This window comes from Gossypium arboreum, chromosome 6, assembly GCF_025698485.1.
Source record: "Gossypium arboreum isolate Shixiya-1 chromosome 6, ASM2569848v2, whole genome shotgun sequence".
Lineage (NCBI taxonomy): Eukaryota > Viridiplantae > Streptophyta > Magnoliopsida > Malvales > Malvaceae > Gossypium > Gossypium arboreum.
Genome location: NC_069075.1, coordinates 42,306,327 through 42,378,415, shown reverse-complemented (window position 1 = coordinate 42,378,415; position 72,089 = coordinate 42,306,327). Strand labels below are relative to the sequence as shown.

The following is a 72,089-nucleotide window of genomic DNA, read 5'->3' as shown; positions in this document are numbered from 1 at the left end:
AAAAACCCTAACCCTAACAAAAACCCTAAACCTAACAAAATTAAAAAAACCCTATGTAATAGTCTATTTTTAGTGGTTTCGTGACCACAAATTCAACGAGTAAGTTTGTATAAAGTCAATAGTAATTTATAATGAATTTTGATTTGAGGAGTTTTAACCAATTGAATTTAAAGAAAGGAAATGCTATTTACTTTTAATTTCTTTAAGGGTTAATTTAATAAATAGTTAAAAAAGTAAGTTAAATTAAAGAAATTAAAAGATAAAATTAGTATTTCCTTTCTATTAAAAGATAAATTTAACATTTCATTTCTTCTTCATGGGGAGAGAACTGAAACACCATAGCTAGGGCATGAAAGCTTTAGCCAAGCTTGAGTTCTTCAATTGAGTGAGTAAACCTCGTATTTTTTAATAATTTTTATATTTTTGAGCTCGTATTAGCTCAATTTAGCTAATTTGGTGACTAATTTGTAAAACTGTTAAACGTTGTGGATTATGCCATTGATGAGTTTTGTATATTCTTGGAATTTTATGATGGATTATTAAGTTTGGTTGTTAAATAAGATAATTTTGTAAAGTAGTTTTTGATGATTTTAATGTTTAAGGACTAAAATGTTAAAATGACAAAGTTACTTGTACTTGATGTGAAATAATTGCAAAATTGGGCTGTAGAAAGGCGCTTGAATATTCGGATAAGCTGAAATTTGAATAAAAATGGTTAAATTGCATGTTTTGAGTTAAGGACTAAATTGCAAAAAACTAAAATATTAGGGGAATTTTGTAAAAGTTTCAAAAAGGACTTAATTACATAAAATGAGTTAATTTTACCGTTAGAATTAGTTGATTGAATGAAATTTTTATTCTAGATCAAGTATGGGTTGAAAATCGAGGCATAAAGAAGTTACAAAATAGTCCTTGTACCTTATCGTGTTGTAGTTTCGTCAGGTAAGTTCGTAATATTTCTTTTATGTTGCAATGATTCTATATATATTACATGTTTATTATAATTAGATCCAATGTTAAACTTAACTATTGAATGATTTGAGAGTAAATAATAAATGAATAAGTGAAAACATGATGTTTCTGAATGGCAAACCTCGAGTCGATGTTATCTATCAGGTTTTGTGCCAATGTTATCTAACAGGCCTTGAGCTGGTGTTGTCTATCAGGCCTTGATTTGGTGATTATTTAGTAGGTACTATATACTGGTGGTACAGACCGTAGCGATAGCTTGAGATCTTGCATGTGTTGCGGATTATCTACAGATTGTGTGAGCAGCATCGTGAGTCTATCAAAATTTTAAAGTTAACTCGAATGAGTGATACCCTGAAATTACCTGAAATGAGATCTTACTAAATGATTACTGTAAAATATGATTTGAATTAATATACTAAACAATACTCACCTGCTGTGAGCTATGATTGACAGGAACTTTGTTATTTAATTTTATAATTTGATTTGTTATGTCAAATTTGGTAATATTTATCATTTGATTTAATGAACTTACTAAGGTTCAAGTAAGTTTACTCGTGCTTTGTCCTTGTTTTGTAGATTACATTTTGTGGTCGAGAGATCGGATCAACTCGTAGAATCTCACTATCTCGAAGACTCTTTTGGTAGATTTTGTAAACATTTGGCTTATATGGCATGTAGTAGGGAAAATGGTTATTATGCTATAATTTATGGCTATGTGTGATGTTTTGTACTTGATTAATGAATGGTAGACTTTGTCATATGATTATTAACCTTAAGTAAACTTAAGTAGGAGGTCAAGATGGTAAGTGTTATATTAAGTTGGAATGATGTGTTTGGAATGTGTTAGTTGGTGTATATTATGGTTTATAGATAGTTGTTTGATAATGAGTAGCATGAGCATTATAATGTGTTTGGTACATGATACTTTGGTTGGTTTTAAATGAATAGAAATGACATGTTTTGGTTGATTTAAAGTGTGTTTATAGACTTGTGAATATGTGAAATGAGTTGGTATAAATACCTATATAAGTGCATGAAGAATAGGCTTTGGTTTGGTCATTTTTATACATACACAGCTTGGGACATGGACTGTCACACGGCCGTGTCTCGCACACGGGTAGCCCACACGGGTATGTGCCTTGAGCGTGTTAGATGCATGGTTCACATGAGCTGGCACACGAGCTAAGACACGAGCATGTCGCCCAAGTTAGTGAGTTACATGGGTTAGCACACTGTTGAGCACATGAGCGTGTAGGTTAGACACACGGCCGTGTGAGCCTTATAATGAAAATTTTCAATTTTTCCCTGAATGTTCTGATTTGGTCCTTGAATGTTCCTAACCTATTTTTAGGGCTTCGAAGGCTCGATTTAAAGTCGTAAATGTATGTTCTATTTCATTATGAATCATATATGTATTTATGAAATTTATTTTATAATTAGATGACAATTGATATGAAAAGTTCTGATATGTATAGTAATACTCCGTAACCCTATTCTGGCAATGGAAATGGGTTGTGGGTGTTACACTTTAACCCTGGGACAGAGGAGGAAAGCGCGCTCAGCTAGACGTGACTTCCCTTTCTATCTCTAAAATTGACCTATTTCCCTAAATTTTTTTTAAAAAAAAGCCTAAAAGGCCAAATAAAAAAAATGACATATATTGTTAATTTAGTCAAATAATCTACAACATGTCTCATTTCCATAATTAAATTTTTTGTATTATTCATGTAAAAAAAACCCGAAAATTGATTGTTTATGTTTTTTGAGATTATTTTGATAGTCAAATTTTTTGAATTGTATTACATTACTAAACAATGAGCATTTTGTAATTTTATAATTAAATTGACGGCTTAGATAAAATTACAAATTATACTAAATTTATATTTACTTATTAAAAAAAACTAAAAATGAGGTAGGTGTTTCATGCTTTTTAATTAAAAATATAAATACATTAATTTAAAGAAAATTAATATATGAATATGAGTTTTATTTTCATATTTAAATCTTATTTAATTTTATTCTAAATATTAGTGCAAATAATAAATAATTTTGAATTCATACATAATTTTTTATTGAAATATTTTATGGGTGGTTGTTAGAGATGAAAGTGACTTTGGATGGGGTTGGCAGATTTTTGCCAAATCCACTCCTTCAAATGTTTCTAACAAATACCTATTTTACAAGAGCCTTTTCGATTAAGAATCAAATTTAATATTAGTGTGGACTCAATATTTTATATTAAACTAAAATTTCAAATTATTTTAAAATTTATTTGAATAAATTTATATTTTAATATTATTTAATGTATATTTAAGCTTTGAATTTATAATTCTTTTATTTAAAAACTATATAAATGTGTGAAAAAATGTTATCATAATAATATTAATTATAATCTAAAAACATGAGTATTTTTATAATTTTATAATTGAGTTGATGACTCAATCAAGTGTAACACTAACTTAATAAAATATTGGTTCTGATTATATATGCTTTTTTTTAATATAATTTTTGAAACTACCCGTAACCCCTTCCCAGCCTATAAATAGGAGAATAATTTACTTCAGCGCACTTAAATCCACGTACTCCTGTATTACGACAATACACATGTCAATCGATTTGAGACTCAACGACAACTTAATAAAATACTTAAATAATAGTAAATATTGATTTTATCATTTTATGGTTGAAGCCTTATTTTGAAATATATCCTTGAAACTTAAATTCATTTTAAGAAATTTGTTAGCTAAACTAAATTCATTTAATAGAGTTTAATAAATTTTTTAAAAATACACTAAAATATATTAGAATTTTAAAAATTATTCTAATAACTAATAATTTCATTTTGTCAAAACCAAAATATTTCCATATGCTCTCAAACCTGATTTAATTGTCTATTAGATGAGAAGAATGAAAGGAAAAAAAAAAAATAGTGCGTTCGATTAAGAAGAAAAGTGAAAAGAAAACAAATAAAAGTGATATCGTGTTTTATACTAATATATAAAAATAATGAAATAAAAAATAAATGTATTTTTCACTTATGTCAAAAAGGAGAAAAATTAAAAGTAATTTTCTTTCAAATTTTCCATCTCTCCCATCATGCACGCATATGAAAAAGAAAAATTATGTTATCTACACTTCTAATTTTCTGTATTTACACACTTGAAAATTAATTTAATAAAATATACTTAACCAAAAAAAAAAAAAAAGGACAAAAGGGAGAATAGAGAATAATGTTTTTTCCCGCTGTTTCGTCACAATATATTTATTATATTCAACAAAACTGACTGTTAACCGAAAAGTCCAACTTCTCATTCCCCCTCTCTATCTCTACCTCTTCTTCCCAAGGGAAACCACGTTTTCTCTCTCTAGAACTTCATTCATGACCCCAAATTTCCTTTGACCTTTCAGTTTTTCCATTCTCTTCTCCTCCAAGCTTCTTCTTCTTTTTCTCCTCTCTAGTTTTCATCTTCCTTGTATTATTCTCCCATTTTCAGTTTTAATTTATTGTTATAAGGTTTATATAGATCAAAAAAGAAAAAAAAAAAACTTAAAAAGGTGATGGCTGGTCGTTTCGATGAAAACCCGTTCGCTGAAGAAGGAGAAGAAGAAGTTAATCCTTTCTCGGTCAGTTTCTCTTTTCTCTCTCTTTCTTTGTTTCTGTTATTTGATGATGTTTTGGGTTGGGTTCATGCAGTTCAGTTTATGGTAGCCATAGCCAGCTCTTTAGCAGATTATAGGTTGACTTGTTTTTAACTCCCTGATTGCTTTGTTGGGTTTCAGTTTGATCTGAAATTCTTGGTTGAAATCGGTTATGGGAAGTATTTTACTTGGTTGTTGTGTGCTCCTTTCATTGACTTCATGTTTTCTTGTCACCGAACATGCATTTAACGAAGTAGCAAACTTATATAATCCTAGAGATGAAGACTATGATGCCTTGCTGGGTGTATTATCTGTCAATTCTAAGTTAGTTTACGGATGCTAGCAGACATCAGTTTTATTATGATTTTTTCCTTTTGAATAATTTCTACCAGGATCCAGCTGTGAGAGGGAAGGCATCTGGCCAGTCTAAATTTGGTGGAGGTCTATTTTCAAAGGTAACTAAATCCCTGTTTATAAAGTTTCAAGGGAATATTTAATTCAGAACTTAGTGTTCGATGTTAAAATGGCTACTGTCTTAGGACATATTTCCGACTAGAATGGATGTGAGATGTGAAATTTAGCTGTGGCTTTGCTTGTTTACGTACATGGATCCTAGGTAACTTATGCTATGTAAAACCATAACTTGAGGTGATGATGTTGTGCTAAACTACCACTATTTAATCTCTTGATCACACTGAAATTCCATATCTTTTGCTAATTTGCTAGGAATTCTATAGTAAAATCTTAGTGATTAACCTAGAAACTTACTTCTTTTTCTGATGCTGATAGTTTGAGCTAGCTTGCATATATCAAAGTTCTGAAAAAATAGGTTGCTTGTGGCTATATTGTCATGATTCCGTCATGTCTAATTTGACCTTTTAGTATTGCTTCTAAACATCAGTAAACTGGACCTTTTGCCTTGTAATAATACTTGCTTTTTGAACGCCTATTATCAATAAATTTTCAGAATGTTCCAAGTGCTCCACCTGCATCAAACTCAAGACTTTCACCACTACCTCCTGAACCTGCTGGTTTCAATTATGGTCATGAGGCAACAATTGACATCCCTCTTGATACAGCTTCAGGAGGATCAAGTTATCAGGTTAGTGAAGAGTGAAGACCAGTCTCTAAATGCCTTTTCCAATAGTGTTTTAAGCATTTGATCTCCCTGTTCTGGTTTTTCTGTTTAAATCTAGGATTTGAAGAAGAAGGAGAAGGAACTTCAGGCTAAGGAGGCTGAACTGAGAAGGCGGGAGCAGGTATATTGTGGAAGAAATTTTATAACTTAAGAGTTCATTCTTAATCTACAGAATCATAGATTTATTTTTGTTTCCCGCCGACACATTATAAATGATTTTATCCCACAATATTTACTGATAAGCTTATTCGATGCAGGAAGTGAGACGGAAAGAAGAGGCAGCAGCAAGAGGTACCTTTCATTACTTTTTTATAATTTGACTATTCACATAGAAAACATTGAGTTTGTTCATAGTTTCAAAATCTGTTCTAGACTACATTTCTTTTGCAAAAATATTTTGACCTGATTCTATTTCCTTTTATGGTCAGTTACTATTACATTTCTTCCATGAGCTAGAGTTTGACTTCCCTGTTTTGCAGCTGGAATTACTTTGGAAGAGAAAAATTGGCCCCCATTTTTTCCAATCATTCATCATGATATTGCAAATGACATACCAGTTCATCTACAAAGATTGCAGTATGTTGCATTTTCAACATTTTTAGGTAAGGGTTTCTTAGGCTTTTTCACCTTATGTTCTTATGCTTGGTGCACCTATGCATATGTCATCGTTTTTGTCCATAAAGAAAATTTGTGCGGTACTCAATGAGTTTTTCCATTGGGTGATTATTTGTACCATTTTTTTTTCTTTTTAAAAACTCTTTAGCTGGAAAGGGATTTTGTGTAAGCCATGGGTTACAGATAGTTGGTAATGTATTTTGATTCTATGCAGGGTTGTTTCTGTGCCTGCTGTGGAACATTGTAGCTGTTACTACCGCATGGATCAAAGGAGAAGGTTAGTTTAGAAATGCATTTCCATATTTCATGTTTTCCTTTGAATATATAACGTTAGATTGTGTTGTGTTTGACTGTATTTGTTTTTGTTTAGCTGTGAGGATCTGGTTCTTGGCTATCATCTACTTCATAGCAGGGGTTCCAGGAGCCTATATTTTGTGGTATCGGCCGCTGTATCGTGCTTTTAGGTACTTAACATACTCCACTCTTTTCCTGAATATTGCAATTCAGTTTTTGGGTTGCCTCTACTGCAAACTTTCGTTGTCATTTCCTTAAATTTGGCTGTTCACATTCCCTGCACTTGCTAATCTCTAATCATCACTTATTTTAATTGAAATATTTTCTCACCTTCCGACCATAATGCAGGAAAGAAACTGCTTTATCATTTGGACGGTTCTTCCTATTTGATTTGGTACTAACTCATGTTTCTCTGGTAGATACGTTTCTTTGTTGCCATGGAGTCCGTAATACTGATTCTTTTGATCCATGTTGTTTTCCCTGTTTATAGCTTCACATCGGATTTTGCATCTTTGCTGCTGTGGCTCCTCCTATAGTTTTTAGAGGGAAATCACTAACGTATGTTCCTAAACTATTTTTTATCTTTCACATTCTCAATTTTATCTTGGACTGATAAACAACATCAATGCATTTGGGTTTGACATGGTGCACTTGTCTCCCAAAAAGTACATTTGCAAATTTACTGCAAGTATTTGGGATGTGAAATTGGTATTCTAGTTTAACTTTATCTTACCAGTGTTGTTTTGTCTCGTACAGTGGAATCCTACCTGCAGTAGATCTTATCAGTGACAATGCGTTGGTTGGGGTAAGTATATCCTTAAACCTGTCAAAAGTTTAATACCCACAATCAGGTTTCATTATTTCACCACTAAAACAGTGGAGCATCTACTGCTTAAGGCTTGAACATTGCTGTTGATGCTAACTGAAATAGTTGACAAAAGTTTTGTTCTTGGCTTCTCTTGACCATTTTGATGAAAGTTTACTTTGCTTGTGTAGATCTTCTACTTCATTGGTTTTGGATTATTTTGTGTTGAATCAATAGTAAGCATTTGGGTTATCCAGGTTCGTTCAGTTTCCAACCTAATTTATATCAATGATCGCATAAGCATGCCCCGCCTGTCGCATTTCTAACATGGTTGGCTATTGGCTTTTGCAGCAAGTATACATGTATTTCCGCGGCAGTGGTAAAGCTGCTGAGATGAAGCGCGAGGCTGCCAGAGGAGCTATGAGGGCTGCCATCTAATGGCACAGACACTAGCTGCAACCAGAAATAGGGTAACCTCATGTGTTGATTCTCCTTATATGCACATTACCCAGGAAGGAACAAACAGAGCTTGTTATTTCTCGTTCCTGGCGCATTTGTTTTATGGATCTCTGTGATTTCCTGTGAATGTTTTCCTTTATATGTATATTTTTGGGTGTGGAGTTTGATTAGCAAACACCTTATACAAAGACATTGAATGATTTTCATGTATAGAATGTCTCACTTTGCGATTGGTTCATTGTGTAATGTCTGGTTAAGAACATCTCAGTTTCAAGATTAGAGACATTTCCTTTTCAATACGCGTTTGGTGCTTTATATTATAATTCCAATGAGATGTGATTCCTTCCTTAGAATGTGATGGCGGGAAATGCGATTGTCGAAAACCTTATTTTACAAAGTTTGGTATACATACAAAGGTATTGATTAAAATTATAAGAAAGTTATATTATCACGTTTAATTCATTAATTATTTTGGATTAAATATTTAATAATAAAGTTTAATTAATAGTTTTAAATTATTTTTAAATTATAATTATAATTGAATAAAATTGTTTCAAACTTTATGAAATTTGTTTTGGAACAAATTAGAAAAACTACTTGAAATCACATTTTATTTAGCTAAAGGCTAAACAATAGAAATATATATAAAATAAAAAAATTGATTTCAAGTATTAATCTTAGCAAAACTACAAATAATTAAATCCCAGGAATACAAAACTATAGACAGTGTAACCCACAATTCTTATGCAGCTCATATTCTATGAAAAATATTAAGTATTTCATAAAAATACAAATGCTAAATCAAATTTATAGTTAATTACCCTCTTTTGATTCTTTATTCTTCTTTCTTCCAATATTGAGGATGGTTAAATTTCAAAAGAATGAAAATATTCCAAAAACTCTCAATTTTGTAATGAATTAACCTAACCTATTATCTAATTCTCATAAAAGAATTGTTTTTGGTTCACGATATCTTAAGAAAAATAAAAATCAAGAGGATACAATAAAATAAATCATGTTAGAGCTAAACTTAAATCTTATTTTTTTCTACTGCTCCTAAATTTTCATAAATACTATAAGAAAATTGAATTTTCAATTATACACCAAAAGGAAATGAGAGGAAAAAAATAGTATATTAGATAGATGATTAAATATGTTTATAAAAATAAAAATGCGAAAGATTCGTTGAAGTAATAAAGAAAATCAAATAGGAAAAAGAAACAATATTTTTTTTTACTATTTAACCCTAAATTAATATAAAAATTAATTTTATCTTAAAATTTAACAAACAAAACATCAGAATAACTTTCTAACTAATTAAATTTCTAAAAAATAATTACTTTTTCATCATATCAAAAGTTATTTAAATAGATTGGACATTTGGGTCTCTAATTACTATGTAATTTTTTACATAAAATAAAAATTAAAAAATTAGAATAGAGCGTAATTTTAGGAATATAATAAAAGGAAGTAAGATTGGTGTTGTGGGCTATCTAATCAAGGGACCATAAATTGAGTCAGATTTTAGTACATCAATTTGTCGTATTGGCATTAAAATTCATTTAAATAATACAACATTAAAATTAACGTAGAGATATGTGTTTGATTTTAAATATAATAGTGAGGATGTAATGAAAATGAAATTGACTTTTAAAAATATTAAGGATATTATTTTTTTGAGAACATAAAATATTTTATTTTTAAAGTTTATTTAAATATCTCAATTAATCAATTAATTATATTATTTTAAATAAATTAACAACATAAAAAGCTGAACACATGGATTAAAATGATTGAAATATAAAAAGTAAAACAAATAAAAGAAAAAGTTAAAATCACATGTGTTGCAAAAAAATTCTACTATCATGTGTTGTTCCTTCCCAACCAGGAAATGCAAAAATAAAGCACATGTTGAAGTCACAAATTGCCATAATATTTTGAGTTGGTTCACCTTTCCGTCCGATATAAAGTATTTGACAAGAAGGTGAAATGCATGCTTTTATGTGTATTATATCTATAGCCCCAATACAATCCTTTAAAATAAATACAAGTAATGAGATAAAATTTAGAAATAATTTATATTTTAAAAATATAAAGATTGTGTAAATTTTACTTTAAAGTGAGGCCAATATCTTGTATCATGTTGAATATGGTTCGGTACTTCCTCGAATTGACCTTCAGTGGGTTTAATCGTGTCTATTCCCATTCGAGCAAAAATATGTAACATATCAGTAAAAATTCGACTAACAGTTTCCCCAGATCGTTGAAATCGCTCTGTTGCATTTGAATTTGATTCTCTATTTCCAAGAATGTACAATGACAATGCTAATTTCTCCATCGTCGATACTTTCCCATGCTTTAAGCCATAATTTGTTTGCAAATCATGCAACAAGCTGTGAAATATATTTTTTGGCATCCTAAAACTATTCATGCAACGATCATCATGCCCATTTAATACTTCGTCCACCCATATTTGACCTGTATAATTTGAACCCATACATGATTGCATAATGAAATAAGTTTCATGGTGTACCAATACACTGCTTAACACATATTCTTCCTCTTCATGATAATTGTTGTGCTCAACTTGGGTAACAAATGTGGCTATTCTTCGTTGAGCTTCTTCACTTAATTCAAGGGTATCATAATTCATATAAAAACTATTATACATATTGTTAAATTCATCCATAACCTAAAAAAATAATCAAATAAAAATAAATTAATATTTTGTGACATTCTATACAACACAGAAACTTGAATAAAAGCATAGCATAAAAATACCAAACATAAAAAATATCATACATTAGTTTTAGATATAAAAAAGTAGTATAGTTATATTACAATAATAATTCTAAGGAGCTTAAGGTGGAGGTGGTTGATGGTATGGTTGGAAGGGAAATAAGGATGTTGCTACCAAGGACGAAAATGATGCAATTAGATTTTGTTCAGCATACTCACGTCGAAGCCACCAAACCCTAACATCTGGATCTAAGTTCAAAAACACTTCTTGTTTCACCGATATTTGGAGCATTTTGATGGAAAATAGTATAGTTCATCTTTTTTTGGAATTTCATCTCCCAAAGCACGCAAAGCATCCATTGTATTTGAAATAGTATATTGAGAGTGAGGGAAAATAATTTCATTCACTGACTTCCTTGGACTAGCCATACTTTCACACAATTTCTCAATCTGAGTAGTTAATGTGTTTCTTAATGATTTTCTACTTAAACTTAATTTTTTTCCTTTACCGTGTACAACCCCAAGTGTTTGCTTTCTTTGATTAGAAGTTTCTTAAGAAGGGTTTTATAACATCTCAAAATAAGGCCTAGTAGGAATAGTGGTTTTGGGACCACAAATCCGATATAAAATATTTATTTTATGATTATTATGAGGTTTCAAGTATGAGAATATGTATGTGTTAAAATTTCATGAAGAAATTCTTTGAGTAAGGTGTCCAATTGGAAATTAGGGACTAAATTGAATAAATTGCAAAACTTGGATTCTAGAAGAAATTTGTATGAAATTGATTTAGATTATAAATTAGAAAGTCTTGGAGAGCGATTTTCCTAATTTCTAAGTTTTTGGAAAAAATGGGCTTGTATGGATGAAATTTTGAAAAAAGGGCTTAAGGGCATTTTGGTCATTTGGCATTTTAATGAAATAAAATGGGAAAAATGAACAAAAAATCAGCCATTTTCTCCCTTGTACAAGTCGAAACTTTCAAGCTCTCCATAACTAGGGTTTCCAAGCTTTTCAAGCTCAAAAGTAGTGCTTCCAAGCCCCTTTTTAATGTTCTTTGTATTTTTGAAATCCTAGTAGCTTACTCTCTCCATTTCTACCCATATTTCATGCTAGGGTTTATGTTTAAAAATTTACCCATGCATGAGTTACTTGTATTTTGATGGTTTACGGAAGAATATGAAAGTCGGATGTGTGTGAAACATCTTTTCCTAGGTGATTTTCATGAAAAACCCTTAAAGGGACCTTTTTGCAAAAGTTGTAAAATGTGTGGTTGAAATGAGAAAATAATGGAAAATGTGGGCTACCATAAGAGGGAAAAGTGTTTAGCTAGGCTTGGGTAAGGTAGAAATTGCAAGTGTTTCATTATACGAGCCTAGGGACTAAATCGTAAAAATGTGAAAGGTTAAGGGCAAAACGGTCATTTGGACCGGGGGTGGAATTTAGACTTGAAAAGCATAATGTAGAGTGTTAATGATTTAATTTTGTTGTTATAGACGTCGAGGAACAAATTCCGGAGGTCGATCGAGGAAAACGAAAGATTTTGGAATAATCGAAGCACAATACCGAAACGAATACCAGGTAAGTTTGGATAACTTAAAGTAAACTACTAACTTGCCTAATTATATGATTTGTGAATGAATGATGATTTCATTTATTAATGGCATAAAATCTTATGAAATGCATTCTTGATATTGATATGTTGAAAAATTGTCTCGGTTGAGGTTAAAAAGGGAATTCGATGGATAAACCATGAATGACATGTGAATTGAGATCCTACATGTGTTGCAGAAAGTATTTAGCCCGGACGGGTAATCCGTTGATCTCAATTATGAAAAGGATCTAGCCCGGACGGGTGTTCCTTTGGATGATCGAGCCTCCCAAAGAATATATGTGCATTATGGATTTAGCCCGGATGGATAATCCGATTAGAGTCTAAATTTAGCCTGAACTGGTAAATCAAATTTGAGCTTAATAGAGGTGTTTGTCACTATAAGAGATTTAGCCTGGACTGGTAATCCCGACATCACCTCATGAGTTCATAAAATAGGGGATTTAGCCTGGACTGGTAATCCCATCATAAGATGTGAGGTTCGCGGGAGTGCATACCTGAAGTGATCATCCTTACGAATTGACGGTTAATGGATATTTCATCAAGATTTCCTACAAACTCAACGGGATTAACATGGGATATATGTACAAAATAAGATGTTGAATGATGAGCTCATCTAAAATAAATTACATGGTGCCTTGTTATATGACTAACTCTTTGGATGAGTGTATGTGATAGGGAAGCCATTTCATGCTTATTGATTTTATTACCCAATTTGGTTGTATGCTAATTACTTAGTAAGTTTACTTTACGATTATTCGAGCATACTAAGCATGTAAATGCTTACCCCTCTCTTTTCCCTACTTTTTAGAGTTCAAGGACACGTAAGGATTGGAAGACGGTGGGGAGAGCCAGCACACTATCAAATAGACCAACTTGGTATAAAGACATTTCTAATTTGTTCAATGGCATGTATAGGACTTTTGAGTATTTTGTTATATGTGTCATTTGATTTGCCAAATGAAGGCATGTAAAGATGTACCTATCTTTTTGTATATGGCCATAGGAATTCGCTTATTTTGAAATAGGCTATGAACTATAAATCTATGCAGGTTTATACTTCATACGATGGTTTGTTTCCAATTGGCAACGAGTCTCAAGAACAAGCCAATCTTGAATGTGTTAAAGAGACATGAAATTCCCTTAAATACAAGATGGGGAATAACCTAGCATATGTGAAACCAATGATATGAGGTTTCCATGCAATAAGTTTTGCCAAGAACATTTATAAGAGTATAATCATGTTTTACTTTAAATTTGACAATCATTAAGTATAAGTGATAAAAAGGGTGACCAAAAGCTTGGAAAATAGCCTATTAGGGTCCACACGGTTAGACACATGGGCCACTTCCATGGGTGTGTGGTATGGCCGTGCGACCCCTGCACCTAAATTTTTAAGTCAGTGTTGTACATGGGCAGGCCAGACGGGCGTATGATCTGGCCGTATGCCCCTAATTGTATGATAAGGGTAAAGTCAGTGTTACACACGGGCTGAGTGTATGGGCGTGTCCCAAGCCACACGAGCGTGTGTGACCACACAGTCCCACCCACACGGGCGTGTGACCTTTCAAAACAAGAGAAATTTTCTAACGTGCCCAAAGTTTATCGAACGTTCCCAGTTTTGTCCTGAACTGCCCCTAAGTATGTTTTAGGCCTCGAAGGCCTGTGTAAGGGATGAGATGTACATGTTTTGGGCAAAATTCAATGACCCGATTCAGTATGTTTTGTAAGTGTGAAACCCCGGTAACGCCTCGAACCCTATCTCGGTATCGGATATGGGCCAGAGGTGTTACAGGTTTGATGGTACCTCATTAGGAGGAATATCTTCATTCTCATTACTATGTTCACCAAATCCCTCATTAGGTGTATCATCTTCCATAGAAACCCCACTTGGAAGAACATCAAACGAATGTGCCCATGCATTCTCTCCTGTGGCTACAATGTTACCAAACATTTGCCACATTAACTTATCTAATCGTGTTTCAATTCATTTCTTCTTAAATCCTTTAAAATCAGGATTTTCCTATATAACATGTTAAATGTTAAATGTTATACTAAGATTTTTATAATTTTAAATTATTAATTTCAATAAACTTTATGCATTAAAATAATGATAAATTTAACACTAACATGTATTTTTTCAGCTCACCATTCTTTGGTAGCATCGACTTTCTTTTTAGATGGACACCATCCAATACCTGTAGATTCCTTAAGCAACTCCCTCCATAACCTCCATTCCTTTTTTAATGTATCCCACTTATTTTTCAATTGAGGTTTTCCATAATTTTTTTGTGTTTTTGCTTGAAAAAGAGCAATAACATTTTCCCATCCTTTTGATTTTAGATGAGTTGTCGGTCTATTACCAGCATTGACTTCATTCACATAAAGTTCACAAAATATCAACTTCAATTCATCATCCCAAACAATTTTTGTTGCTAAGGTACTCTCCCTTCACAAAATTTTGTGTCTTTACCATCTATTATTATTTTGATTTTAAATGTCAATCGACATAAAACTATAAGTATATAATTAGATATAATAATATAGTTTTATAAAAAATAAGAATAATACATCACGAATGGATGAAAGCCATAAGATGAACACTAATGAAAAAATTCTCAAAGATCCATAGTTAACAATAACGAGGATATAAAAATGATAGTTAATCAATTAAGAGAATATATACCAAAATTCTCAAGTACCTTAGCAACAAACAGTTTTTGTTGCTAAGGTACTCTCCCTCCACAAAATTTCGTGTCTTTACCATCTATTATCATTTTGATTTTAAATGTCAATCGACATAAAACTATAAGTATATAATTAGATATAATAATATAGTTTCATAAAAATAAGAATAATACATCACGAATGGATGAAAGCCATAAGATGAACACTAATGAAAAAATTCTCAAAGATCCATAGTAAACAATAATGAGGATATAAAAATGATAGTTAATCAATTAAGAGAATATATACCAAAATTTTCAGATTATTTGGTACCTTTATATGCTAAGGTAAGAAAAGATCAAGAATTTACTTGGGAAAAGATGATATAGAAAATATTAAATTAGTCAAGGAACAAATAAATAAATATGAGAGAATAAAATTAAGATTCCCTAATAATGATAAAGAATATTTATGGATTTTAGAATTAGATTCCTCAGATTTAGGATATGGCTCTATACTGAAGTTTAAATATTTAAATTTGCTGAATACATATCTTCTTGACATTCTTTATTGACTATAAATTCATATTCATTTATAATTTGACGTTTATGACTTTCATCTACCATATTTCAGTCTTTTAGTTTTCAAAGTGTTTAACTTTTAAGATATTATACCCTTTTTTCTTTCATTTTCTTCCTTTATGAATCTACTATTTTTAATGCTTAGATCGTTCTTGAAACCTTATTACCATTTTTATCCTCAACCTGGTAACCTATCTTCCAAACCTAGACTCTTTTGCTCATACCTACAGGATTATCATCGTCGACACATTAATCCTTAAAATGCTCTCCATGGCAAATGGGAAACTGGTCAGTTGGATTACCCTACGATTCTTTTTTGGTCTTTCTGGGTCAACAGTTATTTTTCCAAGGTTCTGAGGAATGATAATCATGGTTTTAAAGCATCAAGTATTATCTAATACATTAGTTCATAGTCTACTCATATCAGAAAATCATGCAAGAAAAACGGGTATGTTCTCTTTTTCTTTTTACTTGTTCTGCTTTTCTTTTGTTATTTTCTATAGATTTTTTGTTTCAAAAATGGGTTTAGGTTGATTTTATTTCAATCTCTTTGCTGTTTTTTTCCTATAAGCTCCAATGCTGATGGTTTATAAATTAGTACATTATTCTTTGTTCCTTTCAAGAGCTAAATTTTGCATTATTTCCCGACATTTATGGTCACTCTAGTTAAAACTAAAATCGAGTCAACCTTACCAAAGTCAGCCTTTCCTATCATCCAATAACCAAGAGCAAATTGAAACGGATAACCTTATCCAACTTTTAACAGAAACTTAGAAGTAACAAAATCTTTACAAAAATCTGTAAAACTTCCCAAAGATGAACAAATAATATGCAATTTACCCATTTTTTTTGAAACTTCTCAACTTTCAACGAATTCTTATTCAAAGAACAGCCCAAAAAAAGTCGTGGATTCCAAGAAACCCCAAAATTGTAAAGATCCAAGCTACTAGTTACAAGCAATAACAAGATATGAAATTGTAGCTCATTTTGCAGCAAACTCAACACAGTTCATATTCAGACAAGAAAAAAAGAGAGAAGAAAGTGGGCATACCTGGAAACACTTGATCTTGCTTACTTCAGTTTTGTAGCAGCCACAACCAATAATAAAGCAAAAAAGATGGGAGAAACCAGCTTTAATCACTATTTTAGTTCTCAAATATGAAAAACAAAACGGCTGTTTTCTTCCCAAATCTAAAAACAAATAAGGTTGGGAAAGAAATTAGTTTAACTTTCAAAGATAAAATAGTAAAATAATAAATAAAAGTATGGGTATTTTTTTCTGTTAAAAATACCTACTGCCCCAATGCCTTCAATTGCTGCTGAAATCTTCAGCCCCTTTTCAGCATTGCAGTGTGGTTGAAATCAAAATTCACTGAACTGTGCTGCTGAACCAAATAGCATATCAGTGAGGTTGCTACCCCAACTGCACCTCATTGACGTTAAAAGCCAAACCAAAGGGGCCCTTACTAAAACAACAATTTTGGTCCATGAAGTTTGAGAAAACGGGTTCGGGAGTCTGTTACGCACGAGGAAGGATTAGCACCCTCGTAACGCCCAAAATTGGTACCTAATTGATTAATTAATGTCTTAATGTTGGAAGTTGAAAACCTGAAAAGAATTAAAAATATGATCCTCTCCTTTTTTATGTTGATTTTTTTATGAAGAATTTGCTTGAATAAATCGAAACAGATGCTAAAGACCTTCTTGTCCCTTAGTAAAAAAATGCCATATCCAATACATTAGGACACAACATTTTAAACCCTCGAGAATAAGCTTGTCTTTTTATTTTCAAAACTCATGCGTTTTAATCTTAAAAGGTTATTCGGTCATTTGGATCAAACGAGAAAAATCGAAACCCAGTACGTTAGTGTACGACTTCTCGAGTTTCCAAATACAGAACATTGCCTTATTTTGAAAATTTTATTTTTATGAAATAATAGCAAATATGAAATTTAAATCGATGTGTATTTATTTTGTTTGAAGTATAATAAAACGACACATTACAAATAAATACATTGGGACCTAATTCTCAATATGATTTGAACGAAACAAACTAAAATGGTAATATGGAACATGGAACAATAATATATGAATAAAATGTTATGTTAATGAACGTCTACAATATGGAAATACTAATAAATAAATCCTAGTAAACATAATATAGTAATCACATACTATCACTTTAATACTAACACGAACAATCGAAGGAGAATAAAATAAAATAAACAAAAATAATTTCAATGATAACAAAAATACTATAGGCACCAAACAAGACAAAACCGATTTTTAGAGTACAATAAGGACTAGTGAATAAATAAATAAATACAAAAGCAGATATTGAAGAAAGTAGTTTGTAAAATATTGAAAATAGAAGAGTAAAGTAAAATATAAATAAAATTAAGGGAGAAATTTGTAGATAAATAATAATAATAAATATTGAAAATAAAATAGCAAATTAAAATGTAAATAAAATTAAGGGAGCAATTTTAATATAAAAATATTGAAAATAAAAGAGCGAATTTAAAATATAAATAAAATTAACGGAGCAATTTGTGAATAAATATACAAATAAAAATAATAATAATACTAATAATAATAATAATAATAATAATAATAATAATAATAATAATAATAAATATTGAAAATAAAATAGCAAATTAAAATGTAAATAAAATTAAGGGGTAATTTTAATATAAAAATATTAAAAATAAAAGAGCGAATTTAAAATATAAATAAAATTAAGGAGCAATTTGTGAATAAATATACAATAGATAATAATAATAATAATAATAATAATAATAATAATAATAATAATAAATATTGAAAATAAATATAACAATACAAGCATAAAGTGCACCATAGATAAAAAAACAAATACAAATATAAATAAAATAAATATATAAGTAAAATAAAGTAGAAATAAAAAATAATAATAATCTAAAGAACCCAAATTAAATAAATAGGGACTTAATTGACATTAAAATAAAATTAAAAGGTATAAATTGCAAATAAAAAAGCTGACAAGGACTAGAATATAATGCGCTGAAACTAGCAAGGACTAAATGGGAAAAATATCCCTAGTCCTTATGTGATGCGTTTCAACTCGCAAGGCCATGGATTAAATTTAAAATAAAATAAAATTAAAGGGGCAAATTTAAAGAAAATGAAAAAAGAAAATAGGATTAGATTGAAACAACCCAGAAAAGCGGAAGGGCCAGGGGTGTAAATAGCCCAATTTCTGAAAACACGCAGATCTCCCTTGGAGCGGGTCGGGTCCCGGACGGATAGGCCCTAAACAGCGTCGTTTTGGCGCCTAGGTTCCGAACTCCAAAACGGCGTCGTTTTGCTTCTTTATTTAAATCAATTTTTTTCTAAAAAAAACTTCATTTTTTTCCTTCTTCCTCAAAAAAAAAAATTCTCTCAAAACCCTCTCCTCTCTACTTCAAGCCACCTAGGGCTGGCCATGCTCCGGTCACCGAACCATCGTGGCGACCACCGGTCGCCGACAATGGCACCGCTGTCCACTGTGGTCGGAAAAATAAAAAAAGACCATTTTTTTGGCCTTTCAACTCCCCGAGCCCAAAAATGACGTCTTTCATTGGAGACGACAACCTTCGCCCCTCCACGACGGCGCAAACGAAAACAAAAGGGGTAAGTTTTGATTCTTTTTCTTATTTTCTTTAAAAACTAGTAGAAAAAAAATGTAAAAGAGAAGAAAATTAAGTAAATAAAAAAAGATTACCTTTTTCTTCTGTTAAATGTCGTATTTTCTTTTGTATTTCGATTTCTCTTTGTGAATTCATAAAAAAAAAATACCAGAATACATTGGTTCATGTGGCTTTTATAGCCGAGAAAGAAAAGAAAAAAAATACAACATTTTTGTTTTTTTCTTCGTCTTGCTGTTGTTCTTTTTTGCTTGGTTTGAAGGTACAGTGAAGGACACTTGCTGGCACGCGGTGGTGTACGGAGGCGCTAACATGGCATGGAGGCTGGGGGTTGTGGTTGCGGCGACTAGGGCTAGGGTTTTGCTTTACTGAAAATGTTTAAGTATTTTGGGCCATTGGGCTTAAATTTTTTATTTTTTTTGAGTTAGAGTCTTTATTTTGGGCTTAGATGTAATTGGACTGTTTAATGGATTTATTTGGATTTAATTCTATTTTTGGTTTTGGTTTCTGTATGGGCCCGAGCGAAATTGGACCTCTTTAGTCATCATATGAAACATCAAAATTTTACCATATAAAATTATTTTTAAAATTTTAAAAATTTTAAGAGGCAACCCATTGTTTGTGCTTTGGAATTTAAAGGTTATATATATTTTATCCAATATGGTACTTATATTTTATAAAAATTATATAATTTGGTATTCGAGAGTATCTATGATAAGATTTTAGAGTTTAATTTGGGTTTTGAAGTTAATTTGATGAAAAGTCATAATTAACTAATAGTATTAGCAATTAATTTTCATCAAGTCAATTCTAAAATTTGAATTCTAAATAAATTCACAATTAATGTTAAATTTATTCCATTAATAAAATTATAAAATTAAAACTTAATAATATTAACAAATAACTTTAATAAAATCTATTCTAAAACTTGAATTAAACTTTACAATTAACATTATTAATTTTGAGTTCCCAGATTCGAGACCCATCATGCGCAATTATCTATGTGAGTTTCCAAATTCCACCATGTGCAATTGCCATGTTTGTTAGTCCAATCCAATTAGTTCAATTTGTTGGCTTTAATTTGGATTGTACTAGTTATTAATCTATTTATTTAGTTCTATTTTATAATTACTTGAACAATCTGTAATGTAAAAATTTAATGACTCTAACATGTATCTGTATTATACTTGTAACACTTAAAAAAAAATTCAAACTCTAATACCCATAGATGTATTAAGCCACTCAAAAATACTTAGCACCATTTCTTTTCAAAGGTAATGAAGCATGGTTTGAGGTCAAATTTAGTGGGCCAAGCTGAGAGTATGAGACTTTTGCAATATATTTTTATTTTTATGTATGATATGATTTATATCACGTGAAATTAAATATATAATTATATAATATTATGTAAACATGAAATTATATGTTAAGTTATCTAAATATAAATTTTTAAACAAAAATAATCTAAAATATTAAAAATGGATGTTAGTTATTTACAAATATAAGCGGTAAAAGTATCACGGAGGTCCCTATATTAGGAGTTAGATTGTATTTTGTCCCTTCATATAAAAAACGAGTAAATTCGTAACAGCCTGTTTTTAATGGTTTCAGGACTACGATTCCAACGAGTGAGTCAATATTTTAATGTTTATTTAATGTGTATATGGTTACATTAAAGTCGTAATAACTTTTCATTTAGAAATTGTGAAGTTTAGGTGGTAAAATAAGTGAAAAAGATTAAATTGAAAAAGGAGTAAAAGTTGGTTTCTCTTTGTTAAATGAACTAATTAGCTTTTAAAAAGTAAACTAAGTAACTTTAGTAGTAATTATATCATGTGACATGCTGGTAGAGGTTTATGGATAGGTTTTAATGTATTTATAATTGTTTTTAAAGGTTGTTTTTGTAAGTTAATAATTAAAGTAATAGCTAAATAAAACAATTAGAAAGACAAAGTGTGTCATCTTCCTTATTTTCTTTAACAAACCGAAATGCCATTGTTGTAAGAAGAGGGAGTTTCGATTAGGCAAAAATTGAGTGCATGGTATGTGTTTGAACTTTATTTTGGATGATTTTTACACTTTTGAGCTTAGTTCAATTTAGTTTACTTAGCCCATGGATTAATTTGTTAAGTTGTTAAAAGTTTAGGGACTTGCCTAGTAGTTTGAATGTGTTTTGAATTTAGATAATATATTATTAAGTTGAGTTGTTAAATATATAAGTTTTGTTAAGTAATTTTTAGTAATTATGTGATTTAGAGACTTATTTATGAGATAATAAATTTTTATGGCAACATTGTGAATTGATGATTTAAATGGGGAGGTACGGGTCCCTAGGAAGTTTGGTTAGTATGACTAGAGAGTAAAAATGGTATTTTTGTTAATTTTGAAATTGGGACTAAATTGTTTAAAAGTTGAAATGTGTGGGATTAATGTTGCAAATTTATAATAAATATGGAATATAGGTTTGAATTTAATATTTGAAGTTGTTGGAAACATTTAATGAAGTAAATTTATTATTTAGATCAAGACAAACAATAACCGGATATAAATCAGAGAAAAGCTAAAATCTTGGACTAATCTTAAACTTCATTTTTGAAATCATAGGAATCGAGGTAAGTTCGTATTATGTAAATTATGGTTAATTCTATTAACTTTGATGTTGTATTATTGTATATCGATTGTGAGAAATTTCACAAAGTATTTGGTATGTTATGAAATTAGCAGGCTTCGTGCCAATGAATCTATCAACCTTAGTGCTTAGCAAACTTTGTGTCGATGTAGTTATCGGGCTTTGTGGCTAGTAGGCCTTGTGCCAGTGAATTTATCAAGCTTAGTGCTTAGCAGGCTTTATGCCAGTGTAGTTATCAGGCTTGGTGCCTAGCAGGCTTTGTGCCGGTGAATCAAGTTTTTTAGTTTATTGATGTTTTATAAAACTTTGAATTGAGCTGTGAAGTAATTAGGTTAATTACCTGAACTTACTAAGCTATGTTAAGCTTACATGGTTGATTTCATTTTGTAGGTCTCTTGGAATCGTATCGTTGGTTGGATCTATTCGAGAGTTCACTCACTATCATCCATACTTTAGTAGTTATTTTGTACATTTTGAGTTGGTTAAAAGTGGCATGTAACTAAAAGGTCTTGTGGTATTATGATATAATATGTAGTTGAACTAGAAAGTTAGAAATGGTCATTTTGATGTTAGTATGGTGTGTTTGATAATTTGGTGTTCATATATGGAAACATAATGTGTTATACATTTATAATTAGCAATAATTGATATATTGAATTTGTTGGTGTTTGGGTTTGATTGAATAATTACATGTGGCCAGAGATTCTAGATATGCTGCCATCGGAGGAGTGACTAGAGATCATGAAAGAAATTGGATAGTGGGGTACTCTCGCTTTTTAAGAGCTTGTTCTCTGTTTGAAGCTGAAGTCTGGGGCATCTTTGATGGAATTCTCATTTTGCTTAATATGGGATATAGGAAAATCTCGATCTTGTCTGATAATCTTGAAGCCGTTCAAGCTTTGTTTGAATTAGTTTTGAAGGAATCCAGGATTACTGTACTCAGAAGGACTCAGCGCATCATGAGAGTGGAAGGATAATGGAAAGTTAAACATATTCCAAGGAATCGGAATCTAGTGGCAGATCGTCTTGCTAAATTCAGTCTAAATTGGAAATCCAGTCTACAAGTTTTTAATGAGGCTCCCAAGGAAGTTTTTGATTTATTACTAGAAGATAAAGAAAACGGTTGTTTTATGTAGTTGATTTTATTCAGTTTCTTTTCACCCAAAAAAAAATTACATGTGATACTAATGAAGGTACATTGGTGGTTTGATGAAAATAGGTTGTGTATGTGTGATTTTGGCATGTTTAGGTCTTGTTTAAATATGTATTGAATAGATCTAAGGTTTGGCTAATGGTATGCTTGAGGCACAAGAAAACATTTTTGGTAAACTTGAGTTTTAAGGTACATTTTGGTACACATGGCCTGAAACACAGGTTGTCACATGGCCATGTGTCACACACGGTCTGTTTGTATGGTCGTGTGCCTTTTAAGTTTCAGGTGCAGGTTTCGTACGGTCCGACACACGGACTACGACACGGCTGTGTGTCCCAAAATAGTGAGTTACACGGTTTGAGACACGACTGTGCGGCATATTTTCAATACACATGGGCAGTCACACAAGTTGGGACAAGGCCGTGTGGCCCTAGTCAGTGAGTTACACGAGTTGAGAATATGGGCGTGTGGATTAGCCACATAGGCGTGTGAGTTAGACACACGTCCATGTTTTTGGCCATACGAGATGGCTGGTGTCACACATCCTGGCAAAACAACCGTGTGATCCCTATTTCCAAAATTTTCAATTTCTTCATAACTTTTCCTATTTGTTTCAAATTGACCCCAGAATATTTTCAAATTATTTTTAGGGCCCCGTAAGTTCAATTTAAGGCCCGTAGATGCATGTTTGACTTAAATTGAATGTGATTTGTTTATTGATAATTACGTTGGAATATAGATTTGTAATTAAGGATAATTGATGGGAAATTCTTCGTAATACTCTGCAACCCAAATCCGGTGTCGATAAAGGGTTAGGGGTGTTACAAAATTAGTCACATTAAATTAAATCAAAGAGCAAATTGGTCATTTCTGTTAAATTTTTTATTCATTATTTGTACTATTAAAAATTAGTGTGGATGATGGAATAATAAGTCAGTGACATGTAGTGTTCCCTGTATACCATATGCTGACATACAAAGACCAAATTTTAACAGTAGAAATGCATAAAAATGTTAACAAAAGGATCGGTTCGCTTTGAGATCTAATGTACAAAGATTAATTTATCTATTTTTTGAAAAGATGATGTTAGAATTAAGTGACTCAAATTCTTATTTAAATAAAATACGATGGAAAATAAAATAAAAGTAAAATCCATATAGAACTAGACTTCTTTTATTTTATTTTACAATAAAGTTTTTTAAACCTTATTAAACTTCATCTATTTTATATTGATTAGGATAAGGTGTTTCAATCCTACTAGAATATGACTTTACAAGCCTATAAATAGACATAGACTATTCCTCTTGTATTGATTTAAAATTTTCGACATAGTGAATTTTCTTCTCCTCTGCCCGTGGTTTTTTTCCTGAAAGGGTTTCCATGTAAAATTTGTGTGTTCTTTATTTTAATTTTTTTATTTTATTTTTCACAAATTGGTATCAGAGCTTTCGGGTTATTCATCTCGATCACGGTAATGGTGTCTTTGAAGTATGAAATTCCGCTGTTGGATCGCAACATCAGATTTGCATTGTGGCAAATTAAGATGCAAGCAGTTCTTGCACAGATGGATCTGGAGGATGCCCTGCTAGGGATAGATAAAATGCCTTCGACATTAACAGATGAAGAGAAGAAGCATAAGGATCGAAAGGCGTTAACACAATTACATCTGCATTTGTCTAACGAAATTTTACAGGATGTGATGAAAGAGAAGACTGCTGCTGCATTATGGAAGAGGCTAGAACAAATATGTATGTCGAAAACTCTAACAAGCAAGTTGCATATGAATCAGCGTCTTTATGCTCATCGTTTGGAGGAAGGTGCGTCTGTTCACAAACACTTAACAGTGTTTAAAGAAATTCTCTCAAACTTGGAGGCCATGGAGGTTCAGTATGATAAGGAAGATTTAAGGTTGATTCTACTTTGTTCGTTGCCCCCGTCTTATTCAACCTTTAGAGACACGATTTTATATAGCCGTGAGTCTCTCACAGTTGATGAGGTTTATGATTCTTTAACCTCGTATGATAAGATGAAGCATCTTGTGGTTAAACCCGACTCTCAAAGAGAGGGTCTCATTATTCGTGGGAGACAAGATCGGAATGCTGATGATGATCGTGGTAGGACACAGGAACAGAATCCTCGTGGTAAATCTAAAGGTAGATCGAAGTCTTCAAACAGAGGTAAAACTTGTAACTTCTGCAAGAAGAAAGGGAAGGGAGGCTGCGAATCAAAAGAGAAAACAACCAGAAAATTCTGATGAAGTTGATGTTGTAGAAGATTACAGTGATGGTGAACTTCTAGTTGTTTCTGTCAATGATTCTAAAGTAAGCGAGGAATGGATACTTGATTTAGGCTGCACCTTCCACATGAGTCCCAATCGGGATTGGTTTACAACTTACGAAACAGTGTCTGAAGGTGTTGTTTTGATGGGAAATAATGCTTCGTGTAAAATCACAGGTGTTGGAACAGTTAAAGTTAAGATGTTTGATGGAGTTGTCAGAATACTTAGTGAAGTACGACATGTTCCAGAATTGAAGAGAAATTTAATTTCGTTGAGTACTCTTGATTCAAAAGGGTACAGATATACAGCTGAAAGTGGGATTTTAAATATTTCCAAAGGTTCCCTTGTTGTGATGAAAGGGCAAAGAAAAACTTCCAAGTTATATGTTTTGCAGGGTTCTACTGTTACTGGTGATGCAGCTGTCGCTTCCTCTTCCTTGTCAGATGATATTACTAAACTTTGGCATATGCGCCTAGGGTATATGAGTGAGAATGGCATGGTAAAATTGAGTAAAAGAGGATTTCTTGATGGGCAAGGAATTTACAAACTAAATTTCTGTGAGCACTATGTTTTTGGGAAGCAAAAGAGAGTTAGATTCACTAGAGGAATCCATAACACGAAGGGAATGTTGGAGTATATTCATTCTGATCTGTGGGAGCCATCCAGAGTTCCTTCGAGAGGTGGAGCTAATTATATGCTAACCTTTATTGATGATTTTCCAGAAAAGTTTGGGCGTTCTTCCTGAAGTAGAAAAGCGATGTGTTTTCCGCATTTAAGTCTTGGAAAATTATGATTGAAAAACAAATGGGAAAACAGATAAAATACCTCCGCACAGACAATGGCTTAGAGTTTTGTTCTGATGAGTTTAATAGATTGTGCAAGTCAGAAGGGATCATGAGACACTTGACAGTTCGTCATACTCCACAGTAAAACGGCGTTACAGAACGAATGAATAGAACGATCATGGAGAAAGTTCGATGTATGTTGTCAAATGCCAACTTATCGAAGTCATTTTGGGCCGAAGCAGCCTCTACTGCATGTTTTTTAATCAACCGATCTCCATCTGTTGCCATTGAGAAAAAGACTCCACAAGAGGTAAGGTCTGGTAATCCCGCTAATTATTCTGATTTAAAGATTTTTGGGTGTCCTGCGTATGCTCTTGTTGATAATGGAAAATTGGAACCGAGATCCATTAAATGCGTTCTTTTTTGTTATAAAGCTGGAGTAAAAGGGTATAAGTTATGGTGTCCTGAAAATAGAAAAGTTGTGGTTAGCAGAGATGTTGTTTTTGATGAAACAGCTATACTACCTAACTTATCTCTTAAAGACTCTTCCAATAAAGAAAATCAAAAGTAGGTGGAGCATCAGATTAATATAAAGTTAACTCCTCAAGCCAGAACAAAAATTGAAAATAGAGTTGCTTCTTCACCACAATACTCTATCGCCAAAAACAGAACTAGAAGAGAAATTAAACCTCTAAAGAAGTATGCCGAGGCTGATCTAGTTGCTTATACTTTAAATGTGGCTGAAGATATAGATGCGAATCAAGAGCTATCTAATTATTCTGAGGCGGTTAGCTGTGAAGACTCAGAAAAGTGGATGTTTGCTATGCAAGAAGAGATGGAATCACTCTACAAAAACAGAACATGGGACCTTCTGAAACTTCCTAAAGGTAAAAAGGCTGTTCGTTGTAAATGGGTGTTTAAAAAGAAAAAAGGGACTCCAGGAGTTGAAGAACCCAGATATAAAGCAAGGCTTGTTGCAAAGGGTTACAGTCAAATTCTAGGAGTGGACTTCTCAGATGTGTTCTCTCTAGTTGTTAAGCATAGTTCGATTCGAGCTTTTCTTGGTATTGTGGCCATGCATGATTTGGAGCTTGAGCAATTAGATGTAAAAACTGCATTTCTGCATGGAGAACTTGAGGAGGATATTTACATGCAACAACCAGAGGGTTTTATAGTATCAGAAAAAGAGGACTATGTTTACTTGCTGAAAAAGTCCCTTTGCGGTTTGAAACAATCACCAAGACAGTGGTACAAGAGGTTTGATTCCTTTATAACTTCTCATGATTTCAAAAGAAGTAGTTTTGACAGTTGTGTTTACTTTAAGAAAAACAGTGATGGTTTTTTTGTGTATCTACTTCTTTATGTTGTTGACATGTTGATAGCAGCAAAAGATAAAGGAGAGATAAGAAATGTTGAAACCCAACTAAGTAAAGAATTTGAGATGAAAGATTTAGGACCAGTAAAGAAGATAGTTGGAATGGAGATTCTCAGAGATAGAAAAACAAGTAAATTGTACCTAAGTCAGAAGGGGTACATTGAGAAAGTTCTTTGCAGGTTCAATATGCAGAGTGCTAAGCCTGTTAGTACTCCTTTAGCATCCCATTTCAGACTTTCATCAGTTTTGTCTCCACAATCAGATGATGAGATTGAGTACATGTTACATGTTCCATACTCTAGTGCAATGGGATCTCTCATGTATGCTATGATTTGTTCACATTCAAATTTATCATATGCAGTCAATGCAGTTAGTAGATACATGGCGAATCCCAGTAAAGAATACTGGAAAGCAGTTCAGTGGATTCTAAGATACTTACGAGGTACTACTGATGTTTTCTTACAGTTTGGAAGAACTAGAGATGGAGTCATAGGGTATGTTGATGCTGATTTTGCTGGAGACCTTGATAAACGAAGATCTCTCACAGGTTATGTCTTTACAATCGGAGGTTGTGCAATCAGTTGGAAAGCCACTTTGCAGTCTACAGTCGCTTTGTCTACCACTAAATCTGAGTACATGGCGATTACTGAGGCTTGTAAAGAAGCTATTTGGTTGAAGGGACTCTTTAGTGAATTCAATGAAGACCTTCAAATCAACATAGTATTTTGTGACAGTCAGAGTGCCATCTTTCTTACAAAAGATCAAATGTTTCATGAGAGAACAAAACACATTGATGTTCGGTATCATTTTGTTCGTGATATTATTGCTCGTGGTGATCTTGTTGTGAGCAAAATTAGTACTCATGAAAATCCTGCAGATATGATGACTAAGTCACTTCCTATAACCAAGTTTGAGCATTGCTTAGACTTGGTTGGTGTACATTGTTGAAGTTAAACCCTTAAGGGGTTTTGTGACAACCCTAATTTGACCATAGTCGGGAAGTGGTCTCGGGACCATAAAACCGAGTCATAAAAATATTTAGCCGTTATATTTTATGTTTATTATATGTGAATATAAATGTGTGAAAGTTTTAAACTTCGATTTAGTCGATTGCATGTGAATTTAGTTAATAGGACTTATGTGTGACACTTTTGAAATGTGATAGGTTAATCTATAAGGATCTATTAAAGCATGTATTGAAAACAATGGTTTTGCATGTCAAATACTCCTTTTTATAAATAGTGGCGGCCATGATGATGACATATATTAAAATATGTATTAAATCTTAATTAAATGGTTATTATTTTATGTAAAAGAAAGGAAATAAATAAAAGAAATAATAAGGGTGAAAAAAAAAAAACAAAGTTAGAATTTGGTTCTTCTTGGCGAATGTAAATAGGAAGAAGGAGGAAAGCATTCGGTCATCTTAGGTTAATATTAAGGTAAGAAGTTTATATTAGTTCTTGAAATTTTGGTTAATCTTGAGTGAGATATTAAGTTATTTTTGTAACTCATGTTGAAATTTTGATTTTTTGGAATGAATAGGGCTTTCGGCTATGGTAGTTAATAATGGTGAATTTTGTTGTTTCATGTTAAAGTTAGATGAATGATGATAGATGAGTGTTTGAACTATAAAAAAAAAATCATAGGTGAGCATTAGATACTAAGGAAAAGAATCGGCTATCTTGTTATGAACTAGGGCGAATGTGAATTTGGTTGTGTTTGAATATTATATGCTTAGAATTGATGTAGTATAAGTTACCAATGTTCTTGCCGAATGTGTGTTTGATAATAGAGGAGTTTGTTATTGAATGTTTAAATAAATTGGATAATTAAAAATGGTAAGTCAATTGAAGAAGCCATACTTTGTGTGCTTAAATTCCTTAGTGAACATTCGGCTATGTCCCTAGTGAATGGATGAATTGATAAAAATTGTTTATAGAGAATTGCTTTGCTATGCTTATGTTAATAATATGAGAAATGAATTAATATGGTCTTAGTGTACCGATTAGGAGCTAAGAAGTTGAACTAAAGATAGAAGATTTTGAGTAAATGTTTCACGGACATTTTCTTTTGGCATTTAGTTCCTATGAATTCAAGCTTATTAAGTGGCCACCTATTCAGCTCTTAATGATTTTTATGTCATGAATAATGAGTTGATGAAAAGGTTTAATATGACTAAACTTGTTTAACATAGCTCAAGAGCATAGAGGGGCAACATCAGATAGAGGAAAAGCTAAAGTCACGGAATAGCCAAACCGAGACTTGTTCAGAAGGATATAAGGTAAGTTTTGAGTAATCGCCTTTAGTATAAGATTTACGATGCCTTGATATGTATATGCTAGATGAACATTATCTTTTAGTCCTATTTGATCTAAGATGTGTGGTAAATAATTTAATTATATGACATTTAGTTGAATGGTTAATTCGGGTTAAATTGGATTGATGAAAGGTAGATGTGATTTGTTTCTATGATCTTCAAAACGAAATGAAAATGATGGTGTATATTTTGCCCTTATATACGAATGGAGCAATTGAATTACCAATGTGATAGGCTATGTGAAATGTGTTACCATGTGAATATATATATATATATGAGAATTATATCCGGACTTCATGTCCGCAGGCTATATGCGAGAATTATATCCGGACTTCATGTCCGTAGGCTACGTGCTGGACATATATCTGAATTTAAAGTCTTGAAGGCTTTATGCTAGTGACCGGATTCGGGTTCTAACCTAGCAGGCTTAATGTCGATAATTCGAGTAAGGTTATGAATTGAATGTACTATACAGTGTGAAAAATAGGTACGCATTTCGTACACTTAAACGAACCCACTTTTAGATTGAAGTTTCATATATAAGGAATAGAATGTGCATATGTATGTATAGATATACGTATGGATGAATATCGCATCTATGAATATGAAAATAACTACTTCGGACGATGTCTTTATTTATATGAAGGTATACGATTAAATTATTTCTATAATTCATGTTTATGATCGAGGTTCAGGTTGTGATCTCTTTGTATGTTAGTGTATATATATATATATCGTAATTTGAGCAAAAAGGTATACACTGATTCGAGTTTAATATTTTGAATGTTGACTTATATGTCAAATTTTACCCGCTTAAAATTACTTAAGACTTACTAAGCATCATTTTGCTTACTCCGTTACCTTGTTTCCTTGTGTTATAGATTTTGTTCGTCAGCTATCGGACTCGGAAGTGTCAAAGTCGAAGTCATCCACACTATCTAAGCCACTTTTTGGTACTCTTCAGTTGAACTTGATAATGGCATGTATAGGGCTGACCCTTGTTGTTAATTAAGTATCTTTTGGTAATGTATATTCGTATAGCCATGTGAAAATGGCTTGTATATTTTGAGTATAACATTATGATCATTTTGTATATATGGTCTTATGATATGGATATTAAGTGGTGTGGAAATATTTGGTAATGATTAGCCATTGGAATGGCCAATCATGGTCCTATTGGTGCTACGTATGTCATGGCTAATCGTGATTATACTTGGAAATAATGTATGTCAAATTACTAGTTGATTCATGGAAAACTATGAAATAGGTAAAATTTACCTTAAAATAGATCGACAAAGCGAGTGATGTGAATTTGAAAAATCACTAAAAATAGTATAAATGGAATTAAATAATGAATAAATTATTTAATCTAATCTTGATGAGTCTATTTTCATATGAAAGAAACGAAACGACCATATGAGCCGTATTTTATGAGATTTTTAAGTTTTCGTGAAACAGGGCCAGAGCGATTTCTGAATCCCCTGTTCTGACTTTTGAAATTCACCATAAATTAACCAGAGATAATTAGAAGTCATGCTTTATATGTACAGATTCCTTTTTAAGTCTAATTTCATTAGAAACAAATGACATAAGTATTAAGGCCCTGTACAGGGAGATATATAAGTCGTAATGCATGAAGGTCAGAGTAGTCGAACCCTGAAACAGGGGAGACTTTAGCTAATAAAATGTACTAATTGGCCTAACCAAAAATTCTAGAAAAAAATTAGTAAATATATGTATGAGTCTAGTTTCAGGATATATTTACGGAATTGGATTTCGAGTTTTGGACCTCGAGATATGATTTTTAGAGTTACTGTGATGCAGTTAGCCAGCTCGTCTGGAAATTTATAAAAATGAATTGTATGAGCTGTTTAAGTAAGGAATTAAGTCCGTTAGCACCTCGTGTTCGACTCCGGCAACGGTCTCGGGTATGGGGTGTTACATTTAATTGGTATCAGAGCTACGGTTTAGTCGATTCTAGGACTACCGAATACGTAGGGGAATAGCTATACATGCCATTATGTGTTTATCTGATAGTGTGGTGATTTCTGACAGTTAAAAATGTGTTTATTTATAGTAATGGATCCTGATCCCAACCGAGCGGTAGCTGATGATGTTGAGAGTGTAGCACCTGCTCTCGCACATGGGACGGCGCCGGTGGACTCTCAACCTATTGCTAGTAATCAGAATGATGAAGCTAGACAGGCTTTTTATAGCGTGATGAATGATTGGTTCAATCAGTATATTCGAACTAATACGGCTGTCCCACAACCCCCACCCCCGACTAATACAAACCCTGCACCTGTAATATCTCCTGGAGTTGACCCGTCGAGGTTGAACAAGCCCCCGGTTGATAGGATTCGAAAGCATGGGGCTATTGAGTTCAAGGCTACTGACAGTGATGATGCTGAGCAGGCTGAGTTTTGGCTTGATAATACCGTTCGTGTGTTCGATGAATTATCGTGCACACCTGATGAATGTTTAAAATGTGCTATATCTCTGTTACATGATTCTGCCTACTATTGGTGGAATACTTTGGTTTCCGTCGTGCCGAGAGAACGAGTTACTTGGGAATTCTTTCAAACCGAGTTCCATAAGAAATATATCAGTCAAAGATTCATCGATCAGAAATGGAAAGAATTTCTTGAGCTTAAGCAGGGTTCTATGTCAGTTACTGATTATGAGCGAAAGTTTGTCAAACTTAGTAGATATGCTCGGGAATGTGTTTCGTCTGAGGCTATCATGTGTAAACGCTTCGAGGACAGGTTGAACGAAGATATAAAACTGTTTGTTGGCATTCTTGAAATTAGAGAATTTGTAGTACTTGTCGAACGAGCTTGCAAAGCCGAAGAGCTCAATAAGGAGAAAAGAAAAGCTGAAGTAGAAGCAAGAGAATTTCGTAAGAGGTCTTCGAGAAAGCCCTTTCAACAATCATCGAAGAAATTTAAAAGTGATCCAGGCCGATCTAAAGACACTTTGGGCTTTTCCAGACGAGATCGTGATCGACCCCCTGTGAGTACGCGAGTCACTTCGGTTGCCAGTGTTGGAAATGATCGTCGGGACAGGATGGAGTGCCAGTATTACGGTAAATGGCATTCAGGGAGTTGTAGATTCCATGACCGCTCCTGTTATAAGTGCGGATCAGCTGACCACTTTATCAAGGATTGCCGAGACCGTATCGAGCAGAATGTAAATCGAGTGGGAAATCGGTGCTACTATCGCCGAGGTAGACCATCTAAAATGCGGGAATGCTAGTGGCGGTCGAGAGGATCTAGAGATGTTACCACCAGATCGAGGCTCGTGCTCTCGCTAGAGCTTATGCTATACGTGCACGCGAGGATGCTTCTTCACCGATGTTATTACCGTACATTCACTCTCTTTGATCTTGATGTGATTGCTTTGATTGACCCCGGTTCTACTCATTCTTATATATATGAGACTTTAGCATCCAGAAGACTTTACCGTTGAGTCTCATCGAGTTCGTTATTAGAGTGTCGAATCCTCGGTCATTATGTGCTTGTTGATAAGGTGTGTAAGAAATGTCCCTAGTAATTCGAGGTTCCTATTTTCCTACCGATTTGATGCTTTTACCGTTTGAGGAATTTGATGTTATCCTCGGGATGGATTGGTTGATCAGACATGATGCAATTGTAAATTGCAAAAGTAAGACCATCGATTTGAGATGTGCAAATAATGAGATAATTCGAGTTGAGTCTACTAATTGGAACGGATTACCAACAATAATATCCTCGATGTTAGCTCAAAAATATGTGAGAAAGGGGTGTGAAGCGTATCTTGCATACGCACTTGATAATAAAGAATCGAAAAGAAACTTGAATCGGTACCAGTGGTTTGTGAATATCCGGATGTTTTTCGAAGAATTACCGGGTTACCACTGCTCGGGAGGTAGAGTTTGACATCGAACTTGTACCAGGACTACACCGATTTCGATAGCTCCGTATCGTATGGCAATCGACGGAATTAAAGGAATTGAAAGCTCAATTGCAAGAGTTGATGGATAGAGGTTTCGCTCGACCGAAGTTTCTCACCTTGGGTGCACCAAGATTGTTTGTGAAAAGAAGGACGGAACCATGAGGTTGTGCATCGACTATCGTCATTGAATAAAGTGACAATAAAGAATAAATATCTCATTACGCATATTGATGATTTGTTTGATCAACTAAAGGGAGCCTCAGTGTTTTCAAAGATAGATTTGAGATCGGGTTATTATCAGTTGCAGGTTCGAAATTCAGATATACCCAAAACCACTTATAGAACGAGATACGGTCACTATGAGTTCTTAGTGATGCCGTTTGGACTCACTAATGCCCCTGCGGTATTTATGGATTTGATTAATCGGATCTTCAGACAGTATTTGGATCGGTTTGTAGTTGTGTTTATTGATGACATTTTGGTCTATTCGAGAGATGAAACCGAACATGCTGAGCACTTGAGATTAGTGTTGCAGATTTTACGGGATAAGCAGTTATATGCTAAGTTCAGTAAATGTGAGTTCTGGTTGAGAGAAGTTAGCTTTTTGGGTCATGTGGTATCTGATCGGTATTCGAGTTGATCCGAGCAAAATTTCAGCCATACTTAACTCGAAGCCTCCAGAAATATTAATGAGGTTCGAGCTTTTGGGACTTCTTTGGTTAGTACAGACGGTTTGTAAAGGGTTTCTCGATGATAGCCACACCAATGACGAAACTACTTCAGAAAGATGTTAAGTTTGAATAGACAGAAAAATGTCAGAAAAGTTTCGATCAACTAAAAACTTATTTGACTGAAGCTCCAGTACTAATGCAGCCCGAATCAGGCAAAGAGTTTGTCATTTACAGTGATGCATCCTTACTTGGGTTGGGTTGTGTATTGATGCAAGAAGGTCGAGTTGTAGCTTATGCGTCGAGGCAATTGAAGCCACATGAGAAAAATTATCCAACCCATGATCTCGAATTAGCTGTCATCGTATTCGCTTTGAAAATATGGCGACATTACTTATTTGGTGAGAAGTGCCATGTATTTTCGGATCACAAAAGTCTCAAATATTTGATGACTCAAAGAGATTTGAATCTGGGACAAAGATGTTGGCTTGAGTTGTTAAAAGATTATAAGCTTGTCATTGACTATCACCCGGGAAAGGCTAATGTGGTTGTGGATGCTTTAAGTCGTAAATCACTATTTGCTTTACGAGCGATGAATGTACACTTGTCCGTTCTATCCGATAATGTGTTAGTAGTAGAATTAAAGGCCAAACCATTGTTGATTCATCAAATTCGTGAAGCTCAAAAAGTCGATGATGAATTGGTTGCAAAACGGGCTGAATGTGTTTCGAATATGGAATCAGAGTTTCAAATTGATGACGACGATTGTTTGAGGTTCAGAAGTCGTTTGTGTGTTCCAAGAAATTCAGAACTTATCTCAATGATTCTGAACGAAGCTCATTGTAGCCGAATGTCAATTCACCCGGGGAGTACGAAAATGTACAACGATCTGAGACGTCAGTTTTGGTGGCATGGTATGAAACGAGACATATCCGATTTTGTTTCGAAGTGTTTAATATGTCAACAAGTGAAAGCGGAACATCAAGTGCCTACAGGTTTACTTCAGCCGATCATGATACCTGAATGGAAATGGGATCGAGTCACGATGGATTTTGTATCTGGGTTGCCATTGTCGGCAAGTAAGAAAGATGCGATTTGGGTTGTTGTTGATAGACTGACTAAGTCGACTCATTTTATTCCTATACGTATGGATTATTCACTGGATAAACTAGCTAAATTGTATGTTTCTCGATTGTAAGATTACACGGGTACCTATTTCTATTGTGTGGATAGAGATCCGAGGTTCACCTCGCGATTTTGGAAGAAATTGCAAGAAGCTTTGGGTACCAAGTTGCATTTAGCACCGCTTTTCATCCCAGATCGATGGTCAATCCGGCGGATAATTCGGATACTCGAGGATATCTTTGAGATGTTGCATCCACGAGTTTAGTGGTTCATGGGAGCGGTATTTACCTTTGATTGAATTCGCCACAACAATAGTTTTCAATCAAGTATTAAGATGGCACCTTACGAGGCTTTGTATGGTCGTAAATGCCGTACACCGTTGTTTTGGACCGAGCTTAGGAAAGTAAAATCTTCGGGTTGATTTGATTAAAGATCTTTGAGCGAAAGTAAAAGTAATCGGGAAAGTCGAAAGCATTGCAGATCGTCGAAGTCGACGGATTTGAAACGAAAAGACATTGAATACCGGTCGGAGATAAAGTGTTTCTTAAAGTTTCACCTTGGAAAAAGTGCTCGATTTGGCAGTAAAGGCAAATTGAGTCCGGGTTTATCGGCCGTATGAAATATCCGAACAAATTGGGCCACCAACATGATTGATTTTACCCCGAACTTGAAAAGATTCACAATGTTTTTCATGTCTCAATGCTTGACGTTATAGATCCGACCTTCGCACATAATTAGTCCATCAGAGGTTGAAATTCAATCTGATTTGAGTTATGAAGAAGAACCGATTCGTATCCTAACTCGTGAGGTGAAAGAGTTGCGAAACAAAAAGGTTCCTTTAGTAAAGGTGTTATGGCTCAAACACGGGATCGAAGAAGCTACTTGGAAAACTGAAAACTCTATGAAAGAAAGATACCCAAATTTATTCACTGGTAAGATTTTCGGGAACGAAAATTCTTTATAAGGGGGAGAGTTGTGACAACCCTAATTTGACCATAGTCGGGAAGTGGTCTCGGGACCACAAAACCGAGTCATAAAAATATTTAGCCGTTATATTTTATGTTTATTATATGTGAATATGAATTTGTGAAAGTTTTAAACTTCAATTTAGTCGATTGCATGTGAATTTAGTTAATAGGACTTATGTGTGACACTTTTGAAATGTGATAGGTTAATCTATAAGGATCTATTAAAGCATGTATTGAAAATAATGGTTTTGCATGTCAAATACTCCTTTTTATAAATAGTGGCGGCCATGATGATGACATATATTAAAATATGTATTAAATCTTAATTAAATGGTTATTATTTTATGTAAAAGAAAGGAAATAAATAAAAGAAATAATAAGGGTGAAAAAAAAGAAAACAAAGTTAGAATTTGGTTCTTCTTGGCGAATGTAAAGAGGAAGAAGGAGGAAAGCATTCGGTCATCTTAGGTTAATATTAAGGTAAGAAGTTTATATTAGTTCTTGAAATTTTGGTTAATCTTGAGTGAGATATTAAGTTATTTTTGTAACCCATGTTGAAATTTTGATTTTTTGGAATGAATAGGGCTTTCGGCTATGGTAGTTAATAATGGTGAATTTTGTTGTTTCATGTTAAAGTTAGATGAGTGATGATAGATGAGTGTTTGAACTATAAAAAAAAAAAGTCATAGGTGAGCATTAGATACTAAGGGAAAAGAATCGGCTATCTTGTTATGAACTAGGGCCGAATGTGAATTTGGTTGTGTTTGAATATTATATGCTTAGAATTGATGTAGTATAAGTTACCAATGTTCTTGCCGAATGTGTGTTTGATAATAGAGGAGTTTGTTATTGAATGTTTAAATAAATTGGATAATTAAAAATGGTAAGTCAATTGAAGAAGCCATACTTTGTGTGCTTAAATTCCTTAGTGAACATTCGGCTATGTCCCTAGTGAATTGATGAATTGATAAAAATTGTTTATAGAGAATTGCTTTGCTATGCTTATGTTAATACTATGAGAAATGAAATAATATGGTCTTAGTGTACCAATTAGGAGCTAAGAAATTGAACTAAAGATAGAAGATTTTGAGTAAATGTTTCATAGACATTTTCTTTTGGCATTTAGTTCCTATGAATTCAAGCTTATTAAGTGGCCACCTATTCGGCTCTTAATGATTTTTATGTCATGAATAATGAGTTGATGAAAAGGTTTAATATGACTAAACTTGTTTAACATAGCTCAAGAGCATAGAGGGGCAACATCGGATAGAGGAAAAGCTAAAGTCACGGAATAGCCAAACCGAGACTTGTTCAGAAGGATATAAGGTAAGTTTTGAGTAATCGCCTTTAGTATAAGATTTACGATGCCTTGATATGTATATGCTAGATGAACATTATCTTTTAGTCCTATTTGATCTAAGATGTGTGGTAAATAATTTAATTATATGACATTTAGTTGAATGGTTAATTCGGGTTAAATTGGATTGATGAAAGGTAGATGTGATTTGTTTCTATGATCTTCAAAACGAAATGAAAATGATGGTGTATATTTTGCCCTTATATACGAATGAAGCAATTGAATTACCAATGTGATAGGCTATGTGAAATGTGTTACCATGTGAATATATATATGCGAGAATTATATCCGGACTTCATGTCCACAGGCTATATGCGAGAATTATATCCGGACTTTAGGTCCGCAGGCTACGTGTTGGACATATATCTGAATTTAAAGTCTTGAAGGCTTTATGCTAGTGACTAGATTCGGGTTCTAACCTAGCAGGCTTAATGTCGATAATTCGAGTAAGGTTATGAATTGAATGTACTATACAGTATGAAAAATAGGTACGCATTTCGTACACTTAAACGAACCCACTTTTAGATTGAAGTTTCATATATAAGGAATGGAATGTGCATATGTATGTATAGATATACGTATGGATGAATATCGCATCTATGAATATGAAAATAACTACTTCGGACGATGTCTTTATTTATATAAAGGTATACGATTAAATTATTTCTATAATTCATGTTTATGATCGAGGTTCAGGTTGTGATCTCTTTGTATGTTAGTGTATATATATATATATGTAATTTCGGGCAAAAAGGTATACAGCTGATTCGAGTTTAATATTTTGAATGTTGACTTATATGTCAAATTTTACCCTTTTAAAATTACTTAAGACTTACTAAGCATCATTTTGCTTACTCCGTTACCTTGTTTCCTTGTGTTATAGATTTTGTTCGTCACCATCGGACTCGGAAGTGTCAAAGTCAAGTCATCCACACTATCTAAGCCACTTTTGGTACTCTTCAGTTGAACTTGATAATGGCATGTATAGGGCTGACCCTTGTTGTTAATTAAGTATCTTTTGGTAATGTATATTCGTATAGCCATGCGAAAATGGCTTGTATATTTTATGTATAACATTATGATCATTTTGTATATATAGTCTTATGATATGGATATTAAGTGGTGTGGAAATGTTTGGTAATGATTAGCCATTGAATGGCCAATCATGGTCCTATTGGTGCTACGTATGTCATGGCTAATCGTGATTATACTTGGAAATAATGTATGTCAAATTACTAGTTGATTCATGGAAAACTATGAAATAGGTAAAATTTACCTTAAAATAGATGCTGACAGCAGCAGTGATGTGAATTTGAAAAATCACTAAAAATAGTATAAATGGAATTAAATAATGAATAAATTATGTAATCGAATCTTGATGAGTCTATTTTCATATGAAAGAAACGAAACGACCATATGAGCCGTATTTTCTGAGATGTTTAAGTTTTCGTGAAATAGGGCCAGAGCAATTTCTAGATCCCCTGTTCTGACTTTGGAAATTCACCATAAATTAACCAGAGATAATTAGAAGTCATGCTTTATATGTACAGATTCCTTTTTGAGTCTAATTTCATTAGAAACAAACGGCATAAGTATTGAAGCCCTGTACAGGGAGATATCTAAGTCGTAATGCATGAAGGTCAGAGTAGTCGAACCCTGAAACAGGGGAGACTTTAGCTAATAAAATGTACTAATTGGCCCAACCAAAAATTCTAGAAAAAAATTATTAAATATATGTATGAGTCTAGTTTAAGGAAAAATTTACGGAATTGGATTTCGAGTTTTGGAACTCGAGATATGATTTTTAGAGTGACTATGATGCAGTTAGCTAGCTCATCTGGAAATTTTTAAAAATGAATTGTATGAGCTGTTTAAGTAAGGAATTAAGTCCGTTAGCACCTCGTGTTCGACTCCGGCAACGGTCTCGGGTACGGGGTGTTACAGGTTTTATGGAAGAGGTGGAGAACTTGTTTATTGAAAGTTCGCGATGAAGAACTTGTTCATTGAGAATTTGTCTCAAGGTGGAGATTGTTAGAATTAAGTGACCCAAATTCTTATTTAAATAAAATACGATGGAAAATAAAATAAAAGTAAAATCCATATAGAACTAGACTTCTTTTATTTTATTTTAGAATAAAGTTTTTTAAACCTTATTAAACTTCATCTATTTTATATTGATTAGGATAAGGTGTTTCAATCCTACTAGAATATGACTTTACAAGCCTATAAATAGACATAGACTATTCCTCTTGTATTGATTTATAATTTTCGACATAGTAAATTTTCTTCTCCACTACCCGTGTTTTTTTTCCGAAAAGGTTTCTACGTAAAATTTGTGTGTTCTTTATTTTTATTTTATTTTTCACGGATGGAAACAAAATGCAATCCTTCTAATAGAAGAACCTCTTTAATTGTTTTACCAATACGAGCAGATTTGTATTAAATTATATAGGCGTAATTTGGAGAATTGAACAGCGCAAAATATATGAAACGTTAAACCTAGGCGGGACCATGAATCCATTGCTTCCACCCACTGAATTGATGGAAGGAAAAAAGAACAGTTTCAAATCCCACCCATCATTTTCCTTTGACGACTTCTTCTTCTTAAGTTGAGGCTACCTTTGGTCTAAATCTAAGCATTAACGTTTTCTTCATCCCTCCTCCTATTTTTGTAAGCAGCTGGTTTTTGAATATCTCCACTTTCTACCATCATCATGAATTCAGTGTGAAATTATTTTAGAATACAAGTTCAAGAATATTGCTTATCACAAAATATTATATATATTTAGTTTTATTTTTTACCATGGTATGAAGTAGGACTTCTTATGGTATTAGTCAATTAAACATAAAAATAGAATCATCCTTGTATATATTTTCATTAACATTCTATTTCACGCAAACTCATGACCACCCTAATAAGTAACCCTATTTACTTTCAAGTAAAACCACCAATTAAAGAAACGATGGAACCCCTAAAAAACTCATATCCGTAATCTCACACCTGTTCAAATCATTTATTCAAGTTTAAAAATCATGGAATATAAAATTCGAAAATAAAAAAAAATTTTATTTTGGTTATTCAACTTTTAAAAATTACAAATTGACTATTAAACTATTCAAAAGTTTTTATTTAAGTCATTGAACTATTAGAAAGTTTTTATTTAAGTCACTCAGTTGTTAATTTTTTTTAAAGTTTGGCTAGTAAGCTCCAAGTGATGCTTCGACAATTGATATGGTAGATCAATACCCATCAACAAGTAAAAAAATGTATCCTAGATCCAAGTCGATCTCACAATCAATGTTGGAAATCAGTGAAGAAAGTTATTTGAATTTTAAATTGTAGATTCGTGATATTCAAATTTGTTTCATAAAAAAAAATAACTATAGAAGACAAGAGGAAGGAGAAATTTTAATCAGTACAGGCAGTGCAAACAAAGAAGCCTATACAATAATGATTTAAACAATCCGATGATTTAAATGAAAGCTTTTAAATAATTCAATGATCATTTTTGTAACTTTTTCAAAACATAAATTTATTATAGTTTAATGACTTTAGGTATAGTGTACCACATAATAATAAAAGTACACATATGCAATATGTATGAAATAAAAAATAATTTAAATTATGAGAAATAAATAAATAAATAAATCAAATTAAGAATATTAAGTGTAATCCAATTTTTATTAATTTTTCTTGAATTGTAAATAATTATATAGATATTCTTATCATGTTTTATATATATTTTCTGTCTCCTATAATCATAAACTATATAACGAAGGAAGGAAGCAGAATTTGATGAACATTTTCCATCGTTACTGAACTAATCTATCCTGAAACCTTGTTCATTCATGGAGGACATCAATACCGCCGGTGTAATTTTACTCATACATAGACACATCAACACTACCTTCAATATATTTACAGAAATTAAAAAGAAAAAAGAAAAAGAATGAGAATTTACAACCATATTCTCTCATATATTTCCTTTATTTATTTAAACTAACACCATAGTTTATATCCCAGCAGTAAAGTAGAAAAACTCAATCTCCAAATCTACAACCACATAAATATTATGATTTTTAATTATAAACTCCATGCATCTGATCATATAAAATCATACATGGTTTAACAACTAGGGCTACTCATTTTTAATATGTTTATATCACCCTCTTAACAATAAGCAATACATTTTTCCTTACAATCCATGCTGCACCCACCACCACCGCCACCCACGCCATACCCTTTCCCTGAACGGCTAAATGAGGTGAAGCACTTAGCAGGGCAGGTCAGCTTCTTGTTGTAACAAGGACCCTTTTCTTTACAAACAACACTAGGCCTAACGATGCCACCTTTGGAGAAACTTCCACTCGGACCCCCGAACCCACCACCGTAACCACCACCCATGATCCCGTTTCCCCACCCTTTTTCAAACCCTGGAATATCAAAATCGTCTGGTCCGTAGAACCCATCATCCCCACCAACTTGGTTCTGGTGGGTCTTGAGCTTTTGATCGGACGATGATGAAAAGGGATCGAAAAAATCAGGCCCGGTGGCTGCGCATACTGAAGCTGCTGCCATCATAAGAATAGCCAAGATGAAGGTGCTTTTGGTGGTGTTCATCATTCTTTGAGAGGATTTTGCTTGTAGTTTCAATTTTCCTCTTTTGGGAGAGAATAAAAGGAGATATTTAAAGAAGAGACGACATTTATGCAGCGGAAAGAGAGAGAGAGAGAGAGTTGTAGAGACAGTTGAGTAGGTTGGGCACAATTATGACCCTATCTTATATATCTTATCAAACTCTCTCTCCTTAATCTTAGCTTAATTACTATTTTAATCCAACCATACCCACTTTTTTTTTATAGAGTTATTAGAGAGATATCAAATACAAATATATAATCTATTAAGAATTGGAAGGAGATGATACTATATGGTACTATGAAGTACCCCTCCCACACCAAATATTACCTGTCAGCAATAAAAGAAATTTATGGGATTCTACTCAACACAACAACAAAACATTAAATTTCTTGCAATGTCTCAAACATGCCATTAATGCATCAACTTCCGATCGGTTCCCAATTCAGAATTTCATTGAGTTTAGATTTTAAGATGTGTTTGATTGTGTGAAAAGTAAAAAGGATAAAAAGTGGGAAAGAAAATAAATTTAAAAGTATGCTTATAAAATATGAGAAATTATTATTTTACATCTTAATGTATAAAAATTAATCATTTTAAATTATATAATTTTTAAATATTTTTTATTTTTCAACTCTACCAAGCAATGCATAAAAATAAAAATAATTTTTCTTTTCAATTTTCTATTTTTCCTACCCACCACAATTAAATATATATATATATATATATATATATATATATATCATCATTTTAATTTTTACTGATTCAATTTTCCATCCTCCCAATTATCTTTCCACTCCGTCAAACAAAATTTTAAATGAATAATTTATATTACATAAAAGAAAGTATATATAGAAGGAATATTAGTTTAATAACAATAACTTGTGTGGTTTAAGTATGATTGATCTTAAGTCTAAAATTCAATTATTACTATAATGATCCAGCTTGAACAAACAAATCTATGTTGAGATTTGTTTTTGAGGTTTCTTACGATTTTCAAGATTATGTTGATATTTACTTTTAGACTTAAATTATGTTTATATTGGTTAATTAAAGTTAAATGAACGTAAATGGGTTTCAGAATTTGGTTGATTTTCGATTATTTAATTTAATATACAAACATAAATAAATAATTAACAAGCTTAGATGTAATTTTGAGTAACCCATTAATTCTTTCTAATTTAGGATTAGTCCCAAAATCAACTCCATAGATCTAAATACTTTAGAATCAACTAGGTAATCTATAATTGACCATCACCACCTTAACATAAACGCAAAATTTGGTATGCATAAAATTTCTGATTTAGTCCAAATCAAATTGAGAGTTCATTTAATTTTCATATAATATTTTTAGGAAAGTTATATGATTCCCATATTTTTTAAACCATAATCAATATATAAAATGATGTATTATTAGTATAATTTTGTGGGTGACTAAATGCCATAATTAGGCTACTTGGCATTGCATCTTTTCCATTTTCATACCATGGATTTAGATGTTTATGAAAATGGGTCCATGGTTTTTTTTGGGTGCATTTTGTATTGGAAGATGGTGAATGGCAGCTCATTGAAACCTGATTTGTTAATGATATTTTTAAGGCACGCTAATTCACCAAGTTTGATTCAAATCATTGAATACCATCGGAGGACCGCACATGGTTCCTATATTTGACATTTTTATACATACGCCAACTAACTCATTTTCTCCACCCACTTTATTACAATAGCTGCTGTTTTTGCTCCAAGAATCCCCCACTTAATCACAAATTATAATATTCAACTCGTCTATTAAATTTTAGTTCGATTAATATTAACATTGTTGTCAATATAAAAGGATGTGAGTTTAAACGTGCTGAAACATATTATCCTCCTATTTAAGTGTTGGAAAGAGATATGAATAATTCTAAATATTGTATAAAATAAAAAACAAATATAATAAGAATTTAGAGATTAATATTAAAATTTATCAAACCAAACTTAAAATTGGTTCATACCACCTACTTGATCAGGTTTATATATGGTATCAAGTTTACATATATTTGCTTTTAAGTTTAATTTTATTTTAAATATAAATTTCAAATTTTATCTAAATTTTCCTATATTTATAAATCAATAATCCAATCTGTTTATACCCACACATTTAAAAATAATAAATTTAAAATTTGACGCATACACAATTTAATATATATATTATCTATATTATGATGTATTTAATGTTTTATAGCTAAACTATATAGATAATCATCCAATCATGAAAAAATTATTTTAGCCACAAAAATAAAAAGTTTACAATTTAAGCACTCACATTATATAGTTTAGTCATTTCAGTAGCTTTCGGTAGAATCAAAAACAACAAACTGAAGTACCAATTAAAAAATAATAAAATAACAAATTTAACTCTTAAATTTTACATATTATATCAATTTAATCATAATTTAAAAAAAATTCCCTCAAACTTTATAAATATTCATCGTAATTTGGAAATCCCCTACCCATCCCTCTAACCTCCCCCTGTCCCTCTCTGCTACTGGTTTTGGAGATGAAAATTATTTTGTTGCAATTCCAACTATTAGCTTCTTTCCTTTTTTTTTTTTTTATTTAAAAAAACTACCATATTTTTCTTTTTAAAATACCCTACCATTTTCTTCTTTTCTTTCAAATTCCTTGTTCCCTCACTTTTTTCCATCATCCTATTACTTTTTTATTGCTTGCACTTTTATTTTTGTTCTCATTTTTTTTTTTTTGTACACTCTAATTGATACTAAGTTCTAAAAATAAGCTTCCTTCAAACCTCTGTTTTCAAGATATTTTTAAGCTATTATTTTAAAGATGTGTTTTACGCGTGCTCAAGCGAGCCTATGTTTTAAGAGATGCTTTTAAAGTAATACTAATGCATAAATAATAATAATAAAAATCATATAATCTAATATAAAATCGAACTTTAAAATTAAACTAAAATATATTTTTGATACAATATTAGAGGTAGAAGATAGGGGTAACGCGGTTTAAACTCTCACCAAACATGTGTTTAACAAAGGTTTTAACTATTGATCAATTCAAATCAAAACGAAATTAAACTAAAATATTAAATTTAATAAAAATAACTCTATTATTATAATTATCACTAATTTTCCTAATCGATTATATATATATATATATATATATATAAAATGAATGGGGTTAGCCCATTGCAATCAAAGATACCTGGTGGGGGCTAATTAAATTTGTTTGGAAAAAAAAAAAAAAAGTGACAAAATGTTTGAGTGTTTGCTGGACACATATTGAATCAAGATTAGGTGGGGAGATGCATGCCAATGTCTTTTTCAAACTTTGGGTTCCCTCAAACATTTGTTTTCCTTAGTATAAACATGAGCTAAGTAGCATATGCCGTCTCATAAATGATAAATGAGTGGTTATTTTAGCAAGAGCGCATTCATGTTACACTTATCCTCGTAAAGTCTTTTAGTTTGTGGCTCAAAATCACCCATTTTATTTTTGGATAATTTTGTTGAAAACGACCCCCATTCATATTTTTTAATTACATTCTTCTGCTATTAACCTCTATCTTTTAAATTTTAATCCATTTTTCTTTTTACTTATAAGCAAAAATGATAGAAGAACACTGGAAAACAACCTTTATTTTTTATAATACAAAATATGAAGACTTGAATCTCCAACTTACAATGGCACTTACTAAAAGCGATCATATGCACAGCCCTTTCTGTACAGAGTTATTATTACAACTTAAGATAAAAACCAAACTTATTGGATAATGCAATCTCATAACATTTATATACACAACCATTTCATAACTTAACATTTATATGCAATGTAAAATTGATCATAGATTGGAGGAGTTCCAGCTCGCATCAATGCCAGTGATGATTTCTTCATGTAGTTTAGCTCCGGCACTAGCGATTATACCTCGATCCACACCTTCTAAGAACATACCTTTCGAAAAGTCCAGCGGAGATCCCCCTGCATCTGTTACAACACCACCAGCTTCCTGTATGATAATAACACCAGCTGCATGATCCCATATCTTCTCTTTGCTCCCGGTCCTTGCGAACTTCATAAATATTTCGGCATCCCCTCGAGCAATGGCTGCATATTTCACCATGCTGTACACACGCAGCGGTTGCTTCCTGCATTGGCAATATGGATGATCGTAGTTTTTGTTATGCATATGAAGTTTGTATATGCTAATGAGATCAAACATGAAAAATATATGTATGCACCTAAGGCCAACACTGTGAGCTAATCCTGCTGTAAAGGAATGGGTTGAATTTAACTTGTCAATTGGTTCACAAAATGTAGCCAATGCCGGATTATCGATCGAGGATACTTGAACCCGTATTGCAGAGTTTGCCCATGGTACTAGCTTATTCTTCTGGTGTATAGGTTGTATCCAAGCCTCACCACTGCCTTTCCTTGCATGAATTACACAACCTTTATCCCACGAGTTGGATGTTGGTGGGGTGAGTTTAGATAGGATCCGGTGATAGCGGTGATGATACGTTAGCCATTCCTTCTTCATTGGATAATTTGGGCAACCAAGAACACCAAGAACAACTTCCCCATCCTCTATCAATGCTAAAGCAACAGCATATTGATCATCACGTACAAACCCGAATGTACCATCAAGGTGGCCAAGTGCCCAAAATCTTCCAGTAGGACCTCCTGATGAATTGCAGCGACTAATAGCTTCGAGTACATCCAAACTCCTGAGCGGCGTTTCAGGACCCTTAAGCCCAAAATGAGGTGCCTCAGCTAGACAATCGTTGACTGTTTTTACCACAGCATCTAGCAGGTCAGCTGCATCAGCTTTAGAGAGGCTTTGAACATCTTTGTTGCCAAGAATAGACACATTTTGGCAGCCGAAGGATTCAGAAAGTATCCAGCTTACCGCTGCATGAACGCTCCAATCTAGAAAGTAGGAATCTTTGGTTAATCTAAGATGGATTTTGCAAGCATAAGCAAGGAAATAGAAGTGTGGGGATATGACTTTCCAAGGATCTTCAAGCAGATGAAAAAATAGTTGGAAAAAAGTTTAATAAACTCATGTTAGACATGTATCCATCCAAATACGAGTAACATAGTGCTTCATTGAATGGCCATCAATTTGTTATGGGATTGAAGTTAGGGTATGTTAATGGACCTACTGATCTCTCCATTCTCAGGCATTGCTCTACACGTAATGGGTGACCAGGAATAGTTTCTCCCACTCAAAATTTTAAGGCCCAATTAAATGAGAGATGTGGTCAGCATTTTAACTGTAGGCATCAAATCCTTTTCATGACCCCTTATTTGTCAACAAAACATTGGCAACGCAGCAATTATCCTCATATATCAATTTCAGCTTGTACTAAAAATCATTAACTTCGAATTGGTACATAGAAACACTAGTGATCCAAATTTGTAAATCTGATTGTATCAGCATTTAATATAATATAAAAGTATAAAGTAAAACTTGACAAATTTCGAAATTTATTTATGTAAAATTGGGTTCACATAAACACAAACTATATGCGCAAATTCCCCAAAATTTTATGTCCAATAAATCGTATTTCATTCTTGCTAAATAGATCGAAAATTACATGTTATAGAAATAGTGAATGGTATTTTAGTTCTTTGTACCTTGTACTGGAAGTATCCACGTTCTGGGTTACATTTAACCACCCAAGATGCAGAGTTAAAAGGAAAGAAAAGGTGATTGATGTACCTGGCAGAGTGAGAAGAGAGTTGTGATGTTTGGAATGAAGTGAAGTGTGTTGAAGATTGAGAGAGAGAGAAGAGGCCATTTGAACAGCCCTGATAGCGACATCCAATTCCTTGGCATATGCTTCTTGTGCTTGAGCTGGTGAAACAACAAGCTCTCTCTGCTCTTCCATTACTGAGGAAGAAGAAGAAGAAGAAGAAGAAGAAGAAGAGAAGTTTTGGTTAGACTTTAACTGAGAAACAATGTGGAAGTTGTGTGGGTGGGTTTTTGTCCTATGCGTAGGGAAGCAGCTTCCCACGTAGGTAGTGGAAGCTATGTAGTTGGTTTGTGGCAGGAGATGGGGGACTCTGAAACCAAGGGTTGAGCAATTTAAAGGCATTTGGAAATGATTAGATACTCTCGCTCTCTTCTTTGTTTTGCGTTGAGGAGACCTATAAATATAAAAACAAATAAAACAGATAATGGTTTATTGTAATTGTGAGACAAATTACACTCAGGTTGGGTGTAAATTTCTGCATATAATATCTCAATCTCTCATTGCAATGAGATTTTCAACTCAGAACCAATAACACTATATATAAACCAAAAGTCTGCATTCACATCTCTCTCTTCTCTTTAACCATCTTGATTATTCTCACATTTAATATTTATATTTTAACTTTTAATATCTTCTTTTTATCAAAATGTTACATGATTATATATAATTTTTTCGACAATAATTAATTAATGTCATTAATACATTAATAATTTTAATATTTTTTTTAAATTTTAAAATATTAATTGATAAATTTAATAAAACTAATTTTAAGGAAGGATAATAACTAGACTTCAATTTTAAATCCAAAAAAAGTGAAGGGGTGGAAAACCCTGATTTGAGTGCCATCCAGAGTGTTGTCTTACTAGGGGATGATCCTGTTTTGTGTCAAAAGTAATGGAGAAACAGGGTGTTGTAGTAATGGAGAGCAGCAGCTTTGATTTTGAATAGTTTCCACTGCATTCGTCAGTAAATGTTTCCTTCTCAGTTTTCCTCATTAATTGAGCTTAAAGTAATGATAAAGAAGGCGTTAAATGGTGATTAGCATCATGGATGGGTCTCTCTTGATATTGGTGGTCTATCATCCCAAGGTAGAAGCTTGCAAGCGTTATCAACGTTAGTACTCTTAAATACCAGGGCAATAATTCTTTGCTTTTGGGGGTCATCATGATTTCATCAATACGTTTGAAGTTAATCTAAGTGGTGTTGATAAAAGATAGGCTTAAGCGGTAACATTTTTTTTTAATATTTAATTCAACTTAAATGCTTCACACATTTATTTTGAAATCCAAACTTCAATTTTATTCAACCTCAGCTGTATTAAAAAAAACAATTATATGTCAAAAATCTATTCATAGATAGTCAAAATATTAAATTCTTGTTAAAAACAAATTTTAATTCAACCATGGCGTTAATAATTTTAGTCATTGATTACGTTAATTGTTAAAATGAATTAATAGACCAATCATACAAGTAACATATGATAACTTTTATTTTAATCTAATATTTTGTTATAAGAATAATTAAAAATCATTAAAAAAATTTATAAAAGAATAGAAATTTATAAATATTAAATTTTATGTAAACTTATAAAAATAATACAAACTTATCAATATTATAAAATACAAATTATCTAATAAATCATTAATTTTTATAAAATTAATATAACATATTTAAAAATGCATAACTATACAAAAATCATAAAAATACAAATATTAAAATAATAAATTTGATATAAACTTATAGGAATTTTAAAAAGACCATGAAAACTTGATTAGGATAGGATTGATCAAAATAATTAGATTGAAATCAATAAGGTTATTTGTCCAAAGAAAGCCATTAGATCAGTTGACTTGGGAATCAAACGGTTGAACTGATTTTTTTTCAATGTTTTATTTAATTGAACTGGACATACCAGTCAAACTGGCATACTTGTAGCCTGATTGGTTCGACCATCAGTCTGATTCTAAAAACTGATAAGTGTCAAAAGTAACAAAATTTAGCCTCATTCTTTGTGCATTTTTAGGTGATTATGTGACATTAATTATGAATTATATAGTCTTAATATTCATGTGTTGATGCTTAATAGGGCATTTGGGAACAACATGAGTGAAAAACAATGGAAATTAGAACATTGGAGCCAGAGGCAAATTTAGGGGGGCGGATAGAGGCCCCGGCCTCCTAAAATAGAAAATTACTATTTATGCCCTTTAGAAAATTTAAAAAATTAAATTTGTAAAGGTAATATTTCATTTTGCCCCCCTAAAATTATAAAAAAATTGATTTAACCTTTTAAAAATTATAAAGATACAAACTATTAGAAATTAAAATTTTATTTCGGCCCCCTAAAAAAATTTTCTAGCTTCGTCCCTGATTGGAGTATTCCAAAAGTTGTACACATGCAACAAAGTTTCACACGGGCAATCCAAGCTACCGTGTGTCTAGGGCATGTTGATCTTGGGACCCATGTGCACTAACAACTGAAAGTTGCAATTTTTAGGTTTTTTGACACTTTAAAAGGTATAAATAAGGACATAAATGAGGGAATAGGCAACCATCAAGAGATAGCACAAAAATTACCCAACGAATACTATTGAAACCGATTTCTAAGCAATTTTTCATTAGGATTCAAGAGTCCAAGTTGATTTTCAAGGGAGTTATCATGGTTTTCTTTTATTTTGGTGGTTGTATTGTATTTTTGGTGTTTACTTTTGTAAGTATGAACTAATTTTCTTAATACCTAGGGGAGATAAATCCTAAGATGGATTTTATTGTTTGATTTCTAGTTTTATGCAATAAAACCTTAGTTTCTTTGTTTTCAATTATGAAATACTTAATTGTTCTTGGGTTGATAATTCTACAGTGTTGATCTATGTTCGATGTGCTTAAGTCTAAGGTTGAATAAACCCTTCTTGATATTAGATCATGCATTATTGAATGGAATTGCATGTAATCCTATAAATAGGACAATATAAATCTACTAGATTATAGTCAAATCTAATAAGGGGATTCATAAAGCGAATTAATGCAATAATAAGGGTTTTAATTATAAAGAAAAATCAACCTAGAGTTAGTTGCTCTTTTGCTCGAAAGAGATATTAGCATAAATTAGGAATTTCTACGGATAGAAAAACTAAGAAAAGAAGTTGCATAAATTAGATTGAGAATTATAGATGAAATCTAGGTGGATTCTTATTTAGGTATTATTTTGTCACTTGGTTGCTATTTGACTGTGTTTGTGCTTTATTCTTTGGTGCGTTCATTAGTTAATTTAGATAGTTTATTTTAAATTTTAATTGACCCTTTAAAATGTTAGGTTAAATACTAAAAAGGTGATAATTACTAGTAATTGTAGTCCTTGAGGGAACGATATATGTACTTATCATAGCTATACTATTAATTGATAGGTGCACTTGTCTTGAGGCTAGTTTAGCATTGTTTTTGAAAAGTATTTTTAAAAAGTGTTGTCAAAAAGTGCTTTTGAGAAATAAAATATCCATTTTAGGCATGGTATTATAAGGTAACAAATAGACATTTAAATAATGTTCAAATTAGTTAATATTATGATATTTTAGCAAGAATATAAAAATGATTTATTATAACTTATTGTTAATATTTTTAATATATGAAATATTAAATTTAAATATTTCTAAGTCATTAATATTAATTATTTATAAAATTTAATTAGAATATATAAACTATATTTTAAATATTTAAATAAAACCATTAAATATTTGTAATTAGATAATTGTATTATTTTAAAAATACTTTTTATTTTTAATTAATGATTTTAACACATTTGTATTATTTTATTTTAAAATGTAATTGAATATATAATCAATATTAGATATTAACATAACATAGAAAACATAAACCTAACAAATTAAAGTATTACATGTATTTGGATTAATGTTTCAAAAGGAATAATATTTATATACCAAATTTAAATTCTAAAAGTTTTACATTAACATTTACAATTTAAAGTGAATTCATTAAATTAGAAGCTATAACATCTCTTGTTAATTCCATTTTAAAACCACTTGAATTATTTGATTCACTACCACCACCACTACCGCCATCATCATCACCACTTTTCTCATCATGCACATCTTCTGGATTAATAATAATCTTATATGCTCTGTAAACATTTCCATATTCCATAAAATCTACATCATTTCGACCAACATGTTTTCAGATAAAATTGTGTATTACCATTGTAGTAACAACGATCATCATTTGCTTTTCAAAGCTATAACTTCACACATCCCTTAAAATGACCCTTTTTTTCTTTCAAAATACCAAAAGTTCATTCAATCACACTAAGTAATGATGAATGTGAATGATTGAATATATCTTCTTTACCAAGTGATAGCTTGTTCATTTTAATATTTTTCGTGCTTAAATTGACTTGTTCTTGAATTAGTTCTTGCTAATTGGTGAATTTGTGTTTAAATATTGACAGGGACGAAATTTAGGTGCTTTAAATCAAAGACAAGCAAAGAAGGGATTAAATTGAAGCATGGGAAATAGAAGAGGAGTCGAATCGTAAATGTGGGACATTTGAGGGGCTAGCTAGAATTTTGACCTTGTAAAAGCTAAATTTAGAAAATAAAATCTGATATCATTTCATGTAATTAGTGGATATGTGGAACTAGCCTAATATTAGTATCTGGTTTATGTATAAATAGGTAGTATGGTACACTTGAAAAATCACACTTGAATTCACCTGGAATTGAATAGAATTATTTATTCCCTTTCAATTTCATGCGTCAGTAGCATACTGCTATTCCATTTCCATTTCATTGTTTCTTTGCAAAGTTGTTTAATTATTTTCCAAGTGTAACAGCCCAATTTTCAGTGGTGTCAGAAACAGTGGTTTGAGACCACCAAATCCTACGAGTGAGCTCATAAATTTTATTATTTAATATTTACAAGTCAAAAATGATTTTTGGAGAATTTTTGAAATAGCAATTTGTGTATTATAAGAATTTATTTAGATATGGGTTTAGAAAACGAGGTATCGTGACCTCGATTTTATAAATCAAGCCGTAAATATTTTTATAAATATTTACAGAGTGTCATTAAGTTAGTACTAAAGTTTCGTTAGAAAATTTTAATGTTTTGGTAGTTAATTGATTTAAAAGGACTAAATTGTAAAAGGTGCAAAACTTGTTAATTAGAGAAATAAGGGTTAAATAGCTTAAGTGATGAATAAGGAAGGAATAAAGGGACAAAATGCCACAAAATGAATGGCTGAAATGGCAGGAGAAGAAAAAACTCAAAGGGTTAGGTGATCTAAGTGTAAAGTTGGAAATAAAAATAAAATTTAATTGGTTAAAAAGGAAGATTAGAAGAAATCTAGACATTTCTTCACAATTATCAGCCAAAATCAGCCATAGGAGGTCTTCAAGAAGCTGAGTTTTCATATTTTCACTTCATGTGAGTCAGTTCTTGTTCCTTTCATGAAATTTTTGTGTTTTTAAGACTTTTACAATTACGTCCAACTATCTGTTTCATTAGTTTTTGATTTAGTTAGAAATTTTGAAAGTTACCATGGATGAGTGCAGGATGTTTGGGATGTATTAAAATGGATTTAAAGCTTTAATTATGTTATATGATGGTTTTATTAAGTGATTTTAAAGGGAATTGATTTTTTGAACCAAATTGTAAAAATGATTAAATCTTAGGGTTTGGTATTAAATTCTATTAATCAAAGGCACTGCAATAACTTAGAATATTTATATACAATGTTATTTGAGAAAAAATAGCTTATATGATGGGCTAATTGGTGGAGGACTAAAGTGCACAAATTGTAAAAGTTGGGGTAATTTTGTAATTTTGAAAATTAAGGAGTATAAATTGTGAGATGAATTAAAATTTAAGTATGTTCTAGTGAAAGAGTAATTTCGTATTTTAGATCAAGAGCCTATAGATAATCGTGGAAAAGAGAAATTAGCAAAATAGTCCCTAAACTATTATAAATTCTACAAATTAGCCCAGGTAAGTTCGTATGTTTAAAATTTTATGATTATTTGTTAATTTAAGAATGATATAATGTGTTATTTCATATATTTATTATGGAATTATGGTTATTGTAAGAATATGAAAAAAAATGAATTGAAAGTTCAAATTAAGTGAAATGCATGATTAAATACAATTGTTCTGGAACACAACATGAATTGATGGAAAAGACCATGGTTGGACCATGGAAATGATTAAATGTAAGACCATAGCTGGGCTATGGCATTTTCATGAAAAGACCATAACTGGGTTATGACACTACAAGTGAAAGACCATGGCAAGCCATGGCAATACTTGTGTAAGACCATAGTTGGACTATGGCATCAAGAAAAATATTGTACTCAAATCTATAAGACGTTTTCTAATTTGACAAGGAATGGTAAGTGTCATAAAAAATTAATGTGATAGAATATATTAAGTTATTGTTACTGAGCTCAATCAAGTGAATTCATCATTTGGAATTGTGAATGGTAGGAAATGATAGTGATATGCGTGTTTAATAAATTACTATAGTATGGCCTGTAAGACTTACTTTTAAATCCAATGAACTTACTAAGCTTCATTAAGCTTACTTGTGTGTTTAATGTTCTTGTAGATTAACGTATGGTTGGGAGATCGGATCAACTCATCAAGTCACACTATCCAGCTTTTTCCGGTAGTTTTTATAATGTACATTTTAATTTATATGGCATGTATAGGGTTGAGTTGGTTTGTGTAAAATTTAAAAATTATATTTTGTTATACTCCCAATTCAACTTATGTATATATGGTTTAATTATGTTGATGTAAGTGTTGAGTTAATTTTTGATGTTAATTAGCTCATGGTTATATATGTGATAATATGATCATATTAGAGTTAGAAATTGGTTGTTTTAGAGATCTTGATATGGTCTATATGTGTAAAGTTTGAAGTGTGTAGGTTAAGGTCATGAATGGGTGAGAAAATAGGCTGTAACATGGCTTATTTTCATCCACACGGGCAAAGACATAGGCGTGTGTCTCAGCCGTATGTGACACACAGCCTGGCACATGGGCATGTAGACTGGCAGTGTGTCCCCTGTATCTTGAAATCTAAAAACAGAATGCCCAGGTTTTTACACATGGCCTAGCACACGGGCGTGTGGCTTAGCCGTGTGACTCAAGTCAGAGAGTTACACGGGTAAGGACATGAGTTGGGACACGGCCATGTGCTTCACATTGAATGCCCACATGGCCTAAGAAATGGGTGTGTTTCTTGACCGTGCGAGCCATGCGGCCTAACTACACGGGCGTGTGTTCCCTGTATATAAGAAAATTTTGAAATTTCATGAAAAATTCTCTGAGTTTCTAATTTGGTCCCGATTTATTTTTGAAGCGTATTTTGGGCCTTAAGAGCTCTTATAAGGGACAATATAATTGTGTTATGGTTTTTAAAATGTTTATTAAATGTTGTGAAATACTCGTGTGATAGTTCGTAAAGTTTGATAATATTTCATAAACCTATTCCGATGACAGTTAAGGGTTAAAGGTGTTACACCAAGTCCCTTCCCTTCCCAACTTCCACCATTTTCATTCAAATCCACTCCATAACCAACCAAAACATGATTAAATTCATGCTTCACTAAATTTAAATTAGAATTAGGCCAGTATTTTTTTCGATAAAAAATCATGAGAAATTGTATCCGCACTAAAAATCCTTCAAATCGGTATTCACTATCTCTCCATAATATCGGGATTGACAAATTCATCCATTAAAGTTAACTCGATTTCAATTTAAAAAGCGCGTTGGGTTGGAATCGTTTTGGCGTACAGTTGGGAAGACGAGTCACCGTGTTGTATTCAGATTTTCGTGAACAAGTTAAGGGAGATAGTGATCGGATTTAAACGTTCCGCGCAGTTGAGGCTGTTAATCCAAGTTAGGTTTTTCATAACGCAAGGCTTCTAGGGTCTTGAATTGCGAACGCGTGTATCGCAGTTAGACAATCGGTAAGGGTTGGTTTGCAGGGCATACCAGGATCAACTATGAGATGAATAATTAGTGGTTAAGACGTTCTTAGCTGCTATAACCAGCTTATTGTTTGGAGGAGAAACTTATTTTCGAGCACCGATTAAAAAATCGAAACCTACTGAGTCTAAGGCTAAGGCTTTATAACTGTATTTACAAAATCTGAATTTATTTCCCAATTTAATTTAATTTTCAATTCATTTAGTTGTTTATTTATGCTATTTCATTTATTTTCTAGTCATTTCAAAACTCCCTTAATTTATTTAATTTATTTTTCAGTAGGTCCGTTTAGAGTCTTGAGCACAACTATTGCCACGATTATCGGCTTGACCGAAATTCTGTTCACAAGAAAAACACGGAAGTTGATCATAATATTCAATCCCTGTGGACTCGACCCTAGTACTATTTAATATTATTTAAAAGTTATTTTAATTGTAGAAATTATTTTTTGTGCTTTCGACGTCAATCAAATTTTGGCGTTGTTGCCAAGGATTGAAAATATTCTTCTAACTTCTATTTGTTTTCCTTATGACCAGATCAGAACTGAGAACTCTAGAGTTTGAACCAAAAATAGAGAAGTTGGCTCGAAAACTGCGAAGAGAAGTCATTCAACGCGATAAACGACCACATCTCGAGTTCAAAATCGTATCTTACATCGATGACATTTTCTCATTTGACAAACCAGAGGAGATGGCAGAGCAAACTATACGCCAACTCGCTGCAGCCCCAAATGAACAACAACCCCTATGTATAACTTATCCGACAGAAAGAACGTCGTTTGAGTTGAGGTCTAGCTTGATTCATCTATTGTCCACCTTTCACGGACTATAAAATGAAAATCCGCACACTCATCTCAAAGAATTTCATATGGTCTGTACAAACATGAAGCTTCAATGAGTAACCGATGATCAAATTAAACTTCGTGTTTTTCCTTTCTCATTAGCCGACTTTGTTAACTGACTCTGCTAAAGCATGACTATTTTATTTACCACCGGGATTTGTCAATACATGGTCTGACATGTCTCGTTTATTTCTTGACTGGTTCTTTCCAGCATCTCGAGCAGTCGAACTAATAAGGGTCATTATAAGAATCCGTGAAAAGGAGACTGAATCACTCTACGATTATTGGGACTGGTACAAAAAATTGTGTGCAAGTTACCCACAACATGGACTAACTAAATAGTCACTCTTACAATATTTCTATGAGAGGTTGCTCTAGATGAAAATGAAAGTGATAGATGCTACAAGTGGAGGGGCACTCGTTAATATGACTCTTCGGAGAGCACGAGAGTTGATTTCGACAATGGCTGCGAACTCTCAACAATTTCGACCAACTACAGAACCTATGAGACAAGTTCATGGGTTATGTTCTCTATCTCTAGAAGATACAATTGATAAGATGGCCAACATTGTTCAAAATTTGCTTACAGATAAAACAAGCCCAGCACAGTTGTGCGAAATTTTCACTATACCAGACCACCCAATAGACTTATGTTCAATTTTACGTGAAGACTCGATAGAACAAGTAAATGTTATCAAAAAATTTCCAGGGCTACCCCAAAAGCGATATGATCCTTACTCGAACACATATAATGTGACGTGAAAAGATCACCCAAATCTAAGTTACAGGCCAAGTCCTCAATTCAATGAACCTTACCAACAGAGGTAGCCTCCGAATCAACAATTACCACCCCAAAGTTGTCTTTGGAAGCCATAGTGGAAAGGCTAGTAAATAGTACTGAGAAGTTTCAACAAAAACAGACATGCATTTGCAGGAGTTAGATAAGCAAGTGAGCAAGCTTGTGCTCACAGTTAGCCGTTTGGAGTCTCAAGGTAAGCAAGTTTCAGCAAGAAATGATCGCAATGGTAGTCCTTGTCCAACATGTCCCCAACCAAAATTAGATGAACAGGGGTAATTTGGTCATTATTTTTTAGGTCTGTAATCTATTAAAAAAGGCCAAAAATTGGTTGAACAAACTATACACTAGGATGCAACACATTTCATGTTTTAGAATTTTTCTCTTCATCTTTTAGGATTTAGTTTTCTTCTCTTTAGCTTTAGGGTTTAGTTCATGTTTATTTCTGGTTTTACTTAGTTTCCATAGTTCTTAATTAAGTTAGTTATTACTATAGCTAGTGTTTATTTACTTGTTTAGTACTTCAAGCTCCTTGTATTTTTCAGTTTAATCCTAGTTTCAATGCAACTCAATTTCCTTTTAGTTTCAGCATAAAAAAAATTGATTTTTAAGTGTTCTTCTACATATTTTTGGCTACCATTGTTATTGTTTTCAAGCTTCCTCAAGAAAAGCCCAAGCTTTTCTCATTTTTCTTGTGTTTTTATTTATGTTTATTGTGTGTGATTATTGTGTCTTTGTTTGTTTAAATCTGAGTTTGGGTAACGAAATCATAGGTGTTTGGTTGGTAACTAATTTGTCTAAATTGGTAAAATTGAGGTCTGAAGGTAAATTAAGCCAATTTAGGAGTAATAATGATTTAGATTCCTAATTCAAAGGATAACCAACCACATAGAAATCAACCAACCACTTTCTATTATTGTATCTGTTAGTTTCATACTTTGCTTGATTTACAATTTAGTCTTTGTTCATTTCTAGATAATTAATTAGTGTAATTAACCTTTTGTATGGCTTGTCTTATTATAATTGCTTAGTGAGTAGTTAGCTATCACTTAATCGTCGCCTTCTGTGGGTTCAATCCTTGAAGTACTCCGGTGTTTCATTAAACATTAGAATACAACTGACTGCTTTATTATTTGATTGTGTTAGTGTTGAGTTCTCATCCTCGGTGATTGCGTGTCAATGGCCGGGGCACAATCATATAATAGCCAACTCTCAAGGATAAAGTGTGTTGGTATCATGGCTTACTTCTAGTATGAAACTTAAAAGAGAAAATAGAGAGGTAATAATGATCTCCTAATGCTTAAGCACGAGAGTATTGTGCTAGTTATGTACAAGTGGGAGATATTGGATTTGAATGCCCTTAATAGACACCCATTTCTAATTTTTTTTAGGCTAAAAGGTCAAAAAGGCCCTCATTAAAAAATAAAAAAATTAATTGAGCATTTATGAAAAATATGCACCTAATTGATTTTTTATTACACGATGCCTCTAATGAAGCAATCGGCCCTTCAGTCAACAAAAACTGTTAATTAACCCTTCAACTTTTTTTTGTTATATGACAAAGTGCACATTATTGAGTTCTCGGTGACAAAGAAAAAGAGTAACCATGAAAAAATACACTTAATTGAGCTGTCAGTGACAAAAAAAAAATACACCAAATTGAACCCTTTAATTTTCTTTTTATTACATGATGGCAGGTTATTATTATTTTAATACAATATTAGATAAATAATTTTGGTACATTCCAAAGCAACAAGGCAAAAAGTTAGAATATGCAGGTGGGTGAAGGTATAAAATTTGCAATTTTGTTTTCCTGTTTACGATATTTTGCACAATAATGGAGACGAGGATGTTGAGTGATTAAAATAATTGGAATAAAACATATGATGAAAATAGATTGATGACATTCACTATTCATACTTCATAATAACTCTTGTATGGATAATCAACCAATAACTTTCAAGTAAGATGCAAATTAACCAAATCTTGCATGATTTAACCATTAAGCTCTTCTTTTGTTCCAGAAAAAACTTGGCATAACAAAAGATAATCAAGTTAGGTGAAACAAACATGTCAGTTATGATAAAAAGAGACATTAATATGGATATCTTTCAAAGAAGACATGAGAATGATTCCTATACTATATGTGTGTGAAAGGAATGAGCAGAGAGCGTGATGAGATGATGATATGATGTTACATGCAGAATGAGAGTAAGATTGATTTTTGAAGCAAAAGAGATAAGCTTTGGGTTGGCCACTAAATCTCAGTTGCATTATGCCAGTGCTTTATCTGATCTCACAACCAAAGCAATTAAACCATTCAGATATGGGGGCAGTGGGAAATCCTCCAAGCACTGTGCTTGGATTTATCAGGCAATTAGCTAGTTCATGTTTGAAGCCTAACCTTTTCCCCTTTGCAATCCATGAAATTTAATCAGTTTTCACTTCATCATTTAAGCCTACTTCAGCATTCGTTATCGTGACGTGAATGCCTTCTTCTTATTTTGCTTCTCCTTCACATATCATCATCTTCACCTTTTCATCTAAAACATATTATTTTACCCACTTTGTTTAATAATCATATTAAGTAAATAGCTGAAATAGATTAAAATAATGAGATATTTAACTTCTATCCAACAATTTTTAAATATTATATTATTAATATCATAATTAAATATTAAATCATTTTAAAATAAATATTTACTTTTTATCAAACAAAATATTCCATACATCATTTTTATTAATTTACCAATCAATTTTCTAATATAAATTTATTACTTATAATAAAATTTAGTACTAAAATTATTATTTAATTTTGAACACTTAATTCTTCAGTTTATCAAATAGTTTATGTTATGCTTGTCTTTTATTTTTAAAAATTTATTAATATACATATTAGGACTTTTTGGATGATTGGTGCGTTTATCTGCGATTGGTATAAAAATAATAGTGACGGTAAAATTAAATATTGTAACGATACTATAATATAAGATAAAAAAAAAAACTAAACAGAAATAAACAGGAAACTTAATTAGGCAATAAACTATTATAAAAAATCATTATGTTATACATACAGATACTTTTATCAATTAATCTAAATTATTTATTTATCAACCATTCTTTTTACTAAAGACGAATCCATTTCTTCTTGGCCAATGAGCCATCAACAAGTGGCAACCAAGTGAAGTCTTCTAATCCATCATAGTAGCTAGAGACCAACCCATGTATCCATTGATTTTCTTATCAATTTTTTAAAAGAATTTATTAAAAATATGTGAATGAAAAATTTCAATTCCACCAGTATGATTAAAGAGTAACATTTGTGATTTTTAGTTAATTCTTTTAATATTATATGAACACGTTAACAACTTGTGATTTTTTTTTGTGAAGTCTAAAATAAATATTATAAAATTTAAAAAAAAAACCTTTTTAAAGTTGGAAAGAGTTAGGTGTTATGGATTTTCCTCTAATTAGTATGAACTTTTTCTATTCTAACTCTAATATATGATGTGTGAGTTAGTTGTATTTATTAAAACGGCTATAACTGTAAATTGCTTCAATATAATTACTTTGAATAAATTCTTTTTCATCCTTATATATTTACATTTAAATTGATAATGTTAAAACAATCTGTTTGCTTTCTATAAATTAGTTGAAGAAAAGAAATATTTAAATATTTATAAAAATTCAATATCAAACTCAGATTATTAATATAATGATATTCTATCAATTTTAGTGAAGTTGTATAGTATTTTTTTATTTTATTTTTTTGTAAATTAGTTAAAATAAAATAATTGTACAATAAGTTGGTTGAGCCTTAACTTGATTAGCATGAGTATTGTTTTCAATCTAGAAGGACATGGGTTTAAATACGCTGAAATGCATTATCCTCCTATTTATGGGTTAGGGAGGGATTATGAGTAATTTTAAGCATTATCTCAAAAATAATATTTACTGAACAAAACCTATAATGAGATTGTACAACAAATTATTTTTCTACTAGAGATTACAATATTAGAGGTAAAATAATATATTTACTTGCTTAAAAACCAAATGTAAATTAAAATAATATTTACTTTATTATATTATATTTTATTATTAAAACTTAAATCTAAGAGTGGAACCATTTTAAATATAATTAAAAAAGAATTATTTTGAAATTTTAAAACTAACCCAAAATTTATTGTTTCCATATTTGTTCACATTCCTCCTTTTATATTATACTAGTTTTCTTACTCAACAATGCATAGGTTTAGTTGTAGATATTAATTAAAATAATTTTATAATTTTATATAAATTTAATTTTATTATTAATGATGGGTATTGAATCTACCAAAACAAATCTTACACTTAAAAATAAAATATAACAATCTCACAATAAATGTTTTGATAGTGTTTGAATTTCTCACAACTAGTGCACCTACGCCCAACAAACTTGCAATTTTGCATAAAATTAAGGAAGGGATTAAAGTATAATGAAATTAAATAGAAATAAGAAAACAGTAAAATAATAAATAGAAATTGATTTTTGAAATAAAATAAAATAAATTGAATTGATGAATGTTACAATCTTGGGTAGGACGTCGATCTTAGTTCCAAAATTGATAACGGACTATGGATGTCTTCTTGCTCACTGGTAAGTTAGTTATAATGATTGAGGATGCCTCAACCACCATTTCTTCTTTAATCTTAAATTAATTGTAGAACCACTAAATGATTAACTCTTACTAAACGACTGTCAATTTATTGATTGTCCATAAAAACTCCAAATCGATATGTTAACTATGGATTTAGGATTTTAATGCCTCCTATCTATTTTTTACAAAATCAATATGGTGGTGCCAATCCCAAATTGTCAATTATTGTATCGATTTAAAGTTCTTATGCACAATTCATATTATTTCAAAAATTAATTTTTTTTTTTAAAAAAAAAAAGCCAAAGAAGAGAGAGTGAGAGACAAATGGAAGGCATCCAAATAGTTTTGTAAAAATAAAAATAAAAGGACCTTATAAAATTAAAAAGATTAGGTCCAAAATTTTGGACCTCAAATCATTAGCAGGAAGTGTGTGTATATTTTCAAACTATATAATCAGTGATCATTAACTATATAATCACCTCAAACAATTAGATTTTCTGGGCATTCACATTATCAACAATAATTTTAAGTCAGACTTCATTCAACCTATCAACATCCATGCCATCCTCCTCCAGTACCCTATTTATCTTCATTCTCCACTAATGACTTTGTTAGCTATGTAGTCTTCCTTTTCGCTTCAAATCATCATTCTTCTCTTTCATTTCTGCCAAATCTTATCCGATTTGAAATATGAGTTTAAAATTTTAAATTTTACTTAAATCTATTAGTATTTACAAATAGTTAATCCAAACTCATTTTAGGTCTACTTATATTATTTTTTAATGTAAATTTTAATAATTTTTTAATTAAAATTTTATATCTTAACATTTTCTAAGATATACATTACAGTTGCTTATGTATTACTATATATTTAATTTTCATATGTTATAAATTAATAATTTATAAAATTGGTGAGAGATCCACTTATACCGATATAAAACTTAAATGGTTTTACACTCTTTTGTAACTTTTTATACCGATATAAAATTTTAGATGCATGACCAATACAAACATATTGACAATTTCAATGGTTGGATAAATTACGGAATTGTGTAAAACCGCATAAGTTTTAAACTAATTTAAATGGATCCTTTCTTATAAAAATAATATAATATAAAAAATTACAAAATTTAAAAAATGAATTAAATTCGACTAAACTCAAACCTTAAATATTCAAACCTAAATCCGATTAATATTTTATACGGACTTAAATTTTTATTAATCTAATTTTTCTGGCTTATTTCATCGTACCCCTCCAAAATTTGAACGGCACTTGAAGGACCTCGGGATCACCATAAAGCCCTCTTAGAGCTTTGATAGGCTAAGCCCATTTCACCAATACCAAGATCTGGATAGCCCGTATGAAACGAATTCCTCATACCCATTATCTTTCTAGCTTGTGACAATGATTCTGAATTTCCCATGGCTTGGCATTATGTCTATTACCTACATCATCTTCTTGTTTATTCTGTGATTGTTCATCCATTTGTTGTTGCTTCTTCTATGTATTCCCAGATTGTCCAACGAAATCAAGTCTCCTCATTGCATTGTCTGCATTAGCCATGAACATGTATCTATGAAATCCAAATCTTTTTTGTGGGATACTGAAACAGGAAGAGAAAGTGCTCTCACGGCAAAGCGAACCTTAAAATATCTCCTACATGGGTTTAAAAGTAGTCATTTTCTCCAAATTTATCTCTAAAGAGGAAAAATCTTAATTAAATTAATAAACTTTGATTTAGTGTATCTATGCATATTCCCTTTTTCACTTAATTTGTTGAATAATTAAACAATGAGATTGAATTTAACTAAAGATTTGGGAATGAGATTGTTACTCGATTTATGAGTTTGGTCTGCCGGAATTTTTATTTTACTCTCAAACTCGTTTTCAAAAATAATAAAATATTTTAAAGTTGTTAAAATTTATGTTTTAGTTATTACTAAATTATTTAAAAGTTTTTGTGTAATTAAAAATTGTTATTGTATAACATTCTCTATTCGTATCGATTATACCAGCCGAAAGTTCTCATTTCCCTTTTTTACTTCAATTCATTTTTTTCACAAAACAACTTTGAACATTGTAAATCTACAAACCAAAGTCTAAATAGCTTTCCTCTTATTTCTGACACAAATCGACTTGGACTTAAGACATGTTCTTTTACTCATCGATTTGCACTACTCAACCGTACCGATTGTCAAATCATCACTTGAAGCTTGCTACCTAAACTTTTTTTTTTAAAAGAAAAAGCCTTAACAACTTAAATAAAAACTTTTAAACAAAGATAGTGATCATTTTAAAATTTTTAAAGTTGAGTGACTAAAACATAAATTTAATAATAATTTAGTGACCTTCGTAATATATTTGAACTAATTTCAAATTATAAGTAACAATTTTATTAAAAAATAAAAGTAATATTATATCCTAAAAAATTACTAATAATTAACCTGTAAATAACAAAAATATGAATTTCTTAATATATTTAATAAATTATTTTTTCTCAGAATTTAATTAATTAAATGTATAAAAAATAAAGTTCAAAAAGTATTACATTCATATTTCAAATATATATATATATATATATATATATTGCATTTGAAAATTAAAGCGTGAGTGCTCCACAAATGTCAAGTTTTGCTGCTCAACACTTGGTGGCTTGGTTATTTAAAAGTCTAATTTTAAAACTAGTTTGTATGATAAATTTACAAATTATTTTTATATTTATTATCAAATTAATTTTTAAAATATATATCTGACCTATTAAAAAATCTTGATATTTTTAAAACTATTCTCAAACCTATAAAAATTTTAAAATGTTTTATATTTATTCTCAAATCTATAAAATTATTTTTTTGCTGAATTAATACATATAAATGCGATTTTTACATCAATAATATAAAATAAATATCAAAATAGGATAAGGGATTAATATTCACAAAAATAGGCAAATACAATAGTAAATAATTGATTTCTTTGACCAATCGACGGCACCGCTTTCTTGTTAAAAAAAATTAAAATTTTTGGGTGCAGCCTGGCCAACCAACGACACTCGTATATAAAATCCAAAATAAGATTCTTTATAACAGTATACACATAAAAAGAAAAAAATATTTTTTTATTGTTGTCGTTGATGTGTCAAGCAACACTCTATTATTTTTAATGAAATATTTTTTAAGTTGAAAAAATACACTGATATAATAAAATTTATCGAGTATTGAAACTCAAACCATGACTGACGAGTCACATTCGCGGCAACCCGATGCTGCCGGGTTGTCGGACGGGTCACATTCGCCTGCAGCACCGAGTTGCCACAGAAGTGACCCGTCGGTCATGGGTCCGAGTTTCATTACCCAAAAATTAAAATACCAGTGTTTTTTTCTTTTCAATTTTAAAAAAAAATATTTTATTATTATATTATTATTTTTTATTATAAAAGGAGGTTGGTTTGGTCCCCCAACCCCCACACATCAGTTCTTGAGTTGAAGTGAAAAAAAAAAATTGAAGCTCCTCCCCTCCCTCGTTCGAAAATTGCAATTAAATTTCTTCACTGGTATTTTAGAATGTTAGTACTAATTGTTTTGACATTTTAATTTTTTATATTACAATTTATTTTGTTTGCTATGGTTTAAAGAATAGTCAAATGTTTTTTCTTTTTTAATAGTTAGTTATTTTATTATAATTTTGTATATTTACTTTTGTTGTTATTTTATTAAGTTTTTTTGTTCTATTTTTGCAATTTCAAAAAAAAAATGAAGAATCAATTTTTTGTAGCAATTCATTTTGATTGTGTTATTTTAGAAAAAATCGTTGGTTGTATTTTTGAAACTCGTCAAAAAATCAGAATGAGATCCAATAGGAATGTGTCCATCGGTGATAAGAAAGAGAAGGTCAGTAGAAAACTTTCTCAGCGTTGTAGAAGAAGGATGCTGAAACTATTTTACAAATTTCTAGTTTCTTTAAATCCTATCAAATTTATCGATATGGGATTTCTAGACGATAACGACGTCAAGACAATGGTCGTATTGTATTTCTCGCTAGGGAGGTTGAACACTGAATTGATTCAGTTATTTATTGAGCTAGCAGATGCGAAGCCCATTGAAAATGTAACACAGTTAAGTCAACAATATGAAGTTGAAGACTTATGTGCAGAGGTTCCCAAGTCGTCTATGCACGGTTTTGACATCGATCTCAACATTAGATGTTCAGATCAATACGGTGGTAGATTATAGATACATCTAGTCGTTATTGAAACTAATACGTTTGGTGAAGATGGAGTCGGTAATAATGATTGTTCTGATCACGAAGGTGAAGATTTTAGTGACCCCGATTTAGACAATGTCCCAGATGATATCGACGACGAAGGACCAGATGATGAAAATGATCACACCCTTTTGGTCGAAAACCCAAGTTACGGTATCGTCATATGACCTATATGTCGATCGTCGATCTGCGTATGCTTTTGAGTTCCCCAAGTATCTGGACATCATACTTGCTCACCTGATGTTACAATATCTTAAATCAAAATAGTTGTTCGTAGGTCAAAAATTCGTGAACAAAGACGAGTGTGTTGGTGCCATTAAGTGTTATATTTTGAAGGTGTCTGCCGACTACAATGTGGCTAACTCTAAATCAATGATCTATGTTGGTGAGTGTTAGAAGTTGACAGAAGGGTGTAAGTGATGGGTAAAAGGTTCATTTATCTAGAGGTCCTAGCAATGGGAGATACAGAAATATGTTGGGTCTCATACACGCACTTCTGCTCGTATGACGTAGGACCACCGCAAGCTTAATTCAAAAACCATTCGCAACTGTATATTGGCAATGGTTAAAGATGACCCTACCATTACTGTATCGGTGCTGATTGTCAATATGCAAGAATGGTTCCATTATCGAGTTTCATACCGGAAGGCATGGTTGGCTAAACAAATGGTCATGGATCAGTTGTACAGAAATTAGGATGCGTCTTCATCAAACTCTAAAGGTGGATTTTTGCAATTCAAGAGTACGTTTTAAGGACTGTCGTTGAGTTGCAGACATTGCCTTATCACTATCGGGGAAACCAACTACATCCGAGGAAAAAAAAATTTCACCGTATGGTTTGGACATCTAGTCCATGCATTCAAGTCTTTCCCCACTATAAGCCGCTTGTGATATGAGACCTAACTGTATAGGAAATATACTCAGATCCTCCTCATTGCGATTGCACAAGACGAGAACCTGAACATTCTACCGATAGCCTTTTCTATTGTCGAAAGAAAAAACTCGAACTCATGAGAATTTTTCGTGGAGAACTTGTAAAGATATGTTGTCACTTAAGACAATGTTTATATAATTTCCAAATCAATCAAAGGGGCTAGTTGCCACAATTAGGCATTTGGGTGTTTCGTGGAGATCCATCTACTACATCAAGAACATTGCGGTGAACTTCCACAAAGAATTAAAAAATGTGGATTGGTGAAGACAAGTTGTGAACATGGGTAAATTATCTGTCTCATTTTTTTTCCATATGTTTAGAGTTGGGCAAACGACACATAACATGTTGTAACAGTTCAAGGTACGAGGTGGAGCCATATCAATTCAGACGAAGATCGGCTGACCTCAAAGCTGATATGCATGATCAAACGACTACTACATTACAGGAGTGGTTTGGGAGTATGGAGCCCTAACAATAGGCTCAAAGTTTCTATAACTGTTCGAGATATGGTCATATGACCACCAATTTGGCAAAGGCCACTAATGTAGTATTGAGACATACACGATATCTCTCAATTGCATCTATATTATCAGCTACTTTCTATCGGATGGCCACACCGATGTCGACAATAGGGTTAGACAAAAAAATCAAATAAATGCGAGGTTCATGCATGTTGAGGTGGTTAGGAAGGCAATGGCAATCAACAGCCGAAAAGCGAAAACCATGAACGTTTAATTATATTCTCAACATTATAAAACGTTTTGGGTGATAAAGATCATCGATTGTTGACGGCGTATCCCACTTAGGTTATACGGAGCTGATCTCCTAAACAAGGGATGCGACTATAGGAAATTTTAGACACTTCATTACTTGTGAGCGCATGTTGTTGCAACATGCGTTGATGCCTCTATCAATATCAAACAATATATCGATGAGGTATACAAACTAGAACACACGTTACGTATTTGGGGAGATGAGTTCCTAAGAATTTGGAATGTGTCAATGTGGGAAGTTCCTCCGCTGGCTTTTGAGTTGGTCCTAAACTGCAATCTCCGTAGGAAGCCTAAAGGTAGCCTACATGTCACTTGGATAAGAAATGACATGGACATAATGGAAATGGTCAACACTAAATATTGTAGCGTGTGTAGATCAGCGGGTCATAATCGAAGCAAATGCCTGCATTAAAACCACCACCCAAAAGAGTTGTCTCGGCCAAATAGAATGTAAATTATGAATTAAATTTTCATTCTTATTTCAACTTCAATTATTTACATATATTTGCATTGTGTATCTGTTTTTTTTATTGAATTTTCATTCTTTTATCAATTTCAATTATTTTCATGAACTTGTAAAATATTTGAATGAACTTGATGAGCACATATATTTACATGAGACAAACTTTAGCTTGAAATAAAATATGTCAAATTTTAAATAAACAAAACATTACAATAAATCAAATTATTTGAATTAAAACCATCAAAATCTATGGTTTGACAAGGTTGTCCGTGGGGTGTATTGTTGTGGTGACCTTCTTTCACGTTGTAGGTGTTCTTGATGGTTAATGTCAATCTCTCACTCGAAACTACAGTGTCATCACCCATAGGTGATCCCTAGAGCATACTAAGAAAACTCACAAAATAATTGGTTACAAACATTTGCTCGAAAGAGGTGTAATACTGGGGTGGGGATAGATTAAACATGTCAAACATCGTAGGTGAGCTCGACTGCTGATAAGAATTGCAACCACCCATTTTTGGCTCTATTGCATAACCCAAGTACTATGGGACAAAACTATAACTTTCCATCTCTGGGTGATAGGAACTATTAGTCGAGTGTGTGTATGACAATGAAGGTGACGGCTCGGACTGAGGCCAACCCCCATCTCTGGGTGATAAGAACTGTCGGTCAAGTGTATGTATGACAATGAATGTGTCGGTTCAAGTTGAGGCTCGGGTGGTAGAGGAGATTACTGACGAAGAAGGCTTTGTAGGGGACCTTTTCGTTCCATATCTGGAGGGACTAACATCAATCGACCATCATATAAGTAGGGCAACCCATTCCGCACGTGCCACTATTGGTAGTCCCTTGAGGGAGTGAAATCAAGAAAACATATTCCAAATAAGGTCTTCTCTCCAATCGGGTATTCCACAACACAATATATGGTTGATGCTCTAATGCTCAACTCTTTGCATGTTTCCTATTCTTGTCAATTCTGTGGACATTTTTTCCCAATTGTATAGGAACATCTGGAATATGTTGAAAACACCCGAATTGACAAAGAATCCGATCCCCGACATACCACTCCACTATTTGAAAATTGATAATGGGTGTGTTAACACACCGTACGATTGCATGTGCTTTAGCCAATAGATAAATAACGGAAGCAACATCCGACGTGGTATACGACATTCACACGAACTGCACAATTAAATGCATAATTAAAATAATAATTACAACATAATTTAATAAATAAACTAATTATAACACCCCTAACCCTTATCCGTCGTCGGAACAGGGTTATAGAGCATTATCAAACTTTTCAGATCAAATACGAACATTTCATGACATTTAAAATACATATCAAAAACCAATCATAAATCACTCATATTGTCCAGTGTATGAGCCCTCAAGGCCCAAAATACGCATTAGAAATAAATCAAGACTGAACCGGAAACTCAAAAAAATTTTCCCAAAATTTCAAAATTTTCTTTAGGTGCAAAGGACACATGCCCGTGTGGCCAGGCAGTGTGGCTCACACAGCCAAGAGACATGCCCGTGTATTAGGCCATGTAGGTATTCGATGTGAGGCACACGACTGTGTCCCAGCCTATGTCCATACCTGTGTAACTCTCTGACTTGGGTCACACGGTCAAGCCACACGCCCGTGTGCTAGGCCGTATGAACATACTAACACGCCCGTGCGCTAGGCCGTATGAACATACTAACACGCCCGTGTCTAGGCCGTATGAACATACTAACTTCTAAAATTAAGGTGCAGGGGTCACACGGTCGAACCACACACCCGTGTGCTAGGCCGTGTGAAAATACCTGGGCATTCTGTTTCTCAATTTTAAAGATGCAGGGTACACATGGCCAGACCACATGCCCATGTGCTAGGCCGTGTGTCACACGCAGCTGAGACACACAACCGTGCCTCTGCCCGTGTGGATGAAATTAAGCCATTTTAAGGCCACATTTCTCACCCATTCTTAATTTCAACCTAAACACTTCAAATTTTATACTTATAGGCCATAGCAAGACCTTCAATACAACCAATTCTTAGCTCTAAGAATGTTATATTATCACATATAACCTAACATTTTAAACTACCACATTAATAAATTCACACATTTGATTACCTATATCAACCATGTTTTACCAACTCATTCATCAACATGTCTAAAAACTATCTATTAATTAGCCACATCAATACATATATCAAGCATGATAAAACTATATATATAAGTTGTTTGGAAATATAAACAAAATGTAATTCTTAGCATTTACACAAACCAATCTAACCCTATGCATGCCATATAAACCATAATATGTGTTGCAAAAACTACCAGAACAAGTTGTATAGTGTGGCTTGTTGTGTTGATCCAATCTCCTGACCTCACGTTAATTTACAAGAACATTAAACAACACAAGTAAGTTTAATGAAGCTTATTAAGTTCGAGAGGTTAAACATAAATCTTACCAAACTTAATATAACAAATTAAATAGTAAATTATTTATACACTCTCCCAGTCAATCATAACATAAATTGATGAACACACTTCTTTCAAATCAATATCAATAATAACAATAAATCTTTCAATTTTTAATATCATAAATCATTTACCAAATCTTACCGAATCGGAGAATGGCTTACGGATATAAGTATATTGTTTTGAAAAGCCCGAAGGCTGAACAGAAGCACATAAGTGCTAAATAGAAACCCATAAGGGTTGAACGGAAGCTCATAAAATCTGAACAGAAACTCATAAGAGTTAAACAGAAGCTCAATACAGTTGAACGGAAACCCATTAGGGTTAAACTGAAACTCATATGAGTTAAACTGAAGCTCGTGAGAGCTAAACAGAAAGTAAATACGAAATTTTGCAACAAATGCTGAACCTCAGTTTACTTGGGTAATTTTTCCGTCAATTCTTACTTTACTGTCTTTCGCTACAGAACGATTGTACTCAATCCTATGTTCCATTTGTTTTGAACACTCAATTCAATTTCATAATTTCCACAATATTTTTCTTTCAACAATAGATATGAATACATACATAATATCGTTTATAAATTTAATATATATAAACTTTAAAGTTTAACTATACGAATATACCTGGGTTAAATTGTAAGATTTGTAGTAGTTCAGGGACTATTCTGCTAATTTTCTTTTTTCACGATTGTCTACGGGCTCTTGATCTAGAATATAAAATTATTCATTCATTAGCATAT

At 32.2% G+C, this 72,089-nt stretch overlaps 3 protein-coding genes across 3 annotated transcripts; 1 reads left to right on the top strand and 2 right to left on the bottom strand.

The window, feature by feature from the left end:
* The first annotated feature begins 4,230 nt into the window (after positions 1–4,230).
* Positions 4,231–8,219, top strand: LOC108484416 (secretory carrier-associated membrane protein 3-like). The gene is made up of 13 exons (XM_017788191.2): positions 4,231–4,596; positions 5,004–5,066; positions 5,579–5,713; positions 5,808–5,870; positions 6,007–6,040; positions 6,229–6,351; positions 6,579–6,641; positions 6,735–6,828; positions 7,007–7,052; positions 7,149–7,216; positions 7,415–7,463; positions 7,655–7,720; positions 7,815–8,219. Exons 1-13 carry the CDS (start codon positions 4,531–4,533, stop codon positions 7,899–7,901), a joined length of 957 nt encoding a protein of 318 aa, XP_017643680.1. The 5' UTR covers positions 4,231–4,530; the 3' UTR covers positions 7,902–8,219.
* A 33,515-nt stretch (positions 8,220–41,734) lies between these two features.
* On the bottom strand, positions 41,735–42,553 carry LOC108484669 (uncharacterized). The gene has a single exon (XM_017788542.2). The coding sequence runs from the start codon at positions 42,399–42,401 to the stop codon at positions 41,949–41,951; it is 453 nt and encodes a 150-aa protein (XP_017644031.1). The 5' UTR covers positions 42,402–42,553; the 3' UTR covers positions 41,735–41,948.
* A 3,483-nt stretch (positions 42,554–46,036) lies between these two features.
* LOC108485973 (PAP-specific phosphatase HAL2-like) lies at positions 46,037–48,709 on the bottom strand. Its single transcript, XM_017789808.2, has 3 exons — positions 48,136–48,709; positions 46,652–47,339; positions 46,037–46,558 (listed from the first exon to the last, which is right to left on the bottom strand). Exons 1-3 carry the CDS (start codon positions 48,509–48,511, stop codon positions 46,255–46,257), a joined length of 1,368 nt encoding a protein of 455 aa, XP_017645297.1. The 5' UTR covers positions 48,512–48,709; the 3' UTR covers positions 46,037–46,254.
* Between the last annotated feature and the right edge of the window lie 23,380 nt (positions 48,710–72,089).

Bases quoted from the DNA above. Each gene is read 5' to 3' on its own strand.
- LOC108484416 (XM_017788191.2), top strand. From the start codon at position 4,531: ATGGCTGGTCGTTTCGATGAAAACCCGTTCGCTGAAGAAGGAGAAGAA. The intron at 5,871-6,006 runs GTATATTGTGGA...TATTCGATGCAG, and splicing joins AACTGAGAAGGCGGGAGCAG to GAAGTGAGACGGAAAGAAGA. The intron at 7,464-7,654 runs GTAAGTATATCC...TTGCTTGTGTAG, and splicing joins GTGACAATGCGTTGGTTGGG to ATCTTCTACTTCATTGGTTT.
- LOC108484669 (XM_017788542.2), bottom strand. From the start codon at position 42,401: ATGATGAACACCACCAAAAGCACCTTCATCTTGGCTATTCTTATGATG.
- LOC108485973 (XM_017789808.2), bottom strand. From the start codon at position 48,511: ATGCCTTTAAATTGCTCAACCCTTGGTTTCAGAGTCCCCCATCTCCTG. The intron at 47,340-48,135 runs GTACATCAATCA...CCTACTTTCTAG, and splicing joins CTCTCTTCTCACTCTGCCAG to ATTGGAGCGTTCATGCAGCG. The intron at 46,559-46,651 runs GTGCATACATAT...TTGCCAATGCAG, and splicing joins GCTCACAGTGTTGGCCTTAG to GAAGCAACCGCTGCGTGTGT.